Here is a 60948-nt window from a genome sequence, read left to right as displayed (position 1 = left end):
CCTCAGTGCTTGGCTTCTTTCCAGTGAATATTTTGCTTTGTGGTTTGCTGGAATAGTTTGTACTGGTTTGTGGGGGTTTTTTTGGTAGCCTTTCATGTGCACAGAGACCAAGAAATCCAGGATCAATATTTAGCCAGGCTCCACGTGGGCGTGTGTGCTGCCACGGAGGAGAAATCCCATTGTTGGGACTCATCTGATCCTGCTGCTTTTAGGGATTTCTTGCTTTCATCCTTTTCTGCACAAGGCACCATGCCCCTGCCCATGGTGACATCCCTTAATCTCCCACAGGGTCTTGTGGCATCACAGGTGGGATTGGGAAGGACAATTTCAATCCCTTTGGGAATTAGGGTTTATAAATGCCATTGGAAAAGACTCCTGTGTATGGAAAAGAAAATTTAGATGCATCCATGTGCTGCCCACGAGGACACAGCTGCAGTTTGGGGTCTGGGTTTCCTGAGTGCCCAGCTCATGCCAGACAAACCCCAAGCACACAAAAAGCCTTCCCAGCAACTGATGGAATTGTCTGCCTCCCTTTCCATGGAGTCAGGTGTGTTTGCTGTTAAAAATCTGTTACCCAGAGAGTTCACAGCTCCCAAACTTTTTGGAGGATTTCATGGCCTTGGTTTTCTTCAGGAACTTCATGCACCCATCTGAAAGCCAAAGCAGGGCTCTCTCCTGACCATTTGAACAGATTCTCCCTTTTCTGCCTAAAACCAAAAGCTGTACCCTAATTCCAGGCTCCAAATCTACCTCTCCAAGGCCATACACCCACAGGAGCCTCAGCTGAGCCCCAGAACTCATGGAAGAGGTCCCAAAGGTGCTTGTGAGCATTGGTGTTTGTTTAGAGTTGCAGGAAGGGGTCAAAGGCTTTGATCTCCTGTGACAGATCCTTAAATCCATGGCACTGGAGCCTGGGGGAAGCAGCCCTGACCCTCTGCAGCAGCGAGGACAGCACATGGCACAGATCCTTGGGAAAATCCAGCCGTGTCCTCCTGCTCCTGAGCACCTCATGGCACAGCAGAGCAGCATCACAGGCTCCTCAGAAAAGCTGGATTTGGATTTTGGTACCTGTGCTTGAAAAAATGTCGCTTCTTGTGGTGAAATGACAACCTGGAGCAGGGTTAGAGATTCCCAAAATTGCAGTAACTGATGTGAAAGCACACATTCCTCGGGGCTGGGGGAAGTAATTTGTGCGCTGCATGCTCTGACAGCTGTTAAATTCACCTTCTTAAATGGTGCTTTTGGCTCTGCTGGTACCCAGAGCCCAGACTGAGATGTCATTTACTCCTCAGTAAGAGCTTCTAATGGACGTGATGGATTTTCCTCCACGCAACGGGGCTTGTTTTAAAATAAACACTTGACATTGGGGCAGGGAAGCTATCAGGGAATGAATGCATCTGATGCACACACAGACAGGGCCGTGACTTGGTGTCTTAAAATGTTTTCCCCCAAAGCTGGTTTGGATGGAATGACATGATTTATTTTTTAATGGCCCTAAACACCACAGCAGGGAGTTTTTGTTGGGTTTTTTTTGTTTAGTTTCTTTTTTTCTTTTTTTTTTTTTTTCTTCCCATAGTTGATGAGGAGAAAAGGTCATTTGGGATAATTTTGCCCCATGTTTCCAGATGCTGGTCTAGTGGAAGGTGTTGGGTTTTAAGGTCCATTCCAAGCCAAATCATCAGCCCAGACAAGTGATGCTCACACCCTCTGCACCCCATCACCCCACTCCCTGGGAAAGGGTTTTTAGCCAAATTTCTGAGTGTCAAAACACTGTGGGGCACAAGGAAGAGTCTCAGCCTCTGCTGGGGGCTGTGGAGTCAAGAACATAAATCCCAAACCCTCGGTAGCTGCATGACATCTTTATTTTTACTGGCAAGAGAAGCAGTATACACAGCGACATTGCAGTCTCTTAGCTCGTTAAAAATATCTCAATAAATAAAACAAATAAGCAACATATACACTGGAACAGAAAATGAAAACAAAAAAAAAATTAAAAAAAATCAAAAAAGGGGGAAGGGGATGAGCGGTAGCAAATCATGGAGCAATAAGGGAGAGGTGGCAGAGTGTGGAGGGCAGTCTGTAATCCAGGCTGTACTTGAAACAATTCATGCAGGGAGCTGGGGGCATAGTGGTGGGCTTTTTTCCTTCTTTTCCTCTTTTTGCTGAGAGCCTTGGTCCAGTTTTGCCATGACTGTACAAGAAATCAGGTTTGGAATTTAAAAAAAAAATATATATATAAAAAAAGAAGAATGCAGTTAAGGGGAAGTAAAACTTGAACCCAAAGATGCCTCATAAATGCGTTCCTGAATTAAGATTGTTTCCAGAAAAAAAACAAAACAAAACAAAACAAAAAACAACCAAAAAATTAGTGATAAAACACCAAACGCACGGACAGACAGACAGACACAGAACCCCAACAACAATGAACAACCAGGAATGTTGCTTCTCCTTCTCTCTTTGGTCAGTCGTTCTGGGGAGAGATGCTGCAAAGGCTCAGCCCCTTCTTCTTGGTGCTGTTTTGCTACTCAGTCTGAAATGCTCTGCGAGAGTTCAGAGCGAGAGAGGTCAAGAGGGGTCTTTTGGACCAGTTTTCTTGAGGTTTTTAAGGTTTCAGAAGCTACAAACTTGGATATATCCCAATTCCACTTCAGTCGCAGACACTGGACAGTCTGGAGAAAAGGAAAAAAAAGAAAAGAGAAGAAAAATAATTACACTAAATTCAGGACATCTTTCTGAGCTAGGTTGTGTGGGAAGGGCTTTTTCCCTACAAATCCAGGCTGTGGTTCATCACCAGGTGTTGAATCCTGCCCCTGGTTCCAGCAGCGTGGAGTTAATCCAGGCACTGGGCAAGATGCAGGAGCAAGTGGAAGCACAATTCCTTTAGGCTTTTGGATAGACAGCCTAAATTCAGAGTCTGGTAATGTCACAGCCTGGTTTGCACTGGGGTTTAAAATGGTAAATCCATAGGCAGGAGCAATGTATCCATCAAAACATCAGAATCCCAGAATGGTTCGGGTTGGGAAGGACATTAAAGCTCATCTCATTCCTCCCCTCTGCCATGGACAGGGACAACTTCCACCATCCCAGATTGCTCCAAGCTGGCATGGAACCCTTCCAGGAGCAGGGTAAATTCTGTGGGACAAACTCCATGACTCAGCAGTGCCCCTGGGATCCCCTCTCCTGCTCAGGGCAGGAATGGCTTTGCAGGCAAGGTGCTGTTCCTGCCTTCAGCAAAGCCACCTCAGCTCAGATATCAAAAAGCAGATATAATTATTTCCTCCCACCGAGGAAAGCTTCCATTTAGCTGATTTCCTTTCCTTTCCCTCTCCAAGTTATTAATTATCTAATTACAACCACATTCTGCAGACCAGCTCAGGGACTTGTCAGGCTGCCCAGGAGCACTTAGGAGAGCTCCACCTCTCCCAGTGGTTTGGGGATGCCCACCTCTGACAGATGACAGGCTGACCCTTTCCCCATCCAGGGAGGGCTCCAGGAAAGCAAAATAAAACCCAGGCAGGAGGAAGATACCATGGAGCAATTTGCTGATTTTATTTTTTGAATTTATTATTTTTTCCAGCCAGCAGAAGGAAGGGGTGGAGGATGGTCACACGAGGTTTTGCTGTGCCCTGCTCTTCTCTGAATATGGCTGACACAAAACCGAGGTAAAACCAGATAAAAAGCTGGTCTAGTTCCAGGGATTTTTTTAAATCCCACCCAAGAGCAGAGAGCTCAGCACAAAGCTGCTCCCAGGGCAGAACTGACGTCTTTAACCCTGGCTGAGACCCCTTGCTCTGCCTGCTGCTGCCCTGAGGCCTCTCCTTCCCACTGGTCCTTTCTGGTTTCCAGCTCCAGCTGGAGAACTGGGAATTCCACAGCACTTCAGTGCTGTGGGGCTGATTTTCCTCCCTGTCATGGTCAGGGCATGGTGATGGCCTGCCCTGTGGATTGTAGGTTTTCCAGAGCTCTGGGATGGCTCTGCCACATTCCACCTCATGCTGGTTCTGTGGAACTGGATTGGCTTTTTTGAGAAGCCTTTCAACCCAAACCGTGCTGTGATTCTGTGAAATGGTGCTCTGAAATCACACTCTGAAATCACACTCTGAAATCACACCCTGAAATCACTCTGGAATCACACTCTGAAATTAGGCTCAGCAATCAGACTCTGAATCTGGCTTGGGATCCTCATGTCAGCAACCTGGCCCTGTTTGGCTATTGCAGGGGGAAGGAGGGGCTGAGGAAGAGGGAAAATGCCCCAAAAAACCTCTGTGAGCCATCCAAGCTGGCCTTGCACACTCCCAGGGATGGGAACTGCTTTCTCCTGGGATTTCTCGGGGATTTCCAAGCATTTCTCTTACCCTAACACAGAGCCCAGCTGTGATGCCCTGCCTCAGCACAGCTTCCTCTGTCTGAGGCCTTTGCTGATCTGTTTTTCCCTGTTTTTGAAGCATTTCCCAGCCCACCAGGAGCATTCCCCAGCCCAGCATGGATGTCACAGGAGCAGGGAGCCGCTGGCCTGATGGAAGGTGGCAGCAGGAGCACGGCCCTGGCTGCAGGAAATTTCCCAACAGGTCCCCCAGGCCTTTGCTTATGTAGGATTGGGGTGGGTTTGGTTACAAAAGGATTGAAATAATTTCCGTGACATGGCTGAGAGTGCAAATGAAATGTGAAATGCAGGAAAACTGCTGGAGTTTGTTTGGGGTTTTTGGTTTTGGTAAGTTTCGCTGTTTTGTTTTGGTTTTGGTTGGGTTTTTTTGGTTTTTTTTTTTGGTTTTTTTTTTTTTAAGGTAGCTTTTCCAATTCCTTTTAAAGTTGAGGGTGTAGAAAAAAGGCTCTGCCCCCAGGGCCTTTTTGTTTTCTTGCCCTACATCCCAGGCACATTTTAGGGTGAATGGGGAAGGAGAAATCTCAGAGGTAAGGCCTGAACAAGATGGGACAGAGCAAACACGTCAAGGTGAGGAAAATGTGGCATTCATAGAATCCCAGAATGGTTTGGGTTGGGAGGGATTGTAAAGTCCATCCTGTTCCATCCCTGCCATGGTTGGGGACACCTTCCACTATCCCATGTTGCTCCAAACCCTATCCTTAAACACTTCCAGGGATCCAGGGGCAGCCACAGCTCCTCTGGGCACCCTGTGCCAGGGCCTCACCACACTCAGAGTGAGGAATTTTCTTTCTCACTGGATCTCTCCTCTTTCTAGTGTAAAAATTATTCTGGAATAGCCCCACCAGTATCTTCAAGCAATGCTGGGTTACAGCACAAAAGGTGATGCTCCTGCTTTAGGAAATCACTCAAATCCCATTCCTGAGCTCAGGAGCCATCATTCCGAGCTGTTTTGGGAATAAGTCCCCTAAAAAGCCCTGTGGCCAAGATCAATCAAAAGATCCACGGTCAGGTTTGGACACTTGGCCTCCCAGCATCCCATGGGGTGTGAGCCCCTCAAAAACCTCCCAAAACTTCTGCTGCTTGAGCTCAAAATTTTCCATGCCCAATGGTGGTTCCTTTCTTGCCATTGTTTTTGTCTTGTGGGCAAATAAAATACGGCCCAGCTGTTTCAGGGTACAGGGAGAGTGGGAAACAGCCAAAATTGCTGATGGCATCCCCATGACTGGGAGGATCACTGCTGAAAGGATGTTCCCAAATTATTTCATGGAGTTCTCAGCTGTCCCTGGAGCCAGAATCGATGGCAGCCACTACAGAGGGTGGTTTGGGCTGGAAGGGACCTTAAAGCTCATCCCATTCCATGGGCAGGGACATCTTCCATCAGGTTGTTCAGAGCCTTGTCCAATCTGGCCTTGCTTAAGTTTAAAATGCTCAAATTCCTTTAAATTTAAGCTTGTTTAATTTAAATATAAGCATGTTTCCATTTAAGCCAGTCCTTGTTTAAATGTAAAACCGTTTCATGATTTGGATGGTGCAAAAAAAAAAAAAAAAAAAAAAAAAGCACCTTAAAATAACAGAATTCCCTTGATTTTTTTGGGATGTTTCCCACCACAAAAGCCTAAACCCAGAAGAATTCCCTTGATTTTTGGGTGTTACCAGCAAAGGATAAACCCAGCAGAAATCCCTTGATTTCCACGAGCCAGGAAAGGAGGGAGCCCTGGAAAAGGCAGCAGGACCAGGCTGCAAGGCTTCAGAGGGGAGGAAGCAGCAGAGAAAGGAATTCAGATAATTGTGTCCGTGCGAGGGGGCGGAGAGAGGGCCAAAATCAGATCGAATGCTGCGGGTAGGGACAGACTGAAACCAGATCCCCTGGCTCGGGCTGTGCTGCCTCTGCTGCTCTACCCTTATCAACCATCCGCTCTTGAAGTCTCCCAGATGAAGGGAAAGCCACAATTATGTGCATCTTACAGCTGGGAAACCATTTCAAAACACATCCCTGGCAGAGGCTCATTCCTGAGCCCCGGGGAGAAGCCTCTCTCTGACTCAGCCCAGCCTTTGCAGAGCTTGGGGGATTTATCTGCCCATGGCTGGCTGGAGGTGAAACATCCTCCCTGCGTCCTGCAGCTCCCCAGTTTGTTATCAGGAGGAGTTTGATGGGTGTGTGGCATGAGGAAATGGAGATTGGAGCCTCGTCTCCTCCCCCTGGGACTGTTTCTCCCTCTCCAGACTCTTGTGCATCAGTTTGCTGACACCTCCCTGGCCAGGGAGAACGGAGGATCCTAAAGAGGTGATGCCACAAGAAGGAGCCAAGGGGAGAGCCCTGGTCCTTCCTGCCTTCCTGGGTCTGCTCCCAGCCATTGGAGCAGGATGGAGCATGGCCACAAGGTTAGGGAGTGGACAGAGAGCTCCAGTTGTGAGTGCTCCTCTCACATATTGCCAGAAATGGCTCCGTAATTTTGCTTTAAAGATTTTTCCCCCCCTCACACAGCTGCAGAAAGGGTCATTGGTGTCCACAGAATCCCAGAATGGTTTGGGTTGGAAGGGACCTTGAAGCCCATCTCATTTCACCCCCTGCCAAGGGTAGGGACAGTTTCCACTATCCCAGGTTGCTCCAAGACCTGTCCAATCTGGTCTTAAATGGAAAGAACCCCTGGAGGAGAAGAGAGGGATGCTCACCAAGGAGAGGAATTCAATGGCTTCTACCTGTGGGCTCAACAACTTCCCATGGAAAAACTTTGGGGCCCAAAACACCTAGAAGGAGCCAATTCTTCAACATTTCAGGTCATAGCCCAGCTAAAATCAAACTTGTGGGCCTGTGCTCACCACAGGGAGGAGAAGGGAATGCTGACAAGTGAAGCATTTTGCTGCTGGGATGCTCAGATGTTCTCTGTTAGGTTCTGCCTCCCTGCAGCAATATTTGGGCAGCCAGGAATGTTGGTCCCAAGGTGCTGCGTCCCTCCCTCACCAGAAAGTTAAAACAAATATAAAAACAGCTTTAAACCAACATTAAAAAAAGCTTGAAACAGCAAAGGCACATTTCCCCCAGCCCTGCACTCCTCCACAGGCCGAGCAGGGCTGGTGGCAGCTGGAGGAGGAGGAGGAGGAGGAGGAGGAGGCAGGTTTGTGGGCGCCCCCTTTTGAAAACCTTGGCAGCACATCACTGGAATGGCAGCTGGGGATTGCCGAGGGGCGGAAGCCGCTAATGAGCAGTGGAGCAGGGAAAAGCAGCAGAGCTGCCCCGTGTTGGGGAGGCTGGGAGAGCCAGGAGCTGCCTGGCTGCCTGGTGGGTGGTTTGGGTGAACAAGCACCGAGGGACACCAGTGGCATCTCCTGAGCCAGGGATGGGAGCAAAGAGGGGCAGGAGTGGCCCCCGCTGGCCCTCCTGGGTAGCAGAGCTCATCATTGCTTTCTTTGGCTCAAATCCACTGCCCCACACCAAAAACAGGAGAGAGGTGTGGAACAAAGAGGCAGGGAATGAGGTGTTCTCCTGGTGCAGCTCCAGGGAAATACCCAGGCTGGGGAGGAGAGCTTGCACAGACACTGATGTGTCCCTAAAAAGCGGCTCTGAGGCTCACACCAAGGGAGAGAGCAGCCACATCCCACCTTGCTCTGCCTCCTGTGTCCCACATCCTGCAGCCTTCTTGGATCCAGGCGGGCTCCAGCTGCCAGGCACTGCCTGAAATGCACACCCAAAACGGGACCAAAGCAGTGGGAATGGCTGCTGGAAATCAGGGAAGGAGGGTGGAATTGTCACAGGTGGCCCATCTGCTTCCACTGAGATGCTCACAGTGACAGATCCCACCCTTCACAGACACAGCTGGCAGCCCGAGGGAGAATTTCATTTAATTTGATTTAGGACAAAGCTGGCAGTCACTGGGACATGGTCTCTGGTCCCTCTGTGCCTCTGCAGGGATAAATACAACTGAGATATGCACTGGGCTGTGAGAACACCCCCCTTGCCTCCACCATGTTTTAGGAGAGCAGATATTATTGGCCAAAGGGAAACCTTTCCTCCACCCCCTCAGCGCTCCTGCCAAAATAATACAAATTCTAGGAAAGACACCTTCTCTAAAAATAAACATATACATCTGTGCCTTTCTTCTTTTTCCAAGGGAACTCTGTTGGTCTGGCCTGCTCAGCCAGCAGCTCCTCTGCTCTCACAGTTTTCCTGTGTGCAGCTGCAGTTCCCAAACCCCAGCAGCAGCAGCATCCCTGTGGGATGCTCTGGGATTTTCCTACCCCATGGATGAGACTCTTCCTATGTTTCCCCACTTTGCCTGTCCTTGCACAGATTAAATATTTTGGGAGAAAGTCTGGCTGTACCTGTGGCTGAGCATAAGGAGGAGCACAAAGTGCAGCACAAAGGCTCTGTAGTAACCTCTACACCTAGGAGTAAATCAGGGGAAGGATGACAGCCATCCATTATGACTGACTCAGCTGCGTGGATTAATGCCAGTGGAATTAATAACAACACAACCCCCCTGTTTTAAAAGCATCTAGGGTTTAAACTCCTTCTTTCAAATAAAATAATGGAAAAACAAACAAAAAAAAATTGGGGCCACCCACTAAAAAGCAGAGACATAAATTCCACAGAATTCTGGGGGCTTCTGGGAACAATCCATGGGACAGGTACGACTGCCCCGGGAACTCGGGGTGCTTTTTCATGTCCCTGACACAAAGCAGCTGAGACACCTGCGGGCCAGATGTGCACAGCTGTACGTGTGCTGCTGCCCATCAGCCCTCGGCTCCCACCCCGCTCCAGATGCTGGCCCTCACAAACACAGCTTGGAGAGCCGGGCTGGAGGGGGGAGCTGGGAGCTCAGGCATTTCTCCCTTCTCAGGAGCCTCCTCCGCACGCAAAGCCCTCAGCAAGAGTCCCCCTGGCCTGCACCGTGCAAATCTGGGCCAGAGACCCCCAGGGGAAATTTGGGGAGAGACACTGGCATCCCACAGCTGTGAAGTTTTAATGCCCCTGCATTAAAAATTGCCCTTAGTGGGGATTTTTAATACCCTCTGCATTTAAGACCCAAAACCTCATCAATACCTGCTGTGGAATTGGTGTATCCTGGTGTTTATCCACAGTTTTGCCATCTCTCCATGGGCACACATGTAAAGGATTTTACCTTTTCCTGCAGAAAGTATGGCACTTGTGCCTACAACTCTGGGAAGCAAAATCTTGCTTGTCCTGAGTTAGCCTTGGAGATGATTGCTGAAAAAAGATCCTTTTTCTTGGCATTTGGAGTAGGAATGAAGCTGTGTTTGCTTCTCAAAACTGCCAAAGAAATGCTGGGGCAGCTTCCCTGAAGCATGGGTGGATTTAATCCTGTTTTTACTCTTATGGATCCTTACAGAGCACCACAAGAAGCCCTCAGTGGGAAGAAGCCAGGAAGATTCCCCATGTCCTTGCCCGCTGTGCTCAATGCCCAGGTTTTGGACTCCCATCCCAGGTGACATTCCCAGATGTCTGCAGGAGAAAGGATGCTACTCTGGCATCTTCCCCCCACTAGAAGGCACACCCTGAATGTCCCTGAATTCCTCAATCCCAATTCCCTGGCCCCATCCTCAGTGTTTCCCACATGGCAGGTGCTGTTCCTTGTTCCTCAGTAACCCCCCTCCCCCGGGCTCTGAGCAGTGGAGGTGATTCAGCCCCAGGACTTTGGGAAGGGATTGTGCCTGGCCAGGTCTCCATCTGGGATTAATCAGCATGTCTTCCTTGAAGTCAAGGGGCCAAATTCTCACTTGGAATAAACCGGCTTAACCCTGCTGCAGTCAATAAAGGCCCTCTGATCTTTTTTTTTACAGCAAGAATTGCTCAACTCTTTAAAATACCTGGGGTTAGAGGGTGCTGCCCTTGTGAAGGGGGAGTTATATTTTATATGACAAACAATCCTGCTGGGGGAAGGAGTCCTCGGCATGGAGTGAGCCACTCTGGATTTTGTGGAGCTGTGGTAAATCATTGGGATTGGGGTTTTGGCACCCTGGGAATGGTGACAGTGACTTGGATTTTGAATAGGTGTGATAGGCCTGGCTTGCTCTGTCTGCCTTATCTCCTCTTGCCCCGGGGCTCTTTCTCTCCCTTTTCCTTGGCCTGGCAGCTACATCAGCACAGCACAAGCCTGGCAAAAGCCACCCTCAGTCCCACATCTCTCCTCAGCACCACGTTTCTTCCAACCTTTAGTGCAAGTACCACACAGTACGGTTGTTTTTCCTAAACTTTACAGCTGCTGCCTTCCATGCAGATGGCTTTACCCATGCTTAGAATCACAGAATATCCCATTCAAAGCAGGTTTAAAACCCTTAAACCTTGGCTTCTTACACCAAGCCCTCTGGATTTCAGCCCCAGCCCTTTAAGGTACTCAGCCCGTTCCCTGCCCTGGTGTTTATAATCACCTCTACCCCTCTCTTTCCTCTTCCTCCTCCTCTCCTTGTCAGCCTCTTCCCAGGGTCTTCCTGGCGGTGTCCAACTCCTTGGGGTCCCTTGTGCAGGGCCAGGAGTTGGACTTGATGCAGGCAACAGCAGAGAGTGGCTGTGAATCTCCCCCGGGGCTGGTCAGGGTGGGGATATTTTATCTTTATTTCTGTGGGTTTGGATGCTGCCATCCTCCTCCTGTAGTCAGTGCATCCCCCCACTCCCTTCCGGGCTCTGAGCATCCATGAATCATTTTTCCAAGACTCCCAGGAGCAGCATCACTGCCTTGAGCCCAGCATGGGGCTAGCCAGCTGCTTTATGGGCTTCCCTGAAACTGCTCCATGGGTCGTGTTGGGCAGGCAAACCACAGGGAGCAGGACAGGGAGCCAGACCTTACTCACACCCTCTTCAGTTTCCAGCCTGGATAGCACCGGGAGCTTCCCAACCCTCTGCTCTGCTCCAAAAGCCTCTCCTCCCATCAATGGACACCCTGAGGGGTTTAAATCCCGAAGCAATGACTGCCTAATGATTTCTAGAATCTTGTTTTATTCTGCTTGCTGTCTGTGCCGCTGCTCCCTGTTCCTTTCCTATCAATAAATTATCCCCTTCAGAGCTCCCGTGTCACCTTTTCATCACACTTCTGGATTTTAGAGGCAAAACAAAGTTATCACTCCCTTGCTGCTGCTTTGCAAAGGGGAGCAAACACCAAGTTCAAATTTTCAGAGGAAGTGTGCAGAGGTGGAACCTCTCTGCTCGAGGAGCAGGCAGATTGGCTGGTCAGTGTTCAGCAGAGGATGCAATCAAATGTCCAATATTTCAGTGTGTGCTGCTCGAGTGTGGAAACCCAGAGCACCAGGAATATTTCTCTGTTTGCTCTGGGGTGCCCTGACCCCCAGGGCAGCACTGACTTCTGACCCTCATTCATGGAGAAAATTTCCTAGAGTTCAAGATAGAATGGAATCCACAAAAGTGTGAAATAGATTGTAGAGAGTAGTGCAGGTGTATGACTTGGTGAGAAATTTAGGGTTTGGGATTTTTAGTATGTTGTGGATGGCAGCAAGATGGAGGGCACAGGGTGTCATCCTGGGTTTCTTCTTCATGCTTCTTCCTCCTTCTTCTCAATGGGTTTGGGTGGCATTTTGTAATTGGGCAGAAAAGTTCCCATTGCAGCTCTTTGGGATTGCAGTTATTGGGTTAAAATGGGAAATAATCTAGGTGTCAGTTCTTAATTGGATAGTTTAGTCTTAAAAGACCTTGTAACAAGAGATTGTTGGCCATTTTGTGCCTTCTAATGAAAAGCTGCACAACTCACAGTAGTGAGACTGTTTCACTGATAAAAAAAAAGAAACACTTGAGTCCAAACATGAACTAGTGTCTTGAGTGCCTTCAACCAAGACACAGAGAAACCCACAACTGGTACCTCCACACTCGAGGAGCAGGCAGATCAGCTGGTCAGTGTTTAGCAGAGAATGCAACCACAGGTTCAATATTTCAGTGTGTGCTGCTCAAGGAGCAAGGGGAGGATGCAATCACACATTCACTATTTCTGTGTGTGCTGCTCAAGAAGCAAACAGATCAGCTGGTTGGTGTTTAGCAGAGGATGCAATCACATGTTCAATATTTCAGTGTGAGCTGCTCCAGGAGCAAACAGATCAGCTGGTCAGTGTTTAGGGGAGGATGCAATCACATGTTCAATATTTCAGTGTGAGCTGCTCCAGGAGCAAACAGATCGGCTGGTCGGTGTTTAGCAGAGGATGCAATCACATGTTCAATATTTCAGTGTGAGCTGCTCACCCCGCTGGCCGGCTGGGGTTTAGCACATGCTCTGCTGACTCAGAGCGGCGCAGCCAGCGACTCCCAGGAACATGATTTGTGTGCAGCACGCACTCAGCAGCCTAGGAGAAAAAGCCCTGGAAAATCGGTTTCCACGGTCTTTTCCAGCCTGTCATGCTGCAAAAGGGCAGATGTGTGTTCTGCTGTCTGCAGTTGTCAGGTTTTGGGGTTTGGGTGATTAAAGGAATGGGTTAAGTGGACGAGTGAGCACGGCTGACTCAGCTCGGCAGCAGCTGGCTGGCCTTGTTTAGGTTTGCCAGCTGCAAAAGCTGGGCTTGTTTGAGCCTCGCTGAGTGACCCCGGCGAGGTTCCCGCTGGGATAATAACCTGTGGCACTGATGCAATCCCTGTTCTGGGGGGAGCAGGAGGAGCAGCATCTGCTCCCAACAAAGGCTCCGTGCTGGAGCTTGGCCGTGCTGCTCCTCTCTGGGCTCTACTGTGGGCAGAGCTGAGCCCAGCTGAGCTGAGCTGGTGCTGCTGGGAGCCAGGGGCTTGCTCAGAAGTTGCTGATGGGCTCCTCTGCTCGAGTTTGCAGCTCATATTTTGGGTTGGGAGAAACCTTTACAGGTTGTCTGATCCAACACCTTCCTCTAGACTGGGTTTTTTCAAGCCCCATCCAAGCTGGCCTTGGATGTGAAGGGAACCTCTGGTTGACGCTGAACAGCTTTTCTGCTCTGTACAACTGAGTTTTACGCACGGTTTATATTTGCAGTACAAGATGTTTAAGTTTGGAATTCTCCAGGTTAAACCAGTGTGTGATATTTGTGAAGGGAGGGAGGCTGGGTGTTACATTTTGTGACTGAAATGAGGGTTTAGAGGCTTATTAGGAAATCAGATTGAATGCAGGGAGAGAATAGGGAAGCTTGGATCTGTCTCTGTCTGGAGAAATGTGTTCGTGCTTCTGCACACAACACACAGATCATCTGTGATCCCAGACTCAATTAAATACCTGGGTGTGGAGGATGTCTGGGGTGACTCAATTTAAGAACTTCTCACTCCTCTGTGTGCTTTTTACCCCTTAAAATGCTTCGGTTTTCTTGTGAAATTTCTAGTTGCCATTGTTACACAGGCACAGATGGGCCTCACCATACCATAAAATCACAGAATGATTTGTGCTGGAAGGGACCTGAAACCTCATCTTGTTCTACCCCCTGCCATGGGCAGGGACACTTTGCTATCCCAGGCTCCAAGCCCCATCCAACCTGGCCCTGGACACTTCCAGGGCTGGGGAAGATCTGTATCTGTATATGCACTGCACTTTTCACCTCCAATACAGCACTTCCCCAGCAGTAAATATCCCTGTGAATCTATGCACAGACATTCAGGTTAAAGGCACCCTAAAAGCAGCAGTGATTGAAATCAACACCAATAAATGAGATGATTTTGTCTGAAATAGCAGAAGAAATGCAAGTGCTGGGCCAGGCTCCCCTCCTGGAAGAGCACGGATGCACCCGACAGGAACCCTAACCTGACATCCCACACGGTTTGGCTGAAAAAAGTGATCTCTGCCCCCTCCATACTTATTTATATTTCCAGTTGACTGCATAATCTGGCCCTCTAGAAAGTCCCTTCAGGAGGTCACACAGCTGAAATAATAGCTAATGAATTTGTAAGAAAATTATTTCAGACTTATTAAATGCTTTCTTCCTTCCCTTCCAAGTGTTTGCATGCTGTTCCCAAGCTCTGTGGGGTTGGAATAAGGAGGCTGGCAGGACTGTGCCAGCTCCAAACACTTCAGGAGAGCTGCTGGCATTGCTTTTCCTTCCAAAGATATCCTCATTCTGCTCCCATCTCCTCACTTGGTTGTTCCACCTCTGCTTTTAGGATGGCCTTAAGACCAGGGGATGAGGCTCTTGGACTTCTCCAAATGATTTCCATCTCTGCTCCATTAATCGTGGATTGGTTTGGGTTGGAAGGGACCTGAAAGATCTTTGAGGGTGAAAAGACCTGAGTTTATTCCTCCAGTGCCTGGTTACACAAGCCAGGCCCTGGCTGCAGGAATTGGTGATTTGTGTCTGCCCTGAGGGGATCTGATCCCCATTTCCATGGATGCCAAGATCCTCCTGTGTGCATGGGCTGGGGACAAGGGGCTTAATTTTTGGGGACTCACTGCCCTGCTCTCTGGTGAGATCCAGCCAAGTCATCCTGTTGGCTGAGCAAGGGAATGCCTGTGGGATTTTCTTTGCCAGGAAAAGGAGCTGAGATCAGACATGGAGACAGCCTGGGACATGTGGGGACAGTTCTGAACCAACTTGTGCCTTCACTTGGACTTGAGCTGTGTATTCCAAACTTGACAATGCTGCTTCATCCTTATGCTGCTTTTGTGTGTCAGAAATTTTAGTTTTTCCTTGAGATCCAAAGAGCAACTAAATGATAAAGGCTGCTGGATAGGAGTTTAGGCTGGAATTTTCAAAAGGATCAAGAAAACTTGGTGTCTTTCAAAAAATTCCCAGCTCTGGAGGGGCCTTAAATCTCTTTGGCTTCAGTCTGCTCATCATCAACCCCAACAGATTATTAACTTAATTAATCAGTTAATGTAGTATTTTTAATAGGGTAAATTTCCAGCTTTTGGGTTTTAGGTGGAAAAGCTTGAGCACATAATCTTTGAGTTCTAAACTAGCAAAAGAGAGCTTAAAATAAACTTTCTGGACTCCTGCCTCAGTTCATGTCTGATTAGGGCTGGAAATTGCTTTGGAATAAGGAGAGACTGGAGGAAAATTACTCCAAGAGGTATTTGGGCCTGAATTATCCAGCAGCACTACTCAAGCAGTTTTCCCTGCCCTGAGTTTTACATCTGTGTGCTGACCAGAGCAGTGACTTTTATTTTTATTTAAAGCATCCCCATCCCTACAAAAACCTCTGGTGGTTTGTGAACCACAGCTCTGCTGATTTAAATCACGCCTAAATCTTTAAGGCCAACCTGATTTATGCTGGAACTGCTGGCTCATCAGCTTTCCCTTTAATCACTGGGGTTGTTGGGACTATCCAGCCCCCCTCAGTCACTTTGCAGGATCCTGCTCGAACCGGAGGCCTCAGGATGGCTCCAGCCCAAGTGACCTCCTCGGGATCCTGGTGCAGAATTCTCCTGGTGGTACCCTGAGATCAACAGATGCTGGCCTTTCTCTCAACTCCCACTCAGTGCCTCAAATCCCAGGGAAAGCTGTCCTTCCGCTGCTACACCCTCTGCTTTGAAGACAAAAGATGATTCAACAAGATATTTGAAGTTGGGGGGGTGGTGTGGGGGGGGAGGGGGGGAGGTTGGATGGTTCAGCTGCCTTCCAAAACTCACAGGGCTTTCCAAAACTAGAATTAGGACATTTCCAAAGCTGAAATCAGGACATTTCCATGCACAGCTTGCCCTCTCCAGAGCTGCCCTGGCACTGATGCATGGCAAGACCCGTAGCAAAGCTAATTCTCCTGTTTGCAATTCTTCTCCCAGTCCTTCCCCAGTTATGTGGCTGAGATGCCCTCTGCCTCCCAAAAGCCCCAGAAAAGCAGCCTGTGGATAAATGATTCGGGGCTGTGATGGGTGTGAGGAGCCAGTGCAACTCCAAGGAGAGTCTGGTTGCACCAAGCGGGTGCCTGTGGAGCCAGAGTCCCGCTATTGGTTTGGGCTGTATTTTGTTTTATTCATGGCACAGCCTCTCTTTGCTTGTTTGGGAAGTTTTCTCCTGCCTTTGCTGCCTGGAGCAGATCCCAGAGAGCAGCACAGCCTGCTCTCTTCATTATCTGCCCCACTACTACCTCTTTTTTATTTTTCCTCTCCCTCCTTAGGTCACTTGTTTTGGGTCACTTTATCCTCAGAGCTGAACCCACGGCAGGGTTTTCCAGCTTTGTTGCTTCTGTGACTCAGGAGGGATGTTTTGCTCTCATTTATTAGTTTTTCTGGACAGAATACAAGAGGTTAAACACTTCAGAGAAGCTTATTCTGTATTTACAGCCGAGGTAGGTTTCTAAATCAACAGTAGGTCGTGTATTGGAGTGACTCACAGAGCTGCTTAACCTTTTTCCTTCCGTTTTTGTCCCCCTCCAAATCTGAGGCACAGCAACATCTGCAATTCAGATCTCTGAGATGGGAAGCTGTGAAAGGAATATAAAGGGCTGAATGTAAATCCAGCCTGGTGGCACGTGAATCCCTTCCCTCTGCTGGCAAGGTCCTGCCTGCTGGGGAGGAGCAAGGCGGGCACTGAGAGTTAATATTTGCTTTTTGCAGGGGAAACTGAGGCACCATCCAGCAGGGCATCAGCTGGAAAGAGCCACGGCATCCCATGGCACTTCTGCTGCCTGCCAAAAGCAGTGGGAAACAGGAGGTGACCAGAGCAGATGGGAGCAAGGTGGGGGCTCCCTCCTCACCCATCGCCTCTGCAATTTGCTGTGCTTCCATGTGTATGTGTGTGGTTTTATTTTTTTGGGGTCTATTTAATGAATATTTTGAATAAAACAAACATTATTGAGAGAGGAATAGAACTAGAAAGAAGTTTCAAAAAATAACCTTACAAATAAGGCTAGATACTTTAGAGAAATAGTTAGCTTCTGATTGTAATAGCATAAATTATCACATCTATACTGTCTCACCCTTCTTATCAGACTAAAAATAAAATAAAAGTTTTTGAAATGCTTCTCAATTACCCCATTTCTAAGTCAGAAAAGGGTAAAATCTGACACTTCAAACCCCCTTTTTTCAGTGTGGAGTTACAGACCCCCCTTGTTCCTTAGCAGCAAAGCAGGCCTGAGACATTTTCACTCCCAAATCCCAACCAAACCCCTGCACTTCTCTCCCCAACAGCATTTAGTGTCTCTCTTCTAAGTGATCCTTGAAATCTTTCAGATTTTGGGGTTTGTCCCTCTCCTCTCCCTGCCCCAGGATCTTCAGGATGGTCCTGCCAGCTCTCTGTGCAGTTTTTGGGGTCTCAGCCTGTGCTGAGGTGCTGCAGGAGCCCCATGGGCCCCGCATCTCTCTGAGCTCCAGCTGCTTCTCATGCACCCCAATCTCTGGATTTTTAAGGAATCCAGTCCCTCAGGGAAGGGCAGATGCTTTCTGTGGCTATCAGCAGCTCTGGAGGAGCTTGTCCTGCAGGATTAGGGCTGACCTGGGAGGTTCCTTGTGTTTAGGCCACGAATTGCCTTGCCAGCTCTGTGTGGTTTTTCCCTGCTGGAAAGGACTGCGCTGCCTGACCTTCTTGGAGTCATCTTTAAAAATTGGGGTTGTTTATTGAAGTGGCTGTTGATAAAGGAATGGGGTAGACCTGTGATTTTTGTGTTTGGAGCTAATTTAAAATCTCCTGTTAAGAGGAGGACTGGGCAGGGTTAATCACGTACTCAGGAAAACACAGCAGAGAATTGAGATTTTTTTTTTTTTTAATAAAAAGAGTTTTTCTTTTAGAAAGGCAGCTGTGACTGCAAGGTGGAAGCACACTCTGACCCTAAATTAAATAACCTGGGAGTCTGCTCTCCTGATGATCACTGACGTGGGATGTGCCCAGCGCAAAATTTGGTTCCTCCTTGTCTCGGGCAGTGAGACAGCTCCTGGCTGCTCCCAGCTATCCCTGATGGACACACAGGAGATGTTCCCTTGGCACACAACCCCAAGCCCACCTGATTCTTTATTTAATGCAGTTTACCCTGCCCTCTAGTGCCAGCAGGTGCTGAGTCAGCAGCTCCTGTGGTTTTCCACCTTTTCCTTCTCCCATTCCCTGGGAATCTGCAGCTGCTGAGGAGAGAGAGGAAGGAATGTGGCCAGAAATGTCTGTGCACAAATGTGTGGGGAGTGGGCATCTCAGAGCAGCTTTGGAGCGAGCACGGGCGCTTGGAAGGAGATTTTGGAGATGTTTGCAAGGAAAAATGAGCTTTGTGAGGGGAATGGGAATACACGTGGCAGGCTGTGCGAGGGGAGGCTTCGGAGGTTGTTGAGCTTGAAGTGAAATCTTCAAGCCTGGGAAGTACTTGGAGATGAAGGGGATGGGGTAACACCTGGAGATAGATCTCTTGCTTTTCTCTCGAAGGAAAGGGGGGATAATTTTCTGTTTAAGAAGCCACCTGAGAGCCTTTTGTCCCCCTCTCTGCCGGGAGGGGAGGCTCCCCGTACGGCCGGGGCTCTGCAGGCACTCAGTGCTCCCCAAATCTCCTCCCAGCCCATCACACCTCCCTCACTCTCTCTGCTGTGACCCTCCTGCTGTTTTGAAGAGCCCAGCAGAACGAAGTTTTACAATTTGGGGTACAGTGCCACCCTTGGTGCTGCCTGCCGGGCTGGGTGTCCCTCGCTCCCTCCCTCACGCCGGCCGGGCCGGGCCCGCCGCAGCCTTTGCACAATTTCCTGGGTTATTTCAAGCTGTCGGGAAGGTCCGGCCGAGCTCGGGAGGGGCAGGCAGGGCTTCGGTACGCCAGCAAAAATGGAAAAACAGCCTCGGATAAGTCTCCTCCTCCCCTGTCCCCTCATCTTGGAGCCCAAATTGGGGAAAGGCGGAGGGGGGGAAACACCAGAGCAGCACCCCGAGCCTGTGGGGTGACCCCCGGTTCTGCTGTGCTGACGCTGGCGGAACTCTTAGGGGTGGGTTTGTTTCTTTAAGGTGTCTCCCAGAGGGAGGATCAGCCAAATGCGATGTGGCAGCTCTGGTAACTCCTCTTGGCTTTCAGCACGGCCCTAGCTGATCACACAACTTGCTAGTGAAGAAGGTACAGCTGTCCAGGCCTTGGCAGGCATCCCCACCCTCCGCTCGCTGCCAAATCCTCGCTCGCTTTTTTATAAAAATTCTTAAGTTTCCTAAGAGAATGGAAATGGAGCAGCCTCATCTGCCTCCCAGCCCCATCCAATGCCTCCTGGACCTGCTGGAGCAAAGCCTGGTGTCCCTGCATCCCTCCGTGCTGCTGGGATGTTGGCGGCCAGGGAGAGGGAGAGCCCAAATTCCAGGGCTCCTCTCCTGCTTCGAGGGGCTGGGGAGGGGACCAGGGTTAAGGGTTGGGGTCCCAGCAATGCCAGCACAGGGCTGGAGCTGTCACTGGGGGTGGTTTGGCATTCCTGGCTCGGGCATTCCCCTGGGAGAAGCTGGAAGTGGGGGTAAAAGCAATTTCGCCGCCGAGCCACAACTCTGCTGAGTTCTGCCCTGGTTGTGCCTCATTGTCCCTGTTTGCACCTCAATGGAGCAGCTCCTAACACCCAGGTCCCAAATTGTCCCAGCAGCTTTCCCCCTGAAAAGTTTTAGGCATTGATTTCTGGCCCAGGCTCCCTGTGACAGTTCCAGGAAACCTTCATCTCCTCCTCTCCCTCTTTCAGAAATGGCCCAAACTCCCCTGGTTTTTGGAGTGTTTTAGCCCCGTGTGCAATTTTAAGGATGTGCCTGTGCTGCAGAGAAGCTGCAAGGCAGCCTGAGCAGTGCAGTGGATGAGTAATTCAAGGCAGGGGGGGAGCCTATGGATTTCCTCTCCAGAAAGAGCTTTTGGATCTTCAAACAACATAAATGTGGCTGTAGCTGTGTGAGAAACTATGCAGTAGCATTTCAACAAAAGATTAAGGAAAAACAGCATTTGGGGGACAAAAATACATTTCACAGCTGGTGAAATGATGGCATTAGGAAATAGCTCTGAATGTGCTCTAAAAGGGAGGTTTAGTTTCCTGGAGGAGCAGGGGTGAGTGTCCTTGGGACTTGTACACGTACCTCGGGCATTGCAGTGGGCATGAAAACCTCACTAATTGCAGCAGAAAATGAGCCAGTGATGCATATGTGAGAACAATAAACCAGTATGAAAAAAGGGGAATAGATTTCAGACTGTTGTGTTTCAGGCCAGGAGATTTTCTCTCTGATTTTGACATGATTATCCTGAAAAACCATATGATTCCACAAATTGATCCTGACATTATTAGCCCGAAAAATCTTACTATTCCACGAATATGCACAGCTAAGGAACAGCTACAATTTTCAAAGCCGTGTCTGTTTCCCTCAGCAACTTTAAAATATTTACCTTTTTCCACTCGTTGAGAGTGAAAGTATTGCCTGGTTTACAAAATAATAGCGCTTAGGAGGAAAGCTTCCAGATTAACTCGGTCCTATTGAAAATCTGCGTGTTTTGAGCTCCCAATTCCCTACCCTCAGCCTTCTGGGCACATGGCATTGCCCTGGGGGGGGTGCCTGGATTTGGTGGTGGTTTTGGTGTGACAGGGTCTTTTTGAGGTGCTTCCCACTACCAACTTCCCTGGAGTGAAGAGGAAAAGCAGCGGTGAGCTATTCCTTTGCGCGCATTACAACGAGAAGTACTGATCATCAGATTGTTTGATTGTAAACTTTCCAAGGGAATCAGTGGAAAGGGATCTCTGATCTCCCCCATTCATGAGGTGCAAGCTGATTTAAACAGTTCAAAAGCCTGAACCTCTTCTCAGTCCCAAAACCCAAGTGCAAGCTCATCACACCACGATGGAGGAGAGAACGCAGCCGCTGTGCCGCACTCCAGCTCCCTTCCAACAGCAAACATTTCAGCCCCATCTGGTATAAAATAGATTATTTAGTGCTGGCAATCCCAGGCATCTCTTAAACAGCCCCTTTTGGGGTCAGGGATGAAAAAGCCCATGTAAAATGTTGGGTTGTTCTGTGCACAAACCCCCACAGAGCTGGAAGGGAACTTTGGAGATCGCGGGGCCGCGCCCGGAGCGTTGCACTCGCAATTACTGCAGCAAAAAGGGCTTGGTGCTATCAGAAATTTCCTGGGCTTATCAGGCAAAACAATTAAGAAAAATAAATTAAAATATGCAGAACAGCCATCTTATCCAATGTGCAAAAGTACAAGTTAATATGCTGTGTGTGGAATGCTTTTAAAAAAAAACTGCTGTTATCTCATCCGGCCTGTTTTTATTATGTGGTTTTATGCCCTGGTTTCTCACTGGGAAATTTCCAAGGGGGTGATTCTGTGGTACTCCCAGAGGCACTGCCGTGGGTGAAAATGTTCTGCTTCCATGCAGAGGCTCAATTCCTGCCACCCATCCTACGCTCTGGAGCCCGCTGATGGGCGAGCTCACCTGTGTGTTTGGGGGAAGAAAGACTCAAACTCACAAGAACTGGCATAAAAGTGCCTGTGGGATGAATTTTGGGTGCTGGGCATCCCGGTGGGATAGACATGAGAAAGACAGGGAGGCAAGTGCTCAGCTGGGACAAATAGAAAATCTATTTTCCCCATTCAAACCCTTTTGATTAAGGAGTCATTAATAAATTTTGTTGCATCTCTGTCCTGGCCATATTCAGCGAGGGATTTTTGTGCTGCTGGGCAAGCGTGGTCCTGACAGCATCCATGGGTGATGGTACTGGAGTTTGTGGTGGGCCCAGGTGGGTTTTGTGGTGGTAGATTACACTATAAACTCCTTTCTTCCCTTAACAAGGTGGTTTATCTCCAGTTACCAATGCCAGGTTGTTTGCTGGGAAGCATCTCCCTGTTCATCTTCTTCCTGAGTCCACAATTTTCTTTGTTTTATTCCTCGCATTTCTGAGTTTCTCCTCCCAGACAGGAATTCTGTCTAAGGAGCTGAATTTCTCACACAGAGAAATCACACCGTGATGTGCATAAAATTTACTAAAAGGGTCAGCCTGAAATTGTGAATTTTTGTGTCTCTGGCAGGTTAATTTTGTTGAGGAGCTTGGTTTTGGGGACACTGGGTGGATGCCTTGGGGATCCCCTCACCCCAGCCACCCAAAATGCTGTTTTTTCTATGAAAGCTTCTCCCTGGCTCCATCCCACTCTACTGAATTTTCCAAGCTGGATTAACTAATTATTTTTAATAGGAGGCTCAGCACAGCCGTGAGTCCCCCATTTCAGCAGAGCAATTGGGTTTATTTACATTTAAGCACAAACATATGATTTTTAAAGGAGGCCTGAGCAGCTAAAACCGAGGGCATAATCAGATAAATGACTGCACGAGGATTTTTGGTGGCTAAACTCACCCAAAACCCAATTCATGCATTTTAAAGCATGTGTTTGGCAGGTCTGATAACTCTTAAGGAAATGCTTCTTGGGGGTGGCAGCTAACAAGGCAAAACTATCTTATTAGGAATTCAATTAAAGCTAGGCCAGGCTTACTGGACCTCTTCCAGTAAATATATATCTCAAGCTGAACCCATAGACATCTGTCTCTTCTCTCGCCCCCACCTCCTCCTTTTTCTGTTTTCCAGGCTGTGGTTGAAAGGTGGAGAGGAGATGGGAGGAAGAGCAGGGACTGTCGCTCACCGCAGAGTGCAGGGAACAAGGATTATTTTCTGGTTTGGTGTCTGACCACTTTTGTGATCTGGGGGAGAGTGGATCTGCCTCAATCCCACCCCTTGCCAAAGCACGAGTGTAAAAAAAAAAAAAAAAATTTAAAATCCCAAATCACGTAATTATAACAAAGAGAGGTTGGATCCAGGTGGATCCCAGCCCCTGGGCAGTGCCAGACATCCCCTGGCCGCTGGTTTGGGAATGAAGAATCCATGCTGCCTTTCCTGTGCTTGTTTTGGAGTATTAGATCAACAAACTTTTTCCATCCAAAGGCTCAGGCCACGGGGAGAGCCACCCGGAGAAGTCAGGGAACAAATCTGGAGAATTCAGGGATCTAATGGCCACTTAGAACCCTCTGTTAACAGCAGGGCTTAGGAGTTGTTGCCGCTTATTTCACGTTTTTATGGGAGTGGTAACCAAACCTCGCTGTCCCGTTTGCACCCTCCTCCTGCAAGCAACCTGTCTCCAAATTCCCGACGCTGCTTCCCTTGATGTGACAGAGAAAGACTGATTTTTTTTTTTTCTCCCCCATTCCCGAGGGAAAACCCTCCTTACCGCTAAACACTGATAACCATGGGCTCTGGGTGGTGGATCACAAATAAAATTCAAAGAGGGATCCTCTGTTTTAGCCCTGCTCTAAGGCAGGAAGAGAAGCACATCCCAAAGAGCTCGCAGAGCACTGATTCCTGCGTCTTCGCTGCACGACTTGCAGGGGAAGGACAAGGACATCGGGGCTGGGGGGACCGGCTGGGGCTGGCGTGGAAGTGGTTAAAGGGATGGGTCTGAGGGCAAGGGCTGCCTTGCCTTGATTTATGGGCTGGCTGAGTTAATTTGCTCTTTCTGTGTGATTAGTTGTCGTTGCTGAGTGGTCATCGTCCACAACTACAAATCTAATTAATGCCGGGATGCCAAGTGTTGTTTTGGTGTTGTTTGTTTTTTCGGTTTTTGTTTGGTTTTGTTTTTTTTGGTTTTTTTTTTAATCCCTGGCAAATATTTCTACTGTTTTAATTCTTGAGAGCTGATCACTAATTAGCGCGAGTCTGCTAATATCCAGCTGGATGGTTTCTTGGTTTTCGTCACTTCCAAAATTTGCCTGAAGAAGGGAATCGGGAGCTCCAAGCAGCCACCGAGGTGTCTGGTGGGATCAGCAGCTTACAAGGAGCAATTTGCTTTTTCTTCCCCCTTCCCAATTTTCTGCAAAACCTGGGAAGAGGGGTGAAAAACCTCCCCGAAATATCTGCTTTCCCCATCCAGCTGTGATTCCCTGACGGCATTTCCAGCTCGCTCTGTGTTTCGAGGCTCTGGTGCCGTCCCTTTCCACGTTCGTGGCCTCATCAAACCCTTCCTGTAGCTCTCCAGCAAGACATAAATTCTGGAGGGTTTGGGCTCGGAGATTTCAAAGCCGTGCTGAAGCACATGGAAATGATTCTGAGGGCTACGGCTATAAAAATAATTATATTGCCGGGGGAAAGAGTGACATGAAATGTCCCCAAAAGAGATCTCAGCGGTGGTTACAGGATCTGTCCCAGCTCTGTAAGAGCCCGCTCTGATCTCCAGGGCTCATTTATCACTGCTACCTATAACTGCAGGAATTATGCCCCCAAAAAAGCACCGTAGGAAGGAATGTGAGGGGTGGCTGCTCAGGAGAAGCCTTTCAATCCCTCCCTTCGTTTTAATGAGGATGCTTTCAAAATTAGGGCTGCTCTGCAGAGCTGAGCGGTGTGAGGATGACTAATTTGGAGACAAATTAGGTCCTACTTAGCCCAAATGTCTGCCTCGATTGTTCCCTTAATGACCCTTCAACGCACATCCCTCCCGATAGGAGTTTCACCGCAGCTCTGCCTCCAGCAGATTAAGTAATAACATGTTTTTACCACTTTTCTAAGCGTTCCTTCGGACCCGATCCAGCATTTTTCCCTCCGCCATGCGTGTCTCCAGCTCTTTCTGATGGGTAATTCATTTATTTGCGTCTAGCCCCTGGCAGATTTGTCTCTTCGCATGTCTCCTTCTCCGGAGCATTTCCCTTGCACCCTCTTTTTCAAAGATCCCTGAGCCTGAGCGGTTTTTGGCTGACTGCAGCGTGTTTGGTGTCTGCTGGGTAACAGATTTATCCTTTCCCAAGGAAAGACACGAACGTAAACAGAGGATCCAAAATGCATTTTGCTGGGCTTTTTAAATGCACTGAGATGAAACCCCCACCCCTCCCTGCCGCTACAAGGCTATTAATGTAAATACCAAACTTTACAATCCTTCCTGTCAAGGAAACTTATTTACATTTTTTGAAGGATGCGTATAAAAAAATGGGGCTTTTGGGACAAAAAAGGGCTTCGTTCCAGTGTCACTACACCCCCAGTTAACTGTGCAGACACTATAGAATTAGATTTTGTTCCCAGGGCCAGCAGAGATAACATCTGTTTGCTCCTTTAAGGAGAAAAACGAAATAGGATGCTGGTGTTTTATACTGGAAACAGCCCTACAAATCTGAAGGGGCGATGGGATGAGGGCTCTGGGTTGAACACACGCATTAAACGTGGCTTCTCCAGCATGGAAAAGGTGGGAAAAGCTGTTCTCAGCGCCAGTGCCAGCCCAGGGGAGGCAAAGGGCTCGTCCCCAGTGCGTGGGAAGGAGCAGCAGACTGGTCTTACTGGTGCGGGGCTCAGGGCTGTTCTGCTGTGCTGCTGGTCCTGCCATCTCAGCTGGACCGGTTTTATCCCTACCAAAAGGAGTATCAGGAAATATACGTTTTTCCCTGGTTTGATCTTTTCAGTTTAGAGCCTGTGGAACATTTCGAAAGCAAAAGGGAAAGGTGGCTGCAAGGGGAAGGGCGCAGGTGCCGGCGGTGAGGATGGGGAGATTTTGGGGGGAAGGAAGGCTCGGCTGAAACATCCCTCTGCAGTCCTAGAGGTGCAAAATCTGCGCCTGTTTCTCCTGCAGCTCCCGGAGTCAGTTGTCTGGAATTCCATGGAGCAGAACAGGAAAAGCTCTCGTGGCCAGGGGAGCGAGCAGCAGTGACCTGCTGACGTTCGCAGGGGCCAGGTGGCATTTTCCCAGTTCCCAAGGCTCTGATTTTCTAATCAAACAGCTCCTCTGATTTTTGTTTTGCTTGCAGCCAGAGGGGAATGAGCCTTCCCCCAAGGAGAAAACCTTTCCTTGCTTCTCTCTTCCCAAAACCTCAGGAGAAGGGAGGATGGCAGCCCAGCCTGAGCGGCGCTCACCCCACATTTGCAGTTCCTACTCCCTAGGAAAGGCAGGCGCTGATCCCAAACACACACAGCAATTTCTTATGGAATTTTTGTCCATTGGGGCAGCACAGGCTGCTCCCCTCTAGCCCATAAAAAGTCCCACCACCCAACTAAACTTGCCTGTTTTCAAGGGTTTCTTGAGGACCTCGTTGTAGCTTTATTTTTTATTTTCTGGCAGCCGTAATTTCTGTCGCCATAAACGATAGAATTTGACACCGCACCGCACCAGGCCATTTGTCAACAACCTTTTCAACAGTCCAACCACACGCGTGTTCCTGCACAGCACAGGCACAGGGAAAGGGGCAAAGTTTGGGATCTTCCTCTGCAAGAGCCACCACGGAGGCTGGGTTACGGCAAAGGAGCCGAATTCCGATTTATTCCAAATCAAACCAAAACGTGCCGGGGTTTGGTTCTGCATTGTGATTTTTCCATTATATCCACACATTTTTTTGGAGATAGGAACAATCTGAGCACCTACCTATAAAATCTGTCTCATCAGAGCAATGTTAGTAATAATTTAATCAATGTAGGGTGTAAAACACGGTTTAAAAAAGGCAAGTTTTGTCCCATGTGCTAGGAGGGTTGTGTATTAGATAACAGATTTCCAACCATCCTTGGCTAATGGCAACACATCATTTGGGAAACAACAGAATCAATGCATTGTTCCAGCCCAGCACTTTCCTATTCAGCCAATCTAAACTGCTGAAGAAATATGTGTTCGGGACATTTTACATCTGGTTTTGACAAGAAGCCTGGGTTTTTTTGTGGGGATTTTTTTTAAAATCTGTTTGCTGCAGTTTTTTAGCCAGATTAGCATGGGAAAAGGCTCTCTGTTGTATAAACGGAGGGTTTTGCTTTTGAAAAACCCACTCAGATTTGGATTTTTGCAGTTGAAATCGGGGCATGACATGCAAAATATAAGAACGCCAGAGATGGCCATAAACCCCACGACACCCGTGTTACCTATTTAAATAAAACCAAACAACAGGCAGCTCTTGCAGTGGGCAGAATAACCAATTTTGAGACTTTTTTTCATATTTTGGGGAATCACTAGAAGACCTTAATTCCAGCACCAAAATGCAAATTCCAAACCATTTCAGAATGCAGGCGAAACATTTACATCTAAAATGGTTTTAAGTCTGTTTTACACCACTAGTTAGTCCTGGTTTCATATTTTTTTACCTTTTTGAAGTGAGGCACTGCAGTTGCATCAAGTTTTTGCCTGGTTCTGTATATTATTAATTCAAAGGGGCCGTTCATTGCTGATCGAACAAAGATGGATTTGCCTCTTTAAACAAGCCCGGCCAATGGGCTGGGATAAACTTTCCTCCTCAACTCTGCACATGATGAAATTATTTCATTTTTACATCATAAGGGTGGCGGGGAAAAATGTCCCTTCAGAGTGTTTGCTTGGTGAAATGGGTGTGTGGGCTCTGTTTTATGTAGGGAGCCCCAGACAGCGCCCGGCCAGACCCAAACTCCGGCTGACACTACGCAGAGCTGCTCTGCTTAATTAGCTGGAGATGAGGGTGTTATTAAAAGGCTTTTTTCCCCCTGTCCTTTCTGACTGTTTATTCCTCCCTCCCAGAATATTACAAAGGCAGCTGAAGAGGAAGTAGTTTTCTGCTAATGGAAAGTGACGAGGAAGGGTTTGGTGAGGAGAGTAAATAAGAAACTGCGCCTAACGCCAGCCGCTGCTTTACCGTCACTTTGGGGAAGGGAAACTGGACAAACCCAAAAATTTAGCAGACTTTCTCCTATGTCTGTTTGCTTTTTGCTGTGTGAGGGGGAAGGGGCACAGCCTGGGACTGCAGCCGACATCTGCTGCTTGTTTCTTTTAAGAGAAACGCAACCTGGGGCGAACCCGTCGCCGAGCCCCGTGTGGGTCCTGCTGACCCCCGGCCCCCCAGCTGGGAGGGGATGTGACCACCACGGGGCTCAGCACTGGGGTTTTTGGGGTGCAGGCACCCACAGAGCGGGGCAGCAGCTGTTTTGGATCCCCTTGTCAGCCCGTTGTGGCCATCACCTTTTCCTCTCCGAGCCCTTCTCCGAAGCAGCGCTTTCTGGCAAATGTCACACGGTGACGGTTTCCCCTCTGTCCCTCATCACCCAGCTCTCAACACCATCCCCCTCTTACTCCCCATTCCCACAGAGCAAAAGCATGCTGATTATTATTTCCCTCCCCAGTGCCCCAAAATTTTGGAGATATCTCATTTTTGCCTTCCTGGAAGCTCCATTTATTTGAATTTCCTCCGGCACAGAGGGGTAGCGGGAGGAACTGGACGTGCCTAAGTTGCCCTCCAGGTCGGCGACCCCAAACCCATCAGCATCCCCAGCATTCCACAAAGGGCAAAGGGAGGGAAACAGACCCAGAGCATCGATCAGGAGAAGAGAAACGGGTACCTACCCCTTGGGCTGGCCCGGCCCGGGCGGTGGCTAGTGGGAGGCCGACATGGACCACGCTCCCTCCATCCTCCACACGGAGAAGGCATAACTGAGCCTCTCGTGAGCCACGTAACTGCAGCTCGTCATCTTACTGTCCATCTCGTCGCTCTGTAGCACCTGGTAGAGGAAGTCTATGTACCGAGCTGCCAGCTTGAGCGTCTGGATTTTACTCAGTTTGTCAGAGGGCAGCGTGGGGATGATTTTCCTCAGGGCGGCAAAAGCTTCGTTGAGCGACTGAGTCCTCTGCCGCTCTCTGACGTTGGCCAGGATCCTCTGGCTCTGCAGTTCTTCGTAAGATTGGGAGCTGGGACTGGACTTTTTCCCCCTCTTCCCTGGGTTGGGGCTGCCATCTTCGCTGGACTTCTTACTGTATCTTCTCTTCCTGCCAAATCTCTTTGGCTGCCTTTCCAGCTCCTCTTCACTGGTCCCCAAGCTATCCACAGGGGAAACAGGAGAACTGGAGCTTTCTTCCATGCTTTCTGAAAGAAGGGGAGGGGAAGAGCCTTTCCCCCCCTCCTTATGTTATGTGAGTGTGTGTGTGTCTTAAATGTGCTTTAAATTCCTGAGACAGATCCTTTGGAAAAACAGGAGGACTCTTTTTCTCTTTTTTTTTCTTTTTTTTTTTTTTTTTTGCTGACCAAACGTTTTCCAGGTTGCTTGAAGGGCTCTTATTTCAAGGACCGAGGTTGTGTAAAAAAATTGAGGTCTTGGAGAGAGGAAGTTATTCTAACTTTTTGGAAACTTTAGCTGAGCTCAGTTGCTAAATAGTTGTCAGAAGTGAGGGAGGTGCGGGGCTCCCTCCTGATTGGCCGGCCAGGTCGGTGGGAGGAAGGCTTTTCCCCCGCTAAACTTTCACAGTTTTATGTTACACTTAACTAAAATCTTGGGAATGCACCTCGAATCAAAGATAGCTGGCGAACGCCACCCCCCGCCCCCGGGGATGCTGGATTTGCAGCACCCCTCCAGGATAAACCCCCGCTCCCACCCCGGGGTTTTTGGGGTCCCGCTCCCAGCTCCTTGGCCAGGCTGCAGAGATTCTGGGGTGCAGAGGCGCAGCCAGCCCCCCACACATGAGAGCCTGCCCCGTTTCTATGGAATGGGGCCCTATTTCCCAGCCCCTGGTGCTGGGGGTGCTGCAAATGCCCTGTCCTGCAGGAATGGGGTGGGGACCGTCCTCCCCATCCCACAGGGTGACCTCGGAGCGGCAGAACTTCCCTGGGGCAGGCTAAGCTTGGGAATGGTGGAGATGTGGGGGCAGAGCGGCTAAAGCCTTACTTGTGGGGGGCATGGGAAAAACTCCTCCTGGACAAACCCAAAATATGGATCAGCTGGAAAGCAACTAATAGTTCATGGAAACCCCCATGGAGAGGACCCTGGAGAAGCAATGCTGGCTGTGTGTTGCCATTTGCTCCCAACTTTCCCCCCCTTCCATTAAATGCTAAGCAGTACATTTTAGGGAATCAGCAGCCAAGGTAGGTAGGAGGACATTTTTTTCCTCCTCCAGAATATCCTGCTGCTGAATTTGTGGTATCCCAGCACACAAAAACTGTGATAGCAGGATTTTTGATCGATCCAACAGAAGACAACAGGTCTCTTTTTTCCTCTCCATCACACCGTGGGGGGAAATGTGGGAAAACTCTGCTTGCTTCTGTGGAGCTAAGGCAGAGAAAAATCAGATTTGGACCTCTGACTTCAGTCACAGCCCAAATTGCAGGAACAGATGCATTCCTGAGCGGCAAAGATCATGTTTTCAGTACGGAGCAGGGAAATAAAATAGAACAATAATAATGATAAAAAAGAAATAAGACAAAAGAAACTCGTAAAATGTTGATGTTGTATCAGAAGATTTAGTTTAGAGTGGATTTCTTTACAAAGTTTTCCAGTAGGTATCAACACTCATTAACGGAAAAAATAATGTCTGGTTTGATTGGAAAGTGTTCCTTGGTAGGAGAAGGAATTTTTGGCTTGCCTGGGGCTGGCTGCACTGCTGGTAGGTAATGTTTATAGTGGAAAGCCTTCCCCAGGCAGCCCCCGGGGAGAGCCTGTGTTTGCTTTCCAAAGGAAAGGTTTTCAGGTGCAGCACAGAAGTCGGAAAGCCAGGCCATTCTGCAAATAGATTTTTAATCTGATTTAAGGCCCCGGTGGGCCGGGCAGGGCCGGGTGCTGCTCCCACTCACACCCCAAATCTGCCTTCCAGAAGGGTTTGGGGTCTCCAAAACCTGGAGCTCCATGAGTGCAATTGGGCTGGGATGGCGCCTACCACGGACCTCAAAGCTGATGCTGCCCCTTGTGAGGAGCATTTGGTTTGTGCTGGGGTTATTTAGGAGCCTCCTGAGTGCCTGGAATCCTTCCCAAGTATTGAGGGAAGCCATCACCGAAGGCTGGAGGGGCACCATTCCTGGTTTTCCCAGCAAACAGGTTCCCAGCTCATGGCACCGTGTTTTGGGGGTGAGGTGCTGTGGGTTTGCAGGGATTCATGGAGCACAGGAAGGCAGGGGAGATGCAGGATTCATGAAGCACAGGAGGATGAGGGGATGCAGGGATTCATGGAGCACGGGAAGATGGGATGCAGGGATTCATGGAGCACAGGAGGATGAGGGGATGCAGGGATTCATGGAGCACAGGAGGATGGGATGCAGGGATTCATGGAGCACGGGAGGATGAGGGGATGCAGGGGTTCATGGAGCATGGGAGGATGGGATGCAGGGATTCATGGAGCACGGGAGGATGGGGTTTGCACGGATTCATGGAGTACGGGAGGATGAGGGGATGCAGGGATTCATGGAGCATGGGAGGATGGGAATACAGGGATTCATGGAGCACGGGAGGATGAGGGGATGCAGGGATTTATGGAGCACAGGAGGATGGGGGGATGCAGGGCTGAGCTCCCGGGGTGCCCTGCCCAAAAGGGCTGCAAGTGCCCACAAGGAGGGAGCAGGGATGTTTTGGGCTGTGTTTGAGAGCACCAGGAGCACGGGAAGATGATCCCAGCTGGTGAGGAGGGCGAGTGGAGCTGCTGGTTGTGCCTCTCCTCTCCCCCTGCCCTGCCAACATTTATTTTCCATCTCTTTATGGCCCTGCCATGATCACCAAAAGCAGGGCTTGTTCTCCCAGTGTGTGAGGTGTTTCCATGGGGTGGAATTTGATCCTACAAGTGACAGAGAGGTTCTGGGGCTGGACTGTGTGGATGGGTCTCAACATGCCCAGTTCTCAGCTGGCATGGGGTGTTTGGGATGATCCCATACAAGCACGGCCACAGCTCCTGGGCATTTCACTGGAGCCGTGCTGGGGAAAAGCTGTGGCCACGTGGCGTGATCCTGATCCAGCCATCGCTCCTGGCACTCTGGGATGTGCCTCTCCAGGCTGCACAGCGGCAGCAGCAGAGCAGCCCCGTGCTCCTCTGGGTTAAGCAGCTAATATTAAGTAAATAAATTAAATAAAAACCCGCCTCGCTTCAGCAAACGAGACCGAAGGAGTGTTTGCAGGATCGAGGCAGGATTTCTCCCTGAGGGAATTGCTGCTGTGCATAACCTCTAAACGTGCAAAGCCTTTTAGTATCAGGCAGGCTTCATTAGGGGAAATTTATGGTGGGATTTGGCCGTGGGGTAATTATGGAGTCTCTGAGCCCGGCTCCAGCGAGCATCACTCTGGAGCTGCTCTGTGTGTGTGTGTGTGTGTCTGGACCCTCCACTGCTGCAGTGCTTGGTGCCAGCACTAAGCCCCGCGGTGACAATCCCGCAAATATCTGCCCTGGAGCAGACCAAAGGTGCGGGACCAGCCCCGGCTGAAATGTGACCCGGCTTTCCTGCAGGAAAAGGGAGTTCGGGGAGGTTTGTGGGGGAAGCAGCACGAAGGAGCCGCTGGTGAAGCGGGCTGGGCTGGATCCATCCTTCCTCCCGCCGCGGCAAGGTGGGAGAGAGGCTCGGGAATAAAAAATGCAACATAAAAAGTAATTTTAGTGGAACTGTAATGCCCTGTTTGAATGTGACACTCACTAATACGTTGTTCCCCTGCCTTTACCAGGCTCACAGATCTTTGTGTTAGCGGGCAATAATGAGTGTGGATTGGGATTTGGGGTCAGTGCTTGTTCTCCATAGGAAACCTGTGGTCCAGATGTCCCCTGGGCAAGGTTTGGCCAGAAAATCACCCTCTGGCCTCTCTGTGTTGAAGAGGAGAAGGTCTGGATTTTAGCCTCCTGTCACCCCTCCTTCTGCTTGTCATGGGGAGCAGGAAAAGACTGGATGCCCTGACAGTGCAGGTAATATCCTTTCAGTACATCCAGGCTGGTAATATCCTATCAGTACATCCTCCAGCTCCCCTGTGCTGGGGGAGCTGCCAGGGACGCCAATTTTTGGAGCAAACTGGAGGAAAACCAGACGCTGTTGTGCTTTTTGCCTTCTTCCTCCTCGCTCCCTCCTGCTACAGAGGCGAGAGGAGAGCATCCCTTCTCCTTCCAGAAACATCCCGCTCCCAAATTTCACCCAGCACTGAACCACCTCCACTGCAGCCAGACCTGATTAAGCTGATTCGCTGTTCCCCCTCCTTTTTTAAGGGGATAATTGCTCAGTGCTGGTGGAGCCAGCCGGGGTGGGCACCTTCCCGTGCTGCCTTGGCAGCGCCAGCCGGGACTGTCCCTGCTCCTTGTGGTGCCTGGCTTTGTTCTCTCCTGCCCTGTGTCCCCCAGAGCCCTCCCCCGGCGGTGGCAAGTTCATAATCAAAAGCAAAGCAGATAAGGGGCGGGAGGTGCGGGCAGCGGGGCTTTAGGGATGAGACGCTCGGGGCGGAGCGCGCTTCCAAAGAAATTGGATCCGCTCCGGCCGGAGCTCTGTGCAGGAATGTACATCTGTTTCTGAACTGTTACCAGCTGATGTGCCCGCTCTTCCCCTCTGCTTCCTCCCCTCTCCAAAGCCCCGGAGCAGAGGGACCGGCAGATCCACCTGGATCTCTCAGCTTGGTGCTTGAGGAGCCTGGAAATAGGGAGCTTGCTTTCTCTTTGCAGGAGGCTGCAGGAAAAGAAAGGCAAGGGGAGAGCTTGGAGATTTTCCCAGTGGATGTCTCTTGCTCCCAGGAAATGCCCACAGACCCTTTGTCCATCTCCTTTATGAAGGTGGCAGCTCCATCCAAGCTTTAACCAAGCAAGATGTGAATTTCAAGGCTCATCCTGGAAAAGAGAAGGCTCCAGGGAGACCTTAGAACCCCTTCCAGGGCCTAAAGGGGCTCCGGGAGAGCTGGAGAGGGACTGGGGACAAGGGATTGAGGGGTCAGGACACAGGGAATGGCTTCCCACTGCCATGGGTAGGTTTGGATGGGATATTGGGGAGAAATCCTTCCCTGTGAAGGTGGTGAGGCCCAGACAAGCTGTGGCTGCCCCGCTGGAGCATGTTTTGGAGAGGAGAGGTGCTTCTGAGCCCTTTTAACTCCTGTAGGACACAGGCAGGTGTTTAAAGTTATGGGTATATTAAAATCAGGCCTGAATTTCTCCCCCTCTGGAATAAGAAGGGAAACTTTCAGTGTCTTCTGCAGGTTTTGGGTTGGGATCTCAAGCACGAGGCTGTTGGGGACTCATTACCACCTGCACCACTGTCAGTAGGATGAGGAGAATTTGGGCCAGACCTAGTTCTGCTTCAAATATGGGGTGCAGTGTGTCAGATCTGATCAGGGATTTCTGGCAAGATGAGAAATCTGTGTAATTCCCCACGATGGCAGCACTGGGATGGATGGCAGCACTGGGATGGATGGCAGCGCTGGGATGGATGGCAGATTGTGTCCTGCTGCAGGAAAGAATCCCAAAGTCAGTGCCCTTGCTCTTGTGGATTCTATTTTTAATGACAGCACACAGCAGAGAGAAAGGGTGTTCTGGGGAGTAAAACGTGGTGGCTATCGCCAGTCCAAAAATAACATTTCTATTTTGGGTCATTTGCCTGAGGCCACCGCTAATTGCAGATTTGAGCGGAACGTCTCCCTGGGAATCCATGGGCAAAAAACTTTTTTTTCCCTCTTTTTGGAAGGTGGAATATTAATTGTGGCTGCTGCAGTAGCAACTGTAGCTTAAAAACCTGGGCTAGGAAAAATGAAAATATTGTTTCATGGACTGGAAAATCAAAGCACAGGAAATATTTCATTCTCCTCACCTTTTCCTCCCCCATTTCCGGCCTTGTTAAATTGGGAAAGAAGGGCTTCCCACTAATATAAAGGTGAATCCAAAGGCAGCCTGGGTGTTCCAACTGCATTCAGGAATGGATGGAAGGGTCAAGCTTCTCTTAATGGTTTTTTGGATTGCAACACCACCTTCAAGGGGGTGTTGCACCTTCCACTACACCAGGTTGCTCCGAGCCCGTTGTTTGTATTCCTGCATTCCAATATTTTTGAGGATTAACCAGAATCCTAGAGGTGAACCAGCCTTGTAGTTAACAGCATTGTGAGGTGAAAAGATAGAAACAAGGCACTGGGAAAAACAAAGGAAAGCCCTGGAGTAATTAAGCTGCTGTTGCAATAACTGGTTTTCCTCATGGGTGCAGGGAAGAACCTCTCCCAAAGCAAAGTTTTAACTCCTGGGGATGGAATGGCACTGTTGGCTCTGGAATTTGAGCAGCTGGCAGGTCAGATGTTGGGGAGAGGGAAGCCAAAACAATGAACCTGACCTGGTAACTCTGCCTGCAAAGGGAAAACTGCTCCCAGGAAGCTGGAGGGCTGGGAGCCCTTTTCCCTGCTGGAGCCCACTGGGATTTTGGGAATTGCCACTATTTGGAACAGTCACAATTTTGAACGCCAGGACAAAACAAGGGAAGATTTGTTGGGCTCTCTCAAGCTGGAAAAACTGAATTTTACTGGAGAAGATGATAGAGTTGGTTAAAACCAGTCCTTTGCAGGTTCTTTGGCTGGCTCTGAACTTCACCTTGGCTTTGGTGAAGGTACCTGAGCGAGCTGCTCATAGTTTGCAAGGCCTGGAGCCCTCATTTGCCTGGATAAAAACAGGCAACCTGTGCCCTCCTGTCTCAACCCACAGCACTGCAATTCCCCTGTAATTTCTTCTTTCCCAGCAAAGAGAACTCCTGCCTTTGGAGCGTTCCTATTCCCTGTGGGATCATTGAGATGAGACCTGGGCTCCCTGAACCAGAAAGAAGAGTTCTGGTTTGGCAATTGGGCTGAATATGAAATGAATATTCCTCCCTGAATATTCATCTGCTTAAACCAGGGAGCTCCACCTTCTGCCTCAGGGTTTGGGCCCTCTGGGCGTTGCTTTCCTGGATTTAAGTGGCCTGGAAGAGGGAAGGGACAATGCCCTGGGTGACTGGTGAGCTCCTCTCCAAGGAGATAAAGGAAAACCTGACAGGTACGGAGGGGTAAAAAAGGTTAGTTTTCTCAATAGAGCAACATTTTGTGAAATGTGCCAGAATTCCTAGGAAAATAGGATTTATTTTGGAAAACCAGGCACCCTGAGTCCTTCACCTCCATGTGTTGCAGCTTAGGTTTCTGCTGCAGCAATGGGCTGGTGCCTTCTGATCAAATTTCTTGGCTACCAGCTGATTTGGTTTCACTTTGGTGTTTAATTTGATGCTGAAAGCTTGAAATTTTCCATTTAAGGAAGAAAAAAAAAAATAATTACTGAATAACTACACTCACAACATCAGAAGGGAGAGCCAAAGCTGCTCAGCTGAAAGAGGAAATTATTTTTCTTAGACTGATTAAAACTTCTGCTTTTTTCTTTGTCTTTACCAACACCTGTTTGACTGAGCACCTGAATAAACTTTGAGGAGAAAAGATAGTTTTGTTAAAGGCTCAACTGGACCCCCAAAAGCTCGAGTTCCACTTCTGGGACCCTCAACAAATCCAGGGGAAACCGGGCTTGACATTCCTAGTGAGATCTGGGAAGGAACAAGCAGGAAAGGCCCATTATTTCTTTCAAAAACAATTAGGTGGAAGGGCCCCAAGCCAAACAAACAAGTCCTCAAAACTCGAGGCCGTTCGAATTTAAAAGAAGAAACCATAAAAATTAATAAAATGAGTGTGATTGGGTTTGAGCTGTTGTTCCAGAAATATTGAGTGGACTGCCTGTTTTCTCAGGGGCAACAAGCCCTGTTTGTTGGGATGTCAGGAGCCACAGCATGAAGTCTCCTGGACAAAGGTGTGGCTGTGGACACAGGACCTGGGGACACCAGACTGCCGTGAGGGAATGTGTGCATGGCAGCCCAAACACTGGGAATGAAACGATCAGATCAGGGAAACAGCTGCACCCCTCAGAGGCACAGGAAGAGCATTCCTGCACAACATCTGTGGATTTGCATGTGTAGGCTCAGGGAAGATGTCTGGATGAGGCAGCAGGTATGAACCTCCCAGGCCTGCTGCACCCAGGACATCCTTTACCCTTCCCATCACATCCCTGGTGGCCTTGGCTTGGCTTGATCATTGTCGTCTTTGAATCCCAGAATGGCTTTGGTTGGAAGGATCTTGGAGGTCCCATCCCACGCCTTCCAGTGTCCCAGGTGGCTCCAAACCCTGTCCAACCTGGCCTTGGACACTTCCAGGGATGGAACTTCTCTGGGCACCCAGTGCCAGGGACTCCTCACCCTCACAGGGAAGAATTTCATCCCAATATCCCATCTAACCCTTTCTGTGTCAGTGTGAAGCCATTCCTCCTTGTCCTGTCACTCCAGGCCCTTGTCCAATTTCCTCTCCGGATTCCTTACTGGCTTCCTTTAGGTATCCTGAACCTCAGTGGAATTAGCTGGTGGGAAGCAGTGCTCCAGCAGAATTCCTGGGCTCTAATTCCTGTCCCAGCTGCCCACATCCTGCCTGCAGCATCTCCCAGGAGGGGTGGCCTTGAGAAGTCCTTTGGCTGAAGCTGTAAGGTGCATTCCAGTGCTGGATGCATCCTCACAGTGGGACACGTTTTGGTCAGGAGGTAGAAGAACAAAATCCTACGTGGTCAGCTTCAAATGTATAAATAAATCACTGCATGAAATAAAGGAGGTGATTGGTGAGCTCAAACCTTCTCCAGGAGGTGACCTGGGCAGCAGCTGCAGCCTGTGGATATGGCCTAGCTTCCAGGTGAGCCAACCCTGGAATTAAATACCACTCCCTGGTAGCTCTCTGCACCAGGAGGACGAGCAGCCCAACCTGTGCATTTTTGCGTATTTTAGCTCAAAACATCCTTGAAGTGGCTGCTGGAGGAGGAGAGCTATAAAATATACCTGTCCTCGGCCTGAACCTCCCCCAGCTTTTTCATTATCAGTTGAGCTTTGCAATTTGTTGGTTGCTTTTTTTTTCTTTTTCTTTTTTTTTTTTTTTCTGGCATCAATCCGGCGGTGAGGTTTCATTTCCTCCTCCTTGGCGCTCTTGGCAAGGCTCGAGTTTGCTGTCGGTTCCACTCTGGGCCCTGTCAGGTGACTCGGGGTCTGATCCACAACCTGCACACTCAGCAGAAAACTTTATGTTGCTCTCAGCAGGCTTTGCAGCGACCTTTAATAATTCCCTCCTTCCAAGGGGGCTGGAGCAGGGATCCAGTAGGCATTTGTCGTGTCTCGCTCTCCTCAAGGGCCAATAATTCCATGCAATATTTTCGTAGGCCTTTGATCCATCACTGTTGCTTGATGGTGCTTTGAAGCCTTAATAGCGCCCCATATCCCGCACTTATTAAATTCAAATTCTCCAGTCGCATTTCCCTGGAAGATACATAAAAATAACACATGGAGGAAATGGAGCTGGAAGATCCTCTGTATGAGCTGGCTTACATCTCCTGTGTGGGGAAGACACCGAGAGCACTGCCTTTGCACTTGTGACAGAGCCATCTGCACAGTTTTGAGGGAGTGGGGAATATCTGAAAAAGCAATAATAGGCTCAGGGAGCGCGAGCCGGCTTCAAAGCCTGATTTCCAGGATGCTGCTGGGCAGCCTTTCATTTAGAGGGAATTAGAATTGGAGGCACTTCACTGCACAGGATGCCCTGGGTTCTGGAAATGGATGTGTCTGGTGGGCTTTAATGCAGCTCCTCTGGAGTTCTTCGTGGCAGATATTTCGGGGCTGGGATAAAGGTGCCATCGAGGGCTCTGGAATCAAGTTGGACTCGAGGATCTTGAGGCCTTTTCCAACCTAAATGATTCTGTCTCGTTGGAGAGGGAAGGGTAAAGCAGTGGGATGAGCCATTTGCTTGGGGATAGTGGAGAGTGAAGTGGGAGAGGCAACAGATTTTGGGGGGAAACTCAGGTCCCCAAGTCCTTCCTTAACTACTGGAAGGACTGGGGGAAAAAACCAGGAATGTCTCAAGGATCCTCAATTTACAAGATCCCTTTACCATCTTGCTCGAGAATTGCATCCTGGGAACAGCACATTCCATGGTGAATCAGGGAAGCACTTGTCCCTCTTGATTTTTTGGGGCCTCACCAGGAGGCAGGAGGAACATTTCTGATACATTCCAGCAGAACCACCCGATTTCCATGCAAAGTCCTCCGTGAGGACCAAGCACATGAGCAGCCGCCTCCTCAGAGCTCACCTCCATAAAACCATGATTTCCCTGGAAAACTGTCCTCCCTGTCTGAGCAGGGAAAGCAGCCTGAGGAGAATGGAGACAACTTGGCTGCACCAAAAACAAAAAGGGTGATGAGCAGCTTTGGGAGGGGTGTCACGCTTCCATCAGCTCCAGTGTATCCCGGGCTGGCATTACCTTGGGAGCTGCGAGATTTGGGTGGCTCACCAAGATCCAGGGTCTCCAGTTCATCACCACACAGGCACAGACAGCACTTCCCAAACCTTTGGCATGGCTGGTGGGACAAATACCTTCTGGCTTACGAGGCAAAGCCCAAATTAACAGCCAGAAACGTCAGCGTCTCATGGCGGGTTGTGCAACCAGAGCGCTGATATTTTGTAATTAGTGTTGCTCCCTGTTTTATATTTCTTTCCTTAAAGTGGGGTCTAATATTTTCATGGGGAGCACATGGTGAAAAACTTATTCAGAAAGCAAATAATAATAATGATAATAATAATAATAAAAAATTGGTTGCAAATAGACACCTTGTTTTCAAGGAAGCTGAGAACTTCCTAAAGGAAGTTTTCACAAGCATGGAAATTTCTCTTTGGTGGAAAGCAGAAGTTTGATGCAGCAGGGTCGCTACAAGTGTTACAAAAGATCAATCTTCAGCCATGACCTTGCTGACGTGAGAATTTTGAAAGCCCCAAAGTGTGACTGCTCTACTTTGTGCAAGAACACTTCTGGGGATGAGGACTGAGGGAGGTTTGGTGGTGCCTTGGCAAACATAGAAACATAACGTGCAGCTGAGGATGTGTGGGCCGCTGGAGGAGACGGCTTTCATGTGCTGTCTTGTGATGATGGGAACCTGCTGGTGGAAAAATGGACTTCTAAGTGACAATTTTGGGTCAGCCAGCCAGATGTGCTCAGTGTGTGGGTGCTGAACCCCAACACCCCCAGACCTTGGGCGTATCTCAGTGTTGGCGCCGTCATTCTGCTGTGTGACAGATTGAATGCGGAGGATTGAGATGGGGTGGGGTTTTTCCGAATTCCAATGCATGTTCCCAGCACTGCTCCCAGCTCCATTCCCACGAGTGTTGCCCCTGTGGGGAATGGGGAGCACCAGCTCCCGGTGAGCCCCGCCGGAGCCAGGCGAGGCCGGGGCAGAGCCATTTGTGAGCAAACATCTGCCGGGCACGGAGCACTTGGAGATAAATCCCAAAAGCGGAGTGGAGCAGACATGTGATGAAATCCTTGCAGGCAGAGGGGAGGGGGAGGGGGCCAGCAATCCAACGTGTCCCAATATTTTCATTATAGAACCCAGCGTATCAGTAACAGGCACACGTGAAGCTATGGGAATGCCGGGCCTGTGGCCGTGCCATATGTTTTAAATATCATCAAGCAGGCCGGTTTTGGGGTATATTTGATATCCTGGCCGGTGTCACCGGGACTGGACCAGCGATTCATATGGAATATGAATTGGCCTTGGGCTCGGGCTCATCGCTGACCCAAGGAGGGTTTTGCAAAAGGCATTTCTAACCTGAGGAATGGCAGGCTCGGTCTTGCACCAGGGGAGGAGGGCAGGCGGACTCTTGACCTAGATTCAAATCTCTGGGGTTAAAATTCAAGAGGCTGTTGGATAGCAGGGACCAAAACATGTCACTGATAAGATTTGTTCTCTCTCTCCCTCTCTGTTTTTTGTTTTTTTTTTTTTCTTTTTTAAAAAATGTTTTCACTGGAAAATACACCTCACACAAAAATCCTGATTGTTCTTTCTTGCAAGTTGCAGTTTTCAATATTTTCTCTTCAGTGTTTCTCACCACGAGGAAGTAATGAAATGTAGATATGTCTACATTTTTAATTTGGAAATTAATGTGATACTCCCAGTTTCTTTCACGTCCCCCGCATTCTTTTTGGGGAACAATTACATATGGAAGAAATCTTACTTTCTTTTATTTTTATGTCTTCTTTAAAAGAACCCCATCCAAATCTTCATTTCGAAGTAGTCACATAAAAGTCTCCCAGGTTTAGGAGACAAGCAGAGAAATATTTCTGGGGACAAATTCTTTAATTCCTTTACTCTGTTTCCTTTTGCTTTTCCTTTGGGAAGGTCTCCCTGTCAGCAGAAAGTGGATAAAGCAGAGAAAATTGGGGAGTGGTAAAAATAGATATATTTAAACTATATTATCAAGCAATTCCCGGTTCTCTCCTTTTTTTTTTTTTTCACTTTTTGAGGAAAGGAAGGATGAATGATCTTAGGAGGTGGGGGTAGTGCATGACAGATCCTTTCCCCTCTTACCCCCACTCTTGGCAAGGAAATGGAGTTCATGGCGAGCTGCAGAGGAAAGCACCGTTCTAGGGGAATTTTTGGGGTGGGAAAACTCGGCCCCCATGTCTGGGCAGACCTGGTGTCTCTTTGCAAGACGTGGGCTGGGACCCGAACATCTCGCAGGGCTCCTTCCTGTTCCCACGTCCGCGCCAGGAGCCGGGCTGGGCGGGAGGATTTGGGATAAGGCGTCCTGGGAAGCCGGGAGCCAGCGGGGGATGGAGCTCCCTCTGAGAGCCCGCCTGGATCTGCAGCTCCAACACGCCCAGCCTGGTTCTTGGCGGTCTGGGTGAGGGGAACTCGCAAGGTGCTGCTCTTACAGACACTTTGCTGGCTACAGAGGGAGTTTGGGGGGTTCACCCTGCGAATCCTGGGTGTTTAAAGATGTGGTTTTCCTCCAGGAGAAGCCTGTTTGCTCCCAGGTTTGTTTTGGGATGTGCAGGATTCGCTCGTGGGTGCAGTCTAACACAGATGTCAAGATTTGCTGTTTCCCTGAGCCTTTCCTTCTTTTCCTATCAGCTTCTGCTCAGGGAAATCAGTGCAAGGGAGTGGAGGGAGTGGATTTCTGTGACTGTAGCTCAGCCTGCAAAAATTGCGTTGCCAGTGACGCAGAACCAAAAGGCAGAAAGAGAATCAGCCCTCACCCCGATTTTTAACCCTCTGTATCAATTGGTTGTGGTCATTTGCTGCCAGGTCTTTTTGCTGTCACAGCTTGCATTTCGCCTCCCAGGTTCCTGTTGGGTGCAGAGGCAGAACCTCTGGGCACAGCTGGGGGAACCTGGGATGGACCAAACCCTGCTGGTCTGGTGAAAATTCAGGCTTGGCCTCCTGGGAGCCATTAGAGCTCGTCACTGATTTAATCCAGAACTTTAATGCCAGAAGGGACTCTTTGATCTCTTGGACCTGGAGAACTTTGGTGAGACAATTCACTGAGGTGTTTGCCTAAAATTTGTCACTCCCTACCTCTTCCCTTTTTATCTTTACCTACTTTTTCATTTCCCCCTGCATTATATTTCCTTTCGATCCCCTAAACAAGGTCCCTAGCAAAGAGCAGCATCCCTGCCAGGCTGGACATGTCTCACCCAGCCCCATCCTGAGCCGCTCAGCCCACGACAGCCTTTCAGTCCACTGACCCAGTGTGACAAGAGCAGTGCTGGCTCCTTCCCTGCAGTGACTCATAAGGACAAGTTATTGAGGTATTAAGTCCCAGGATGGGGGCCAAGAGGGTTCAGACACTGCCTGCACCACTGTTGCTGTCTCCCCATACTTCTCTGGGCCGTGTTTACAGATCAGCTGGAAATTTCCTAAATAAGTTGATTCTATCCATCAACAAATCCCCTTTGGATAATGCACATTTCGTGGCAGTTTCCAGTTTTCTGCCTACAGGAGGATATAAAAACTCCTTTTGTTATAATATAGCCTCCTTGGCAGCTTGTAACTCAGTGGGAAAGGCTCTGGATTCCTGGAGGAGCGCACTGTGTCAGCGATTTTGGGGATTTCAGGCAGAGTGAGGCCTCACTGGGGAAAAAAAAGGAAAGCCCGAGCAAAAATGTGCTCTCCTTTTGAGATGAATGGGTAAAAATTAGGTTGAAGATAAAAAGAGTGTGGTAAGGGGTGTGAAAAGATATTCTTGTCTTGGGAAATCCAGTGGGATTTTGCAGGAAGTGGGAGCACTGGGTGTGTGTTGGTCAGATTTCATCCCAGAGTGGAAATTCGAGGGAGCAAAGGCTTCCATGAACACTTTCCCCAGGGATTTTGTCACCTGAGCAAGGTGGTGGCAGCAGTTCCTCCATCCTTGAGTGGGTGCATCCCATAGGGAGATGCTGAGGAGCATCAAGAACTTGGGCTGTGATGACACCGGAGACTTTCATGGTCTCTAGCGGTGTCCCCAGCCAAGACTTCTTCCAAGAGTTTCCCATTCTTCTTTTTCCCAAAGAATATTTGCATTTCCAATGCTGTTTTGTTTTTGGGTTTTTTTTTCTGAATTCAGCTGATCCAACCCAACAGAACATTCAAATAGGGATAAGTTCCCTGGTGAAGTCAGTTCCCCTCATCCAATGAATTTTTTTGCATTATCAAAAGTGTTTTTCTGGAAGAGGTCTCTTTTCCCTAGAAATTTGAGTTCATTTGGAAAAATGCCTCCAAAGGTGGGCAGAGGATGTAAAAATTTTTTAAAATTTAAAACCTTTCCTTGCAAATTTATAATTTTCACTGGAAATCTAACCCTCACAAGGTATGAACTTAGGGAAGAAAATTTTGACTGGGAAAATTTTGTGGCTTTTTCTTTTTCTTTCTTCTTTCTCTTCCTCTATTTTTTTTAATTTTAAATTTTAAATCCACACAAAGCCCTTTCTCTGCCTTCTCTCTGCCCACCTCCATAAAAACCCAGAGAGTTCATGTAACCATCCTTAAATTGCACTGCATCCTTTTCCTACTGATTTTTCACAGGAATGGCTTAAATTTTAGTACCTCAAAGAAAAAAAAAATTAAAATACAATGATACAATGATTTCTTCACCTTCCTTCTTTTGCCTTTTGCTGATCTGCGCACAAAAAGTATATTTTCAGAGCAGTGCTGGAGATGTTGTGAGTGCCTCCCAATGAAAATACTGCCAAAAGCAGGAAACTTCCATAAAAATTGAATCTGGCAATGTTTTTTTTTAGGTCTTTTGTGTTTTTCTGGAACACATCCCTTGTGGGATGGGTGAACCTTGGATGCTCTCAGATATGCAGTAGCTCTTCCCTGTGATGTTTTTAAGTGTGGAAGGGGCAGGTGATCCCTACTCTGAATTTCAAGTTGACAGGGAACTTGAAATGTCATTAAAAGGTGGGAGAAAATCCTGGGGGATGAATTCAGGATGGGCCTTCCCAGCCCCTTGCTCAGGGAAGCAAAAAGCTGAACTTCTTGGGAAAGTGCTCTTACAAGTGCTTTTGGTTTTTTAGCTGCCCTATTAAAAATGAAAGAGAAAGATCCTCCAAAGTATTTCTTTTTCATAAAGGCCCTTCTGTCAACAACAGAAAAAGATAAATCAAAGGAATATTTCAGGCAGCTGCTTTTAATTAGCCCACGTGACTGGCTGGTGGAAGAATTAAATTAGAGTCGGTCGCTTTTCTTCGGCAGCGGCGAAGGTGAGAGGCCGAGCCCAGGTGTGGGGAGCCTCCCTGGGACTCCAGCACCTCCCAGCTGCTCCCAGTTGGCATTTTGGCATCTGCCTCTCCTCTGCCCAGCCCCGTACCTTGAGCTGGGTTTATCCCCACACGTTTCCTTCCAGCCTTGGTGCGCCAGGCTGCCTGGCAGAGGGCCGGCGCGGCCCCACCGTCAGCGCTTTTTTGGGGAGATAATTACCCCAGTTCAAAGCCCCCTCAGCCAATCGTGTCCTGCTATTCATGAGAGCTGTTTCATAACGCTGTTTTGAACCCTGTTGGTGGCATAATTAAGATTTAATTAAATACAGGAATAGAAACATGTTGTTCATTTGACCATCTGTGAGTCAATGACTGCGGTGGTTTTCGGAGTTTCTACGCTACATGCTGTTAGTGAGTGTTTCATATTATTTTCCATCTCCCCAACCATACTTGCACGTTTTCGGAGCCACCAAAGAGCCAGAGCAGATATTATGATGTTATTATAATCTTGTGTGGGTGATCATCTCTTTCTGCTGCTCTTTGTTATTGATCCTGTCCCTCAAATCAGGCCTCAAGTGTAGCTGGAGCTGCTGGGACCATGGGGAACGGGGATGCCAAAAGAAAGATGGCTCAATCCAAAGATAAAAAGGAAAAGGAGGGGAATTTTGTTGATTTGTTTTGTTGAAATAATAATAATAATAATAATAATAATAATAATAATAATAATAATAATAATAATAATAATAATAATTTTCTTAGTGTCTTCTACAGCATCTGACATAAAAGCAGCCCAGGACAGACCTGGCAATAATCAAGTACCCAAAGTGCACATCAGGACCACAGAGTGGCTCCTCCTCCAACTAAAGCCCAGGAAATGTTGAGCTGATGTGCCCAAATTGTGCATTTTTCAGTTTGACAAAAACTCTTTGCAAGTTGGTGTTGAATATAAGTCACATTTAAATGAAAAGGGTGGGGTTTCCCCTAATTAAAACTGGTTTATTTCTGAAACTTTAGATGGGAAATATTTTAAGTTCAACAAAATATTATGAGGCTAAATTTGGTTAAATGTTGTGTTTTTAAATAGTGTAAAATTCACCCTGAGCAAAAACTGAAACATTTTGTCTCAGATACAATGAAATGTCGTATTTGATCAGAGCATTTCTTTCCCTACTGTTTGCTGGCCTGAGGGATGAAAGTAAAAGAAGTTTAACTCAAACAATATTGATGCCTTCTTGGACTTTTCTTGGGGAGGAAGAAAGAGGTGTGTCAACCACCCAGCCCCAAAATAAATGCTTTACAAAGCTTGTGCTGAAGCACCTAAAAAAGCATAGGAGAATTTTGCCTTTGCCCCTCTTGATTCTCTGTTTTACACTGCCAAATTAATCTACTTTTTTCATCACATACTGCTTCAAAAATCAGAATTTTAGTGCAATAATTCCTTTTTCTGTATTTTGTTTGTTTGTTTGTTTGTTTTCACTCACTTTTTTTGGGTTTCTGCTTTGGGGCACACATGAGGGTGACCAGTCAGGTTAGCAACAATAACAGATACTTTCAAATATTTGAAAAAATGTTTGGGAAAATGAACATTTTCTAGAATTGGGAGGGAAATAAGTGGGAAAAACACTGATGGTTTATTTCAGACTCAGCAGGAGGGGATCCATGTTCTTTCTTAATAGAGAAGTTTGGGTTGAAGTTCTGTGGTGATGTTCTTCCTAATGATCCTCCACGAGCACGTAAAGCACACGACTGTGACATCTCCTCTGCCTCGTAATTTATCTCAGTTCCATGAATTTTCAGAGCTCCAGGAATCATTGTTAGTTGCCATCTTCCTCCACCTCATTCCAGCCTCTTCCTAAATGGGAGGTGTAGAGGGATTCTGGTGTTCCAAAGGGACATTTTGGTCCCCACCATCACTGAGTGGTGACAACCACCCAGCGACCCCAGCTTCCAAACCAATCCTACTCTTCTCCTGCTCCAGTATGTCCCAACCATCCCTGGCTCTGCTGCTGTTCTTTGTGCCTTTATCACCATCCAGGACACATCATGGATGGCTCGTGGCTTTCCAGGGCATCAGCAGGTTTTGGGAAAACATGATGGGGTGTTCCAGGGAGCTGCGGGAAGGGAGTGAGAGAAGGCCCTAAGGCAGCAAGGAATTGGTTTCATTCTTATAGATAATCTCATCCCAATTTTAATGGTGTTTGGAAGTCCCTGCTGGGCTCAGTCCCACTCTGTGGCAAGCCCTGAGATTTGGCAGGTGCTGGGACAGCAGGAGTTTCAAAATGTTTTGCAATCTGTCTCTGCTCCCGTTGAAATCGCTGCCTTGGAAAAATCCCACTTTTGTTTCAACTGGTTGCCCTAAAAAATGAGCGGAAAGGGCTCATTTTGCCCCCAGTGAGTGGCCCTGGCCAATGGGACAATGATGGGACATTGCTCATCTCCAGCCTCAATTTCCAGCAGCCGGGAATTTGGCTCGGCACTGGAGCCGAATGGAGCCACCGGCCCCGTACTGGGACGGGGATGGACAGGATCCAAGGGGCTCCGGCCTTCCCAGCCCCATGGGCTTCTCCTCTGCTCCAAAGCTCCCCAGGAATGAGCAAAACTCAGGGAAATGCAGAAGAAGCTCATAAACACCTGAAATCCTTTTCAAAGGGCACCGAAAGAAATTTATCGCTCACTGAGAGCTGTAATTTATTCCAAGTGCTCAGCCTATGAGTTGAATGTTATTTGACTTTGGAATATCTTTTCCTTTTAACAAAAACCCCAAATGCACACAGTGCATGGATATTTCTTGTCCTCAAAGTGGAGCTGAGCTACATTCTTGCCATCCGTTTAACTCATCCCTGACATGGTGTATTTACAACAAAAAACACACATCCAGCACGTGTAGCTGCAAAACAGAATTCCCTCTGGGAGAATTTGCCTCTGGACAGATGTGGTTCAGGTCACCTTTCCGTCTGACAGAACAGATGAGCTCCGGGAGCCCAACTTCCATAGGCAAGGAATGATGAGAGGCAGAAACGGGACCTGCGTTATTCAGATTTTCACCCTTTCCCAGTTGCTCTAAGAAATGGCCATTTTAAAAAATTTCTATTTTCCCCAGCAAAACTACATTTTTTCTGTGTAAAAGGGTGTTTGTTTAGGTTTTTTCCCTGCATTTTGAATCCAAAATTAGGACTGTAAAATCAGAAAAACACCATTGGTTATAAGCAAAAGACGGTTCAGTTTTTATGAAACATTTTTAGTGGACCGTAAAATCAGCATTTGGCTTCTAAAAACCCAGATATAGTGGAGGAAAACTTTGCATTAATATTGGGATGGGTACATCTAATTTCATTTTTTAAAGTCAGGATTACAAATCTAATTAGACTTTAAAGTGGAATTCTAATTAGGCTTAGAATTCTAATTAGACTTAGAATTATGATTAGACTTGGACTTAAAACTATAATTGTACTTGGACCTAGAATTGGAATTCTAATTAGACTTAGAATTCTGATTATACTTGGACTTAGAATTATAATTGTACTTGGACATAGAATTGGAATTCTAATTAGACTTAAAATTCTGATTAGGCTTGGGCATATATTCATACTTGGACTTACAATTCTGATTGGACTTGGACATAGAATTATAATTAGACCTGGATTTAGGATTGTAATTAGATTTAGAATTCTGATTGGACTTGGATGCAGAATTATAATTGGACTTACAATTCTGATTAGATTTGGACTTAGAATTCTAATTTGACCTGGACTCAGAGTTAACATTCTAACCAGCCGCTGGAATAGGAAAGCTGACAGACATTTCCCTTGCAATAGCTGCAGTTTTCAAGCATTTCTGAAGTTGTAACTTCAGCTCTTACCTAGTGGAGGGAAGTGTTTGAGCCTGGCTTTATTTAGGGTCCCGCTTAATCCCTCTCTGAGTGTGGAGGGTGTAAAGATCCCACGAGCTCAGGTTCTGAGGTGGCCGAGACCTCGCTGAGGTTTTTGTCTCTCTGCACGGAGATTCCCTGAGCTCGGGGAGCTGCTCAGAGGGAATAGATCCCTGCATTATCAGATAATTCCTGGGAACTGGGCTCATTTGCAGCAGTAATGCTTTCCAGGCTCGTGTCTCAGCTACCACCTATCCACAGGACATCTTCTGAACCTGCCTTGACTCCTGCATCGCTTCGAAAATGCAGGATTTTGGGAGGAATATTCCCTTTCTGATGTTTTTCTCCTCCCTAAGTGGAAATGCTAGTGTTTATTTGCGAACGGCCGAAGAATGCCGTGGGGTTTTCTCTTTTCCTTTTTTCCCCCTCAGGTGTTTTTTTGGCACAGCTACGGTGTGATTTAAGATGAAGACATAAATTTAAAAATAGGCTCAGATACTGAAAGCCCCGCCGGTGTGGCTGTCAGAGGGGGCACCCCCGCTCCTCTCCGTTACCGTCACGCTCTCCCATTTCCCTGTGAACTCTGGCACTCCACATCCCAGGAGACTGGCACAAACAGCGCCTTTATTCCCAGGGAAGGCCGCTGGGTCAGGTACCTCACATCCTGGATCAATAAGGATGCCGGCAAGGCTGGCTTCCCCTGCCCGGGATGGCTGCGAGCGGGCTCTGCTCTTGGAGGTCTACGGCAGATGCCGAGGGCTGCTTTGTGCTGGAGGTAGGAGAGCAGGGAGGGAGCCTCGGCTGTTTGCTGTTTGTGCAGGAGCTGCTCGCATCCCAGCAGCTTTGCAGCCACGTGCCTGCGTTTATCCAGGCTTTCTCCTGCCCATGGGAAACTTCGGGATCGCAGCGAGCCGTGGGTTAAAGCCTCATGTCTCTATCTCTGCTGATAAGAGCGTTTCCTGTGTTTAGGCACAGTTTAAACTGAGCTTTCCAGGTGGAATGAAGGGTTATTCAGCCCTGTGTGTTACAATAAAGCTCATTTTCAGAATATCCTGTCCCGTGTCCAAGCAGGAAAAAGTCAGTTCCAGATTCGGGCGTTTTCTGGGATCAAAGAGGGTCCAGCCACGGTCATTACAACAACGTGGGGACTGAACATTTGGGAACAGCAATCCCTGTGCCTGAAACCTGGTTTTATACCTAACATATCGTTTGGGATAAATTGTCAGAGCAGCAGGTGTGTCACTCCAAGCCTATCTTTAATTTGATGCGCAGTGAAACGTTTCAGAGTGCTCAGATATCTTGTAGAGAAAGATGCCACGAAAGAGCAAAGTGGTTGCATCGGATATGAAATATGAATAAAGGGGGTTTTGTTTTGTCTCTGTCTTCAGGGAAGCAGAGAAAGAAGAGGTCTCCTCCAAGACAAGTATATTTCTATGTTAAAAATGATTTGCCAAGCAGAAGTAAAATGATGCTCCGCAGCAGCGGAACAAAACAAAATTCCTCCGTGAGCGTCCCAGTAGAATATATATTTTTTTAATTTAATGGAGTTAATCCTTGTTTGTTTACCTTCTTGATTATATTAACCAGCAAGGTAGTGATTAAAGGCAGGAGTGTAGCTCATGCTAATTATATTTAAAGCCCCTGAACCTGTTTCTTTTTAGTTAGAGATGATTACAATAAACACACCTGCACTATTTTACAAGCAGGCTCAGCCCTGGCTTGGGGTGCCAGGAAAGGCCAGGATTTAACCCTGCTTGGCAGTGTCCTCATACAAAGTGGGGTTTTTTCCAAGGAAAATCTGGGAATTGCGGCGTGAAGGGACTGGAATGAGTCGCTGGGCAGGTCTTGATTGAAAATAAAATGGATTAAACCCTGGTTAAATTCACGGTATCCTTCAGCAGGTAAGGCAGAGGCTAAATGTGCTCCTGTGTGAACGTTCATGGGTGTGTTGGTCAACATCAAATGGCTCTGCAGGACCCGTTCTGGTCTTAGCCTAAACCAGTACAAACCATTGCCCCTCCTGGTTTATACAGGAGCTGGCTGCCTTAATCGTGGAGCATAGAAATATCCTCACAAAAAGTAGATTTCCCCTTTAGAGTGCTGGGTTTGGGTTAATATGTGGGGGTTTCAAACAAAAATAAGGATCGCAGAAGTTAATTCACCGCGGCAGAGTGGTTTGGGGAGATAACATCTTCTATTCCTGCTGTTTAATTAAACCCAGATTTCTATTTGCTGTACCTTTTAATTAAAGAGGAATAAGATATTTGCCCTCCTAAGGCATCTGGTTGATTTTATGAAATGTGGGGTTTGGGGTTTTTTTGTTGTTTTACTTTCTAGTTTGAGATTGAAATGCACCACTCTGCTCCAGCACATATTTTATTGAAGGGAGGTAAGGCAGCTTTTCCTCAGCTCTGGAGGCTGGGAGACAGCCACAACCATGAAATTCCCCTCCGGATTCGAGCTGATCTGCTCACAAAGCAAGGAGGAATAAAAAAAAGTCAAGTCCTCCCTGCAGCTGTGAACTTGAGCTAGGAATAAGTAGCAAGGTAACAGATATCACAAAGCAGAAGTAGAAAAAAAAAATCAAGTAAGGCAAAAAACCACTTCTCTTGCTATTTATTCAGGGGCTTAAATTTATTTAAGCAGTGAGAGTATTTTTAAAAAGTACTTATTTTGTGTTCATATGGTAGTGAGGAATTAAAACAAATTCCCTGAATGCTTTTTAAATGTGGTTTTTAAACTGCTTTTTACTGCTTGGAAAAGATCAGTATTTATATTATTGTGAATTTGATCTCACTATTTGTGCTAAACACCTTTAGAAGAGAGGCTGCTGGGCACTTCCATTTTTAATTTTATGAAATCTCTGAAACGTTAAGGGCAGCACGTTTCAGCCTCAAAATAAGATCAGATCTCTTCAGGTTTCCCTTGAATGTTCCACGTTATTTTTGTAGGGCACGACTCTTCCTCCACATTATTTAAAATACCTTGAAAGTCGATAATTTCTGATTATTATTTTTTAAATATATATCAGCAAAACTTCCAAGGCTTTTCCAGCTTCTTCCGCCAGTTTGATTTCACAGTTTCATGGGATTGCAGAGTTATTATTGATTTTTAACACTCTGAATTCGCTGGGAAGGTACCAACCACGTATTACTTTCATTTTGCAGAGTGGTTGAGTTCCAGCCCTGGCTCGGAGTCGCGTGTTTTCCCGATGTTTTACCCCAAGGAGAACGGTTTGGCTGTGGAAGAGCAGCACCAGGAACGCTTCACAAAGATGTAAGAGCCGGGAGAAAAATATAATGTGGAAAAAGGAAAATTGAGTTATTGAAAGAGCTTTTTTTTTTCTTTTTTTTTTTTCTGGTTTTTGTTTGGCTCGGGGATTTTTCACCCCCTGGAAGCAGATCCATCACTCTGCTGGGGCAGTGTAATGTTTCTGAGCCTGAAATTCCTGTCACGATGCGGCAGAAATCCTACCCCGGGGTGTCAGAAGGAGAGTTGGATAGTGTCTGTTGGAAACATACTGATAATATGGAATTACCTTCCTGGAAAAGGTGGATTTAGGAGTGCAGCATGTATTCTTACAGCAGAAAGGAAAACTGATAAGCTGCTCCCTGTAAGGTGTTGATCCATCCCAACACAGGAGTTTATCCTCTGTGCTAATTGCACCCTCATGTCAGCCCTGCCTAATTTAAGTATAAGCCAGGCTTCTATTTAAACATGTGCTTTGTTGCTTCCCTGGCCCGGTAAAGATTAAATGCTGCAAATCTGCCTGTTGGATGTGCAAAAATCAGTGCAAGGGCTCCTTCCAGCTGGGAAGTTCTGCCTTGTCTTGCTGCATCACCCAAAATGCTCGAATGGGTTGGTGTGCACCTCCTCAGGAGGGGGAAATTATGGAAGGGATGGAATAAATGCAGTACCAGAGGTGTCTGTGATGTTTCAAACAGCACCAGGAGAGAGGTGCTGGCTGGAGAGCCTCTGCGAGCCAAAAACCTTGGGAACCGCAGGCCAGAATTCCAGGTACCCAAACAACAGCAGAGTTGGACGCTGGTTGGAAAAAAGCAAGTCTGGGATTAACTCCCTGCCTGGGCCCGGTGCTGTAACCTCCAGAAATGGCTGCTCCAGTTCATATAAGTTCATTGTCCCCCCGAGAGCCGCGCGTCGCGGGCCGGGGAAAGCTCTCCCGCGCGGGGGAGCGGGAACGCGCTCCCTTCTCAGCAGCTTGCCTTGCAAAGTGCCCTCCCTGGCATTCCCAACTGGAGCCATGAGCTGGGAATGGGGTTTGGATAAATCCCACAGTGGGATTGTTGTTGGAAGGGCAGAGAGAGGGGAACCCGCCGGGCAGTGGAGAGGCTGCAAGGACAGGCCGACCAGGGCAATGTCACTTCACGAGGGATAACAATTCCTGATCTCTGTATGGAAAGCTTTATTATTCCCTCTTTTCCAGGAGACAGGGACACGAACCTGAGGGCTCCCCAAAGAGCCAAAACCTGGGGTCGCCCTTCCCATTGCTCCGTTTCCATCTGCGTGCAGCAGTGTCTGCCGGGAACGGCCCAGGCTAAAATTTTCCATGCTCAGTGTCTGCCTCAGCCTGATTATTTTTGGAAAGGGCTTTTGGAGGAGATGGCTTAGCCATCCCTGGGAGTGGGATCAGAGAAAGAGGCATCTCGCCATGGCGCAAGCACTTCCAAGATGAGAGCAGAGGGAATGCTGTGCTGCTTCCTGAGGGTGTTTGGGATCAGTGGATGCTCTGCCTGGAGGCTTTTTGTGCCAGCTCATGGCATCTTGGCTCCCTCAGGGTAGTACTTCCCTGATATTTCAGAGCATTCAAGCCCTGCAGAGGAGGGCATTGTAAGGGAAAATTATTATTATTATTATTATTATTTTTCTATCATTCTCTTTCTCTATGCAAGGTGTGTAAGCAGGATGGGGATAGATGCATAAAAACGGCTTCAGAAGGATAAAACACAAGGGTTTGGGGTGAAGAGGCATAAAACATGATCTAAGTGCAGGATAGATAGCGGTGCACAGCCTTTACATGCAGGTTTTGCAGCAGATGTTTCTGTTCACTCTGCTCCCCGAGGTGATGATCTGCTTTCCCGGGGCTGGGCTGGAGCAGGGATGCTGGCAGGAGCCATCCTCAGCTTTTGGGAAGGCGAGATTGTAATCCTGGACCACGAGAGGGCACTGCCTGCAGCTGGATTCCTCTCGGCTCAAACACCGGCTTGGACAGTGGATCCAAAATATTATCTGCTTTTATCCCCGTCCCCCTCTCCCCCTCTCCTGGCAAGGAATTCTCTTTGAGATTGGAATCGCTTTGGCGCTGGAGTTTCCCTGTTCAGATGCACTCGGGCTCCAGCAAACAGACTGGGTGGGAGTCATCTAAAATTAGCCATCCTGGTGGAAATTACACTTTGTTCCCACAGAAGGAGCTGATGTGGCTTGGAAGGCTCTTCCCAAGGTCAGGGCTTGCTGGTGGCCCCCACAGCCACATCCTGGGTGCCTACACGTGGATTTGTTGCGGGGGTGCAGTTGGGAAAGCAGAGCTGGGTTGTTGCAAAGGGACTCCCACAAAGCATTCAGGAGGCTGAACCAGCTCTGAAAAGCCACCCCAGTGCCTGTTTGCTTCTTTTGCCACCTGTGCAAAGGGACTGTCCTGCTCCAGGGTGTAGCTTTGACCACAGGGATGGTGGATCCTCTCAAGGAACAGGTTCATTGCTTCCCTCCCAGTGTCTGACCCAGGAGCAAACATCTTCTGCCACAGGAGAGCAACCCTCAGGCTGCTGTGAGCTCCTCCTGCTGATTCCCTGGGCCAGCCTCCCTGGGTCATATCCATGGAGAGCATGGCCACAGCCCAGGAAATCCTGTCCCAAATGGCCATCACTGGCTTTGAAGGCGAATGAAGGTTGGGATGAAGTTCCTGCCATCCCACCTGAGGGCACACCATGGTGGTAGCACTCTTCAGGTGAGGGATTTTGGGCATGAGAGGTACAGAGAGACTTCATTCTTCTCTGCAACAGGAAGGAAATGAGGGAAAGAACACCTGGGAGCTCCTTCATAAGCTGCAACTTTCCCAAATATTCCCATTCCAAACCTTCCCTTTGAGGCCCTGGCACAGGGTGCCCACAGAAGATCCAGGGCTACCCCTGGATCCCTGGAAGTGTCCAAGGCCAGGCTGGATGGGGCTTGGAGCCACCTGGGACAGTGGAAGGTGTCCCTGCCCATGGCAGGAGGTGGAATGGGATGAGCTTCAAGGTCCCTCCCAACCCAAACCCCCTGCCATGGGCAGGACACCTTCCACTGTCCCAGGTGGTTCAGAAATGAAAACTTGCTGTTGTGGTTCTGTGGCCAAAAAAAAAAAAAAAAATTAGAAAACCAAATTGTCCTTTCACTCCCAAATTGTCCCTGAAACTACCAACACCTTCTCAAAAGAACAGCTCCCAGTGGGGATGTGATTCCTTTTGTTCCAGGGTTTCCAGGTTGATGGAGAGCCACAGAGTATTGTTCCAGAAAGGGTCAGCAGTTTACTTTTGGAAGAAGGAAGGTGTAACAAATAATTCTCACATTTCTTGGCAAGGAGAGCAGCGGGCTGGAAAGAGGGCTCTGTTTGGAATGAGCAATTCTCCTGCTGCTCTTGGGCCCCTCAGCTGCTCCTCAGAGGCTGGAGACCAGGTTAGAACCCCTCAGCACCTCCTGGCACCCTTCCATGGGAGGTTTGGCTGTGGAATTGCAGAGGAAGCAGGGCTGAGGAAGACCAGCAAGGTGGAGCCTGACCCTTGAACCAGGTTGGTCATTGGTATTCCCTGTTTGGGAATGTGCTGATGGACTGAGGAGCCTTGGATAGGCCTTCATAAAATCATCTTAGAGTCTTGATCTGGGCTGCTGTACAATCAGGTTGTGTGTGTACACCATAGGATTTGTGTAATTTATTCCTGGAATAAAATGTCAGGGTTCAGGATGTCAGATGAAGGAACAGAAAAATGAAGGTAACTATCAGCTCCCTGTCAGAGAATCTCACTGTGCTGCCAGCCAGGCCTGTTGCCAGGAGAGCTGTGAGCCAAGGAATGAGCCAGAACTGTGAGGGGAGAGGATGCGTGGACATGGAGCGCATCCACAAAATCCACACTCAGCAGTTCCCCTGGATTGGCACGGAGTGAAAATGTCCTGCACAGAAATAGTTTCTCCCTCATCTTTCTGCCTGGTAGTCCACATCCAGGAGCTGAAGTTCAATCAGAAAAGGGCAGGGTTGTTCAAGAACAAATGTGTGTCCAGCCCTGGAGCTATTCAGGAATGGCTTTCCTGCAAAAAATCCCTGAAGAGTGAATTTGCTTTTGCTCAGTTTAGCAGGAAGAGAGCCATAGCTCCAGCTGGGCTTCCCTCAGCCAGAGAGAGCTGATGCCCTCTTGATTTGCTTTTTTTAACATGAAGTTAATGGGACCATCAGAGGCTGGCCTGATTCTGTGGCACGTTCAGCATTTCAGCAGCCAGTTGCATCCAAATGATTTAACAACACATCACCCAAAAAGCAACCCTTGCTTTAGTAATTTGGGGTGGGGCACCAGCTGGAAGAGCCTGGCAGACTCCAGGTAGCTTGGGGAGGGCAGGCAGAGGTGGTGTCACCTCCAGGCAGCCCCAGTCAGCATAAATCAAATGTGGCTTTGCTGAAAGGTGATGGAGTGGAACCAGTGTCAGTCATGGTGTGTGTGAGGAGAAACATCTTCATCAGTGGCAATTAATGTATTGACCCCTACTCACTGATTCAAGAGCCCAAGGTTAAACTTTCAGCTCTGAAAGGAACGTTATATTTCTGATTTTGACTCCAACCCAAGCCCCAATCCTTCCATAACCTGCTGCAGGGTTTATTGGCTGCTGTTTCTCCAAGCTTGGAGCCATCATGGAATTCCAACAGCTTGTTCCTCAAAGCCCTGCTTTGTGTGATCATCACATTTGTGTGATGGTTCCTTGACAGCAGCAGGGGTAGGTGGGAGTGACCCCACAGCAGGCAGAGCTTGCCAGCCTGCAGACCCCAGCCCAGCTGGCAAATCCTGTAGGAATTCCAAGGTGGTGCTGGTGGCACTGGGCTGTAGGAAGCTCAGCAGATATTTCTGTCTGTCCTGGCATTGTTATTTGAGTGTGGAGCACCAGTGATGGGTGTTTGCACCTCAGGAGGACTTCAGCTTTATCCTCCTTCCTCAGCTGGAGGCACCACATGGAGGAAAAGCTCTGACTCAGGACAATTCTTCCTGCTCTATCATTATGGTGCTTTTGGTACCAATGGCTTCTCCAGGTTTGCTGTCCATCCAAACTAGCAGTGCCTGAAAGATCCCCCAAAATCACCTTTCTGTGGATGTGCTTTCCTGCTGCTACTGCACACGTCCAGCTTGCTTCCAAAGCCCTTGTCCTGGATTTCTAGGCTGGAACAAAAGGCAAAGAAAGAGATTTCTGCTTGTAAGCAGGTGCCTGCAGCAAGTACTTGTTTCAGGACATGGTATTATTATCCCTGTGCCCAGCACAAAGCTCTGCTGCAGGGTAGAGAAAAGCAGGGCAGAGATTCAAATCTTTGAAATGAGGCATATCTGGAGACAGGGATTCTGGATGCCCAAAATTAGCCTGGGGTAAAGGACTTTTTAGTCCTGATAGGAGATGATTCCCCCACAAGCCATGACAGCCCTGGAGAGGCATTTTTGTACCCAGATGATCGTGGGGTGTGACCTGAGGGCTCTGGCTGAGGGGAGCTTGGAGGGAGGAATCCCAAATCCCTGTTGCCCTCAGTGGGACCTTGGAGAAATAAAGATCCTGATGAAAATCCATGGCAAACCCTACTGAGATTATATGGGCATTATTTGGGCCACTGAGATGGGTATGGAGCTCTCAGCCCTGGCTCAGGTCCCACTGAGCCCTCACCTCACCAGGAAGGTGACAGTGTCACAGCAGCTCCAGTGACACTTTGATGACATGGAGGATCAGCATTCCCAGAGTAGAGAACTAGGTAAGAGTAGAAAAAATGCATTTTCAGGTTTGTTTGTTTGTTTGTTTTTTAAGATTTTCATTTTTTCAGGTGCTGTTTCCTGTAACAATTCATCCAATTGTCTGAAGCAGGTGAGAAAGCAGAGTCAAAATTTGATATTGAATGTTTTATTCTAAATTGACTGAAATACATTGTTGCACCCAAGGTGAAATTCTCCTTTTCGTTTTGACAGAAAAATTGAAAAGCTAAAATGGTTCTTCAGAGTTTCTTCCTCTAAGGCCCCTCTTCACTTTCCCCAAAGCCAGAACCAGAGCAAAGGCTCAGTTCCTGATGTGCTTTTGCTTTGTAGAGGTGGGAGATGTGAGATGAACAAATGAGAATGATAAATAATAAATACATTTTATTTTCTTTCCTGCTACAAAATGCCACGATGGAGAACATTAAGGTGGAATGGTTTCAGATTGAGAGCGGTGGGGCCCTGGCACAGGGTGTCCAGAGAAGCTGTGGCTGCCCCTGGATCCCTGGAAGTGCCCAAGGCCAGGCTGGATGGGGCTTGGAGCAGCCTGGGACAGTGGAAGGTGTCCCTGCCCACAGCAGGGGGTGGGAATGAATGAGCTTTAAGGTGCCTTCCACCCAAACCTTTCTGGGATTCTGTGTGGATGTGAAAAATTTTGGATGTCTACAGAGCCATGTCTCACCTCCTGGACTTTCATGGTCTCTGAATCCCTGGTGACTCTCACAACCATCACCCTGGATATCTTAAGCCAAGCACTAGATTTTCACAGATGTTGGTTAGCTTTTTTCTTATAATCTTGTTTCTCACGTGCTGGAAATGGGATTTGGACATAATCCTCATCCAGTGGAAGGGAAAATGTTGGGGCTGTGGTTGTGCTGGCACTGGTTCTCAATGTTTTGCTGTTCTTTGGCGAGTGCAGGTCTATCAGAGTGAGAAAGAGAAGCAGAAAGCCGCAGGGAGAGATGAATCAGTAGAGAGAGGAGCTGGGTGCTGGAAATGAGGTGGGGAAGTGCTCTGGGAATTGAGCAGCTGGTACCCAGCACTCCAGGTTTTCCTGCCTTTAAAGGCCTCTCCTTAATCCCACTTTACCCAGGACAGGCGGGCTGTCAGATCTGCACAAGGGAGAGAGGAAAACATGGTCATTTCAGCATTTAAATTAACCTTTACCAAGTCAACTATCCAGCCTCTCCAGAAGAGGAGCCTCATTCAATTGGATCTTTCCAAGTGGAGCTCTTCAGGACAGGAAGTGTGGCAAAAAGGGAGATCCCAATGAGAAATATTTGTGTTATTTTAAATCTGTTAAAAGCAGGGGAAGCTGGCCACTAAAACACAAAATTTTCTTTTGTAGTCAAGAGACATAATCAATGGTGTATCAGGAGTCATTTTCCCAGATAATGAAAATTAATAGGAAAGGAGAAAAAACTCAATTAATTTTTCCTTTCAAGTAAACTGATTGCTTTTCCTCTGCTGTCTCTGTCCCTTTAGCACTTCCCTGTAATATGAAAGAGGAGTATTTCTATTCACTGACTTTTCTCTTTCCTTACTCATGCTGTACTTTTTGAGGGCTCATTTTGAAGGCCCCTTTCCAAGATCCAAAGGAACATATACAGCAAAGGAACAGAGTTGGAAAGGGGATTAATTAACTTAAAATGCAAAGTACCAAGAACTACTGAACCCCCCCTGCCCCAGTCTGCTCCTCCCTGCTCTAAGCAGCACAAAACCTGTTGCCTTCTGAGGTTGAGGCCCTGTGTTGGGCAGTTTGGGCAATTTCTCATCTTCACCATGCAGTGGCCCAATGAAAAATATATTCTGGAGGAAGAAAGGCCTAAATTCATTCCAGCTAAATCAGGGATTAAGTACAAACCCAACAGAAAACTGAATAACAGCCCTCCACTTTAAAATAGAAATAATTATATAAGATTATAAATTGCAAATAGACATTTACTTCCCCATATTTTGAAAATAGCTTGATCTGACTTGTATATCCTGGTTCATGTGTTGAACTGTAACCTCTGAGAAACTTTGGGTTGCTGGAACATCTGTATTTTAAGAAATGAAATGCTGTTTATGCCCAAACCCAGGTGTTTTTCTCTGCCAAGTACAAGCTAAAGAAAACTTCTAAAGAAAACGTAGAAAATCTCTAAGTGCTCCATCAGAAAAGAACAATTTCTCATAGAATTTTTTAAAAAGTCTAAAAATATATTCTAAGACTAAAAATCTTTCCTCTTTGTAAAAAGAACCTTAGCAAGTTGCTTTTGGCTGGGGAGGGGGGCAGTGTTTATTCAATTTTTTAAAGAAAAAAAGAAAGTTAGAGAAGAGAGATAATTATGATTTTCTACTGCGACCCGATTGAGATTTCCTCTCTTTGAAGGTCCTTCCTGTGCCGTTTCAGAGCTATTTGGGTGTGATGAGCAAAAAAATCAAAAACCGACAAAACCAATTCTGCCCAAAAACTGACAAAACCAACAACACCAACTCTGCCCAAAAACCAACAACAGCCCAAAACCCGACAAAGCCAACAACTGCCCAGAATCAGCTCCTGAGGGTGGCCCTGCTCCCCCCAAGCGCTGCCCGCCCTCGCTCACCACTGGTGTTCCAGGCCGCCCGCTGCGGGCCCGCGGTGCCGCTCCTCAGGCACTGCTCCACGTAGGCCCGGGGGTGGCAGCCGGACAGGAGGATGTCCCTGAGCAGGGCGATGTAGGCGGTGGCCAGGCGCAGCGTGTCGATCTTGGACAGGCGCCTCTCGTAGGGGAAGGTGGGCACATGGCCGCGCAGGGCCTCGAAGGCCGCATTGAGGCCCAGCATGCGCCGGCGCTCCCGCAGGTTGGCGGCGCGGCGCTGCCGTGGCTGCCCAGTGGGCTCCGGCGGGGCTGGGAGTTTGTCCAGATCAGCACCAGCCGGCCCTGCCCATGAGGGCTCCGCCAGGCACTCCAGGAGAAAGTTCTCCAGCTGTGCGTCAGGATCTGGTGGCTCCCAGAGGAGAGATTCCGCAGCGGGGCCTCCCTCCTCGAAGCTGTAGTAAAGCTCCTCCATGCCCTGGCCCGCAACTCAGGCTCACAACTTCAGGTTAAACTGGTTTAATGGGGTTTTAATTTCAACAGATGTGGGCAGGGAGTTCTGGTTGTGTCCTTGCGGAAGGTTATGGAAAAATATTCCACGATTGCAAATCCGAGTGGGAGTTGGGATTTAAATACTTCATGTCTTCTCAGCAGGAAATACTTCATGGATCCTCTTCACCTCTCAAAACTAATTAGTGCACGTGCTTCCCTTTTTATTAGCTGTCCACTACAAAACAATACGAATTAATTGAAGACAGAATGAGTTTTCTATTGACTTTCTCCTGGAAAATTCATTGAAGCAGTTATTGAGCTCTTCCACAGGTCCAGTCTCTCCACCTCCTGTTTAGAGGAGGTTCCAGAGGGATTTTGTTTGGTGAGGAGTGGTTGGAGGAAGGAACAAAATAGTCCTTTATCTTTTTGGTGAGGCGTTAATAGCCCCACAAAATGGGGACAAAAAAAATGCTATTGTACTGCTGTCAAAAACACACGCTCCTGTGTTTGACAGCACAAGACAGTGGCATCTTCTGCTCCTCTGGAGAGGGAAGGTGTGGGATGCACTGCTGTGCAAAACTGGGGCACAGTGGTACC

General features: G+C 48.2%; 2 protein-coding genes across 2 annotated transcripts; both read right to left on the bottom strand.

Moving 5' to 3' along the window:
* Positions 1 to 1843: 1843 nt before the first annotated feature.
* Positions 1844 to 29260, bottom strand: TWIST2 (twist family bHLH transcription factor 2). Its single transcript, XM_077180918.1, has 2 exons — positions 28503 to 29260; positions 1844 to 2669 (listed from the first exon to the last, which is right to left on the bottom strand). The coding sequence occupies exon 1, from the start codon at positions 29012 to 29014 to the stop codon at positions 28532 to 28534; it is 483 nt and encodes a 160-aa protein (XP_077037033.1). The 5' UTR covers positions 29015 to 29260; the 3' UTR covers positions 1844 to 2669; positions 28503 to 28531.
* Positions 29261 to 58375: 29115 nt separating this feature from the next.
* Positions 58376 to 60334, bottom strand: LOC129133397 (helix-loop-helix protein 13-like). Its single transcript, XM_054653122.2, has 2 exons — positions 59887 to 60334; positions 58376 to 58413 (listed from the first exon to the last, which is right to left on the bottom strand). Exons 1-2 carry the CDS (start codon positions 60332 to 60334, stop codon positions 58376 to 58378), a joined length of 486 nt encoding a protein of 161 aa, XP_054509097.2.
* Positions 60335 to 60948: the final 614 nt, after the last annotated feature.

Source organism: Agelaius phoeniceus, chromosome 7, assembly GCF_051311805.1.
Source record: "Agelaius phoeniceus isolate bAgePho1 chromosome 7, bAgePho1.hap1, whole genome shotgun sequence".
NCBI lineage: Eukaryota > Metazoa > Chordata > Aves > Passeriformes > Icteridae > Agelaius > Agelaius phoeniceus.
Note: the sequence above shows the minus strand (reverse complement) of the source record. Positions and strands in the feature narration are given on the sequence as shown.

Bases quoted from the DNA above. Each gene is read 5' to 3' on its own strand.
- LOC129133397 (XM_054653122.2), bottom strand. From the start codon at position 60,334: ATGGAGGAGCTTTACTACAGCTTCGAGGAGGGAGGCCCCGCTGCGGAA. The intron at 58,414-59,886 runs GTGAGCGAGGGC...TCCCTTGTGCAG, and splicing joins GGCGGCCTGGAACACCAGTG to ATCTGACAGCCCGCCTGTCC.
- TWIST2 (XM_077180918.1), bottom strand. From the start codon at position 29,014: ATGGAAGAAAGCTCCAGTTCTCCTGTTTCCCCTGTGGATAGCTTGGGG.